The 60948-nt window shown below is 35.9% G+C and overlaps 4 protein-coding genes and 1 pseudogene across 6 annotated transcripts; 3 read left to right on the top strand and 2 right to left on the bottom strand.

The window, feature by feature from the left end:
- Positions 1-28843: 28843 nt before the first annotated feature.
- On the top strand, positions 28844-31687 carry LOC107431820 (eukaryotic peptide chain release factor subunit 1-3). 2 transcript variants are annotated; one of them, XM_060813429.1, is made up of 3 exons: positions 28844-29034; positions 29761-31238; positions 31314-31687. In XM_060813429.1, exons 1-2 carry the CDS (start codon positions 28859-28861, stop codon positions 31103-31105), a joined length of 1521 nt encoding a protein of 506 aa, XP_060669412.1. In that variant the 5' UTR covers positions 28844-28858; the 3' UTR covers positions 31106-31238; positions 31314-31687. The 2 variants fall into 2 exon arrangements, with proteins under 2 accessions (XP_060669412.1, XP_048318441.2); XM_048462484.2 differs by having other exon boundaries at positions 29773-31238.
- Positions 31688-34384: 2697 nt separating this feature from the next.
- Positions 34385-36788, top strand: LOC107431742 (uncharacterized). 2 transcript variants are annotated; one of them, XM_016042730.4, is made up of 5 exons: positions 34394-34708; positions 35448-35559; positions 35965-36036; positions 36127-36344; positions 36437-36788. In XM_016042730.4, exons 1-5 carry the CDS (start codon positions 34593-34595, stop codon positions 36543-36545), a joined length of 627 nt encoding a protein of 208 aa, XP_015898216.2. In that variant the 5' UTR covers positions 34394-34592; the 3' UTR covers positions 36546-36788. The 2 variants fall into 2 exon arrangements, with proteins under 2 accessions (XP_015898217.2, XP_015898216.2); XM_016042731.4 differs by lacking the exon at positions 35965-36036 and having other exon boundaries at positions 34385-34708.
- A 366-nt stretch (positions 36789-37154) lies between these two features.
- LOC112492523 (probable glycosyltransferase At5g03795) lies at positions 37155-39044 on the bottom strand (annotated as a pseudogene).
- Positions 39045-39185: 141 nt separating this feature from the next.
- LOC107431813 (uncharacterized) lies at positions 39186-48123 on the top strand. The gene is made up of 10 exons (XM_016042819.4): positions 39186-39519; positions 40240-40309; positions 42748-42872; positions 43219-43327; positions 43453-43516; positions 43608-43663; positions 44612-44719; positions 46070-46219; positions 47280-47450; positions 47596-48123. The coding sequence occupies exons 1-10, from the start codon at positions 39281-39283 to the stop codon at positions 47827-47829; spliced, it is 1326 nt and encodes a 441-aa protein (XP_015898305.2). The 5' UTR covers positions 39186-39280; the 3' UTR covers positions 47830-48123.
- Positions 48124-50280: 2157 nt separating this feature from the next.
- LOC107431818 (DNA repair RAD52-like protein 2, chloroplastic) lies at positions 50281-54596 on the bottom strand. Its single transcript, XM_048462740.2, has 4 exons — positions 53990-54596; positions 53849-53886; positions 53657-53748; positions 50281-50646 (listed from the first exon to the last, which is right to left on the bottom strand). The coding sequence occupies exons 1-4, from the start codon at positions 54436-54438 to the stop codon at positions 50509-50511; spliced, it is 717 nt and encodes a 238-aa protein (XP_048318697.1). The 5' UTR covers positions 54439-54596; the 3' UTR covers positions 50281-50508.
- Between the last annotated feature and the right edge of the window lie 6352 nt (positions 54597-60948).

The following is a 60948-nucleotide window of genomic DNA, read 5'->3' on the forward strand; positions in this document are numbered from 1 at the left end:
TGTTCTAAAAGGCCGGCTTAGGCCTTGTTTTGGAAACACGATCAAAGCTATGTCAACTGTTTCTTGCACAAGTTTTTTTCATCATTTTTTTATTTTTTAAGAATACCTTTTTTCTTTTTTGTTAAAAAAAAAAAGAGTTAAAAAAGAATTAAGAATAAGTAAAACATGAAAAAAAAGAAGAAAGAAAAAAAAATTGTTTAAAAAAAGATATTTAGCCGAATCCTTAAGTATATGTTGTTGAAATATGGTGATCTTGCCACAATGTGCAAGATAGTTCGATTACACTTGCACTTTTTGTTTTGCAACATCAAAGACCAAATATTTATGCATTTTATTTTATCTTGTAATGTTTAAGAACAATATCCTTTTTGTAATGCCCTAAGCTCATTATCTAGCTTAAGGCCTTTTTTGTCTAATTGCTGGAATTGTATTTCCAACAACATAAGTCCACTTCCTTGGATGCCGTTTGAAGTAGGTTTAGGATTTGGACCTGAATTTTGGATATGATAAATTAGATATGTAGAGGAAGAAGCAGCAAAAAAAAGGCCCAATTTGGAGCTGGGAAGGAAGAGTTAAGCCCAAAACAATCTGACCCTTGTGCAGTTTTGTTGCCCAGAAAACTGGGCAAAACTGCCTCGGGTTTGATTATTTTTGAATGGGTAAATGGACTTTGTTTTATCTGGTTTTTGGCTAGAACATAGTTTAATATTCAAAAAGGCTTCCCTCCAATTTTCAAGTCAAATGGAGCTGGTTTTCAAATTCAAATGTTTTAGACAAGCTGAACTGCCCATTAAAGAAGGTTTCTTGCATGCCCAGCACATTGATTAGAGTTAGTTGAGGTAGTTTGCCTTGGTTGGTTACTTTTAATGCTTTTGTATTTATTGCTCAATATGGCAGCATGCCTTATTGTCTTTTTGATATATTTAAAAGTATAAAAATTGTAATGAAAAACGTTGAGAAAGAAAATATTCAATAAACAGATTTTGAAAAACAACATTTTTGGCTCTCTCTCTCTCAACTACTACATTTTGGTTTCTTCTTCTTCCTAAAAGCTAACAACCTTCTCAAGAACCCTAAACCTCCATTAAAACCAGAAACAAAACCTTAACAAACCCAAAAAAAAAAAAAAAAAAAACAAAATCAAGAACCAAGAACCAACAACAATCATTCTTGACTAACACCTTGAATGATTGTGCTCTAGGATACAACAACATAAACTTACACCAAATTCCATCATGGTATCAGAGCATAGTATAATTTCTGAAGACCTTGTGAGCTTTCAACCTAGACCATTTTATTTGTGAGAGGATCCCCCATCTAAAGCCTTCCAACAGAAACCAAAACCTCCCAAAAAGATTAGTTGAAACTCACCAAAACACCACCACCCGATAGCTTGTTCTTGTGTCCATTTTTCAAAACTTTTCAAAAACCATTTTTTCAAATGGCCTCACAATCCTTTGCAACCCCAACACCACCTAAGTTTGAAGGCCAAAACTATTCCATTTGGAGTATAAAAATGAAAGCCTACCTTCAAGCCTTTAGTTTATGGGAAGTCATAGAAGAAGGTTATGTAGTGGAAGAGTTGAGAGCTAATGCAACCTAAGCACAAAGAAATGCACATGAGGCCGAAGTTGCCAAGGGGTTCAAGGCCCTCACTGCCTTGTACTCCTCCGTGAGTGATTCCATTTTTACAAGGATAATGTCATGCACAAGTGCTAGAGAGGTTTGGATAAAGCTTCAGAGGAGTTCCATGGAAATACTAGAACTCGGCAAATGCAAGTTTTAAACCTAAGAAGAGAGTTTGAGACCTTGAAGATGAAGGAGAATGAGCTTGTCAAGGATTTCACGGAAAGGATGCTCAAAGTGGTAAATCAAATGCGGGTCCTTGGTGAGCAATTGACCGATAAAAGGGTAGTAGAGAAAGTATTGGTGAGCTTACCCGAAAGGTTTGAAGCTAAGATTTCCTCCCTTGAAGAATCTAGAAATCTTAGTGAAATAACCTTGAGTGAGCTCATCAATGCTCTTCAAGCAACCGAACAAAGGAGAGCCATTAGAGAGGAGGAGACCATAGAGAGTGCATTTTATGGTGGCCACGGCAACAAAAAGAAGAATAAAGGAAGAAAGAGCAACAACACCAACCAAACCGGTTTTACAACCAACAACAACACAAACAACAACAAAAGTGGATGGAATCAACAACAACAACAACAAAGCCATCAAAACCGAGGAGGGCATCCACCTTGCCCTCATTGCAAGAAGCTTGGACATCCACCATCCAAGTGTTTTTGGAGGCCGGATGCATCTTGTAAAAGATGTGGAGGAAAATGCCACATTGCCAAAGTATGCAAGCAAAGGAGACAACAAGCCAATGTGGTTAATGAAGAAGCCGAGAACCTATTTGTGGCCACATGCCTTAAGGCCACAAGTAGTGGTCTTGGTTGGCTTGTGGATAGTGGTTGCTCACACCACATGAGTTTCCAAAAGGATGGCTTTATGGAGCTTGACCGAAACTACAAAACCAAAGTGAAGATTGGTGATGGCCAGTTCATGAAAGTAGAAGGCAAAGGAGATGTGTGCTTGAACACCAAGGAAGGTACCAAAATTATAAAAGATGTGCTATATGTTCCTAGTTTGTGTGAAAACTTACTTAGTGTAGCACAATTGGTAGAAAGAGGCTTTGCTTTAAATTTTGCAAAAGATGGATGTATCATATATGATGCTTGTGGTAATAAGCTATTTAAGGTACCATTGAAGGACAAAAGCTATAATTGGATCTAGTTAAGAATGAACAAGCCTTAAAAACCAAAGTGGAGTCCATTTCTCAACTTTGGCATAAAAGGCTTGGGCATTCTAGCTATGGTGCCATGAAAAACACCAATGCCATTGTGAAGGACATGCCAAAGATTGAGGAGATGAAAAGCCTATGTGATGTATGCCAACTAGGGAAATCCACACGGCTTCCATTCCCTAAAGCCGGTTCATGGAGAGCTAAGGAGAAGCTTAAGCTAGTCCATTCGGATGTGTGTGGACCGATGAGTTTGTCATCAATTGGAGGATGTAAGTACTTCCTAACCTTCATTGATGACTACTCAAGGATGTGTTGGGTATATTTTCTAACAACCAAGTCACAAGTGCTTGAGAAGTTCATGGAATTCAAGAAGATGGTGGAAACCCAAAGCAATGCAAAGATGAAGTGCTTGAGAACCGACAATAGTGGAGAATATACAAGCTTGGCTATGGAGGATTTTTGCAAAGAAAATGGAATGGTGCATCAATGCACAACACCATACACACCACAACAAAATGGTGTTTGTGAGAGGAAAAATAGGACCTTGATGGAGATGGCAAGGTGCATGATACATGAGAAGAACATGCCAAAAAAGTTTTGGATCGAAGCCATATACACGGCTAGCTACATCCAAAACCGAGCATACACCAAAGCCAATGAGTCCAAGACACCCTATGAGATATGGTATGGAGAAAAACCATCTTTGGACAACATAAAAATCTTTGGAAGTGTTTGTTTTCTCCATGTTCATCCACACATGAGAGACAAGCTTGACAAAAGGGCAAATGTGGGCATCTTGGTCGGCTTTAGTGAGGTTACCAAAGGTTTTAGGGTTTTCAACTTGGAAACCAAGAAACTTGTGGTAACAAGGGATGTGAGGATTGATGAAGATACTGTTTGGGATTGGACAAAGGAGGAGCTTCTTGTCCATAAAGATAATGCTCGGTTGGATGATGAAGAAGAAGAAACCAATGACAATGACAATGAAGAAAATGAAGATGATGAGGAGGATGCACTTGAGACCATTGGAGCCGAATTGGAGATTGGAGATGGTGTTAGAGGAGAAAGGCCATTGTCCGAAATATATGAAAGGTGCAATGTTGCCTTGAGTGATCCTACCAACGCTCAAGAAGCTATGCAAAAGAAAGAGTGGATGGAGGCCATGCAAACCAAAATGGATATGATAGAAAAGAATGAAACTTGGTCTTTGGTTTCTAAACCTAAAAACAAGAAACCAATTGGTGTAAAGTGGATCTTTAGGACCAAGTTCAACCCGGATGGAACAATATGCAAGCATAAGGCAAGGCTTGTGGCAAAAGGCTATGCACAACAAGCGGGTGTAGATTATGGAGAGACGTTTGCACCGGTTGTAAAAATGGAGACCATAAGGCTCATCCTATCCATCTCAGCCTCAATGTCATGGAAGGTGTACCACCTTGATGTAAAGTCGACTTTCTTGAATGGTGTGCTTCAAGAGGAGGTTTATGTCAAGCAACCCGAGGGCTTCATTGTTCAAGGACATGAGAACAAAGTCTACCATCTACACAAGGCACTTTACGGGTTAAAGCAAGCACCTAGGGCTTGGTATGGCAAGATTGATGGTTACTTGACCTACCAAGGCTTTAGGAGGAGTCCAAATGAGCCAACACTATACACAAAGAATGAAGAAGGCATGATTATTATCTCTCTCTATGTGGATGATTTGTTGGTCACGGGTGAAAATGAAAAGAATGTGGAAGTTTTGAAAAATGAACTTGAAAAGGAGTTTGACATGTCAAGCCTTGGTGAAATGAATTACTTCCTTGGAGTGGAAGTGATGCAATGCTCTAAGGGTATTTTCATATCTCAAGAGAAATACATCAAAGATCTTTTGAAAAAGTTCAACCTTGATGAATGTAAACCAAAGTCAACACCAATGAGCCAAGGAGACAAATACAAGAAGGAGGATGGCACACCAAAGGTAAACCCGACCCTATATAGAAGCATGATAGGAAGTTTGCTCTATGTATGTTCATCAAGACCGGATATTATGCATGCCACATGTGTTTTGTCTAGATATATGCAAGCACCATCCCAAAACCATTTTGTAGGTGCCAAAAGAATTCTTAGATACTTAAAAGGAACACAAGACTTTGGAGTTTGGTATGATAGGCAAGATGTGATGAGATTAATGGCCTACTCGGATAGTGATTGGGCTGGATGCTTGGATGATATGAAGAGCACTTCGGGGTATCTTTTCTCACTTGGTAGTGGACCATTCTCATGGAATGCAAAGAAGCAAGCAACAACCGCTCAAAGCACCGCCAAAGCCGAGTACATTGCTTGCTCTTCATGTGCAAATCAATGCATTTGGCTTAGGAAATTATTGGAGGACCTTGGTTATCCTCAAGAGGGTTCAACCATCATCAAATGTGACAACACTTCAGCCATATCAATAGCCAAGAACCCCGTTCAACATGGAAGGACAAAACACATACCGGTGAAGTATCACTCTTTGAGGGAGTTTGAAGAAAATGGAGAAGTAAGCTTGGAATATATCAAGACCGAAGATAACCTTGCAGATTTCTTCACCAAGCCTCTTCCAAAAGCAAGATTTGAGACCTTGAGGAAGCTTCTAAATATTTCAAGCAAGAACACCAAGGAGGAGTGTTGAAATGTGGTGATCTTGCCACAATGTGCAAGGTAGTTCGGTTACACTCGCACTCTTTGTTTTGCAACATCAAAGACCAAACATTATTTATGTTTATGCATTTTATTTTATCTTGTAATGTTTAAGAACAATATCCTTTTTGTAATGCCCTAAGCTCATTATCTAACTTAAGGCCTTTTTTGTCTAGTTGCTGGAATTGTATTTCCAGCAACATAAGTCCACTTCCTTGGATTCTGTTTGACGTAGGTTTGGGATTTGGACCTGAATTTTGGATATGATAAATTAGATATGCAGAGGAAGAAGGAGCAAAAAGAATGGCCTAATTTGGAGCTGGGAAGGCTAAGTTAAGCCCAAAACAATCTGATCCTTGTGCAGTTTTGTTGCCCAGAAAACTGGGCAAAACTGCCTCGGGTTTGATTACTTTTGAATGGGTAAATGGACTTTGTTTTATCTGGTTTTTGGCTAAAAAATATTTTAATATTCAAAAAGGCTTCCCTCCAATTTTCAAGTCAAATGGATCTGGTTTTCAAATTCAAATGCCTTAGACAAGCTGAACTGCCCATTAAAGAAGGTTTCTTGCATGCCCAGCACATTGATTAGAGTTAGTTGAGGTAGTTTGCCTTGGTTGGTTACTTTTAATGCTTTTGTATTTATTTCTCAATATGGCAGCATGCCTTATTGTCTTTTTGATATATTTAAAAGTATGAAAATTGTAATGAAAAACGTTGAGAAAGAAAATATTCAATAAACAGATTTTGAAAAACAACATTTTTGACTCTCTCTCTCTCAACTACTACATTTTGGTTTCTTCTTCTTCCCAAAAGCTAACAACCTTCTCAAGAACCCTAAACCTCCATTAAAACCAGAAACAAAACCTTAACAAACCCAAAAAAAAAAAAAAAAAACAAAATCAAGAACCAAGAACCAACAACAATCATTCTTGACTAACACCTTGAATGATTGTACTCTAGGGTACAACAACATAAATCTACACCAAATTCCATCATATGTGCCATGATTCACTTATTCAAAAGGGAAGACAAAAAAATTATAAATTATAAATGTTAAGATGCATATTTTTTAAAAGATAATGAATTAGAATCCCATAAAAAAAGATAGATAAGAGTTGATTATATTATGATTATATTTAAATTCTATAGATAAGAGTTGATTAAATTATGATTATATTTTAAATTCTATATAATAAGAATTATGAAGTAATCATAAATTTGTATTATATATGAGACAATTTTTTTTTTTTTTTGGAAAACTTAGAAATAATAAAATTTCTATAAATCTATTATGAATAAATTTTTATTATTTTTGTTGGAAATTTGGAATGTACAAAGTTTTCATAAATTTATATGAATAAATATTTACTTTTTTATTCAATGGTTTTATATAATTAAAACAATAATAAAAATAATGGCTTATCACGCCTAGACACACCTAGTTTTGAGGCTTTACTTTCAGTCTTATTATGCCTTACTTCTTTTAAAACCTTGGTGATTATATATATGGTTACTTTGAGAAGAAATGGTCAAAGAGTATATGATACAGTAAGTAAATTCAAAAACTACGAAACCACCCTCTTAATTTAGTCACATATATATATAGACACACACACACACACACACACACAAGATTATTAATTAGTTAGTTAATTAATTCATTGAGAGAGAAGCCAAAAACACCTAAAGAAAAAGTTAGAAGCCCATTGGACTGGAGGACCAACTCTCTTTATAAGCCCAATGACTTATCCATATTTTTCCTAGTATAATTATATTATCAAATTATTATTATTTTAAGTGTGTCAAAATTAATGGATAAGTCTGACTTGCAGAGACTATTTAAAGGTCTAGGGCAAGCAAACAATTGATGCCATACGGTATTTTGATATTAGGGTTTTCAGAGATCTGAGAGTGGTTTGAGAGCAGTGTGTCCATAGGCACTACTTTACATTGTTTTCTATTTTGCAGGATTAAAGATCTAATTTATCAATGGCTGCATTTGGAGGTTAGTAGTTTATGATTTATGAAATTTATTATGTATATTTAGATCCATAAAATCTAACAATTGGTATCAGAGCATGGTTAATATACATAATACATTATTTTGAAATTTGTTGTTATATTGATATGCGGCTTGTTTGGAAATCCAAATTTTAAGGATGGAATTTCATTGAATAATTTCTCTTCTTTTGTGCAATACGGGTTTATATTAAGTTTGTGCAAATTATGTGATTTTTTGTTTTTGTTCGAATTAAGACCTGAGTATGGTGAAAAATTCTTCTTTATTGTGTTTTATATTGTTTATTATTTATTGGATCTGAAAATCTAAAAAAAAAAAAAAATTTAAAAAAAAAAATTTATTTGGATCGAATGGTATTGGGTTTTGAATCAAATTTGTGCAAAGTATATAAACCTTGTTTTTTTAGTTCGAATCTTGACCTGGGTTCTTTGTGGAATTTCTTTTTGGATCGAATGGAATATTTTGAGTTAATTTGGGTTATTAAAGAAAAAAAAAAAAAAAGAGGAGTTCGACGGTCGAATTTCATGATGATTGGGTGTTAAAATTTCTGGGTATTTAGGCCAAATTGATCCATGAATAATATTCTCCACACTGAAAGGAATCTATAGACACCGGAATTGAAGAAAACGGTGGGCATTTTGTGGTTTTCCGGCCGGGTTGGGGAAGCGGGTCGTGCGACCCGTGAACCAGGAAACCGGGTCATCCTTGACCCGGCTGAAGGAGGAAGAAGGCTGACGTCAGCAGCCATCTTGCTGACGTCAGCAACCCGAAATTTAAAAAAAAAAAAAAATTATTTGTTTTGTTTTGTTTATTTATTTGTTGATGATTTATTTATCTATCTATTGTTTATTGTTAATAATTAAAAAAAAACACCTTTATTTTATTTTATTTGATATATCTTTATATCATTTTATCACTTATTTATTGTTGATTATTTATTCATCTATTGTTTTATTATTATTTAAAAAAAATTGTTATTTCTTTATTTATTTATTTGTTTATTGGTAATTAGTTCATTTGTTTATTTGTTTAATTATTTTATTTCAAATTTTATTAAATTAAATTAAATATTTGTGATTGGAAAATTGGATTGTGTGAGCTTACCCAAAAAGGCTTTGTGCCTAGTTGGTATAGTAGTGTGGAATTTTAGGTACTCACCTATCGTGAGACTTATTTTGTCTGCATTATATGTACCAATGTAATATGTGTTGGCATAGTGGATGGGTTATCTTTTATTTACCTATATCATGAAATTGCCAATTTGTTAATTATCTCCCACTTATTAACCAGGGTCTATACGGGTAACTAGGCTACCCTGTCGGTAGTTTTAGTTGCTTTGTATGACGCTTGGAATGGCAGTGGAAGTTAATTAAATGCCATGTATTGCAAGTTTTGAGTTGCCCTGTCGGTGATTCAGTTCAATGCATTTGATTGTGGTTATTTGGTTGACTGTCCCTGGCCCGTGTAAGGGTGTCTTTAGTGCTACAAAGACCCTAGCGATATTGATATTTTATGGTTTGTGTTAAGGGGCTAGAAAATAGTTGTTGTTTTATATATATATTAAATGCTTTGTTGTGTTTACTATTTTCACGGTTAGTAGCACCCCGAATGTTCTGCCTATGACTGCCATGATGAAATTGGATGTGATAAATTATCAGAAGTGATAAAAAAAAAAAAAAAGGGCCTTGGTTATGAATTTGACATTTATGAAGTTGGATTTGCCTTTGGAGATAGATTCACCCAAGATACCAACTAATGATAGTAATGCAGTAATTAGAAAACTTTATGAGGATTGGAAACATTCTAATAAGTGCTACATGATGATGATGAAGAATTATATGAATGAAGCTATATATACTAATATTCCTAAGGTTGATGTAGCAAAGGAACTTCTTGAAAAGATAGGAAAGAAATTTATCAAGTTTGATGAATAAGAAGTATTATTATTTGGACCTTTTAAATAATACTTAGTATGATGATGCTTATCAGATAGGAGAAATAAAAGAGTACTTCAATGGAAGGTGTGGCTACTGCAATGAAGTTGGACACAAGAAGATAGAGTGTTGGAATTTAAAGGGAAAGTAAGAGAAGAAAGATAATATTTTAATGATTGTTGCTTCTAAACGTTCAAGAGTTAATGATAATTCCTTAATGTTATGGCATAAACGTTTGTGACATATTTCTAGGCACAGGATGGAAAGGTTAGTAAAGGATGGAATACTTCCTAATCTTGATTTCTCTGATCTGTTGGCTTGTGTTGAATGTGTGAAAGGGCAATTAACTGCCAAGGTAAGAAAGGATAAGTTAGCTAGGTGTGAAGATGTTTTGGAGTTAATCCACACTGACATATGTGGACCTTTTACACCAACTGCTTTGGGTGGTTATAGATATTTTATTACCTTCATTGACGATTACTCTCGTTATGGACATGTTGAGCTTATTCGTGAGAAGTCAGATTCTTTAGTTGCCTTTAAAGAGTTTAAGGTAAAGATGGAGCTTCAAAAGAATAAGAAAATAAAAGCTGTAAGGTCTGATAGAGGTGGTGAGTTTTATGGTAGATATGATGAGACTGGAAGGAACCCAGGGCCTTTTACTATTTATTTGCGTGAGTGTGGCATTGATGCGCAATATACGATGCCTGGTATACCTCAGCAAAATGGCATAGCTGAGAGAAGGAATAGAACTTTTTTTGGATATGGTGCGGTCTATGTTGGCCAATTCTAGGTTTCCAAATTATTTGTGGGGAGAGGCTTTAAGGACGGCGGCTTATATTTTGAATCAAGTTCCAAGTAAGTCCATTCCTAAGACACCTTTTGAGTTGTGGTCAGGAAGAAAGCCTAATTTGCACCATTTTCGAATATGGGGTTGCAAAGCTGAAGTAAGGATTTATAATCCCCAAATTAAGAAGTTGGATCCTAAAACCATTAGTGGATATTTTGTTGGCTATTGTATAGGATCTAGGGGTTCAAGATTCTTTTGTCCTTCTCACACCACCAGGATCGTGGAATCAGACAGGGCTATTTATTTTGAAGATGATTTTGAGTTTGGTGATAGTAATGGTCCAAGAGAATCTCAATTTAGAGAAGAAAGTGTTTTCATTCCCGGTATAGTTGTTCCTGATAGAGATATTGTTGATCTAGTAATTGATGAACCAGTAGTCGGTCAGAATGAACTCATTGTTGAAGAGTAGGATATTCCAGCTATTGCAGATGCTGATGTACCCTTGAGGAGGTCACAAAGGACTAGGAGATCAGCTATTCCTGATGACTATGAGGTTTACTTGCAGGAGCATGTGTTTGACATAAGTGATGATTCAGATCCAGTAACTTATGAGGAGGCCATAAGCAGTTCAAACTCAAATTTTTGGTTGGATGCAATGGAAGATGAAATGAAATCCATGACATCAAATGGAGTTTGGGATTTAGTTGAGTTACCAGAGGGTAGCAAGCCTATTGGGTGCAAATGGGTCTTTAAGACTAAAAAGGACTCCAATGGTCAAGTGGAGAGGTATAAGGCTAGACTTGTAGCTAAAGGGTTTAACCAGAAGGAAGGAATTGATTATACAGAGACTTTTTCTCCCGTATCCACAAAGGATTCTTTTAGAATTATTATGGCGATTGTGGCGCATTATGACCTGGAGTTGCATCAGATGGATGTCAGAACTGCTTTTCTGAATGGTGATTTATATGAGGATGTATATATGGTTCAACCAGTTGGTTTCCAACAAACGGAGAATGGTAATTTGGTTTGTAAGCTTAAGAAATCTATTTATGGTCTTAAGCAAGCTTCAAGACAATGGTATCTTAAGTTTGATGAGGTTGTCATCCAAAATGGCTTTAAGGAGAATGTTGTTGATAGATGTATATATATGAAGGTCAGTGGGAGCAGTTTTATTTTTCTAGTGTTGTATGTTGATGACATACTTTTGGCTACTAATGACACTGACCTATTAGCTGAGACAAAGCAGATGTTGTGCAACTATTTTGATATGAAAGATCCTGGTGAGGCTTCTTTTGTTTTGGGCATCAAGATTGTTCGAGATAGGACTAATTATGTAGTGCAATTGTCTCAGAGAGCTTATATCGATAGAATTCTTAAGAGATTTGATATGCATAATTGTTCTCCTGGAAGTGTACCGGTTACGAAAGGTGAAAAGTTTTCTAAAAATCAGTGTCCCAAGAATGATAGAGAAAGGATGGCAATGAAGAATGTTCACTATTCTTCAGCAGTAGGTAGTTTGATGTATGCTCAAGTTTGTACACGGCCTGATATAGCCTTTGCTGTGGGTGTGCTTGGTAGATTTATGAGCAATCCTGGTCCTATTCATTACCAAGCAGTTAAGAAGGTCTTTAGGTATCTTCAGGGTACTAAAGATCATATGTTGACATATCGTCACACCAACTCTCTTGAAGTAGTGGGTTATAGTGATGCAGACTATAAAGGTTGTGTGGATGATAAGAAATCTACCACTGGTTATATATTTATCATGGCAGGAGGTGCTGTGTCTTGGCGGAGTGCCAAGCAGTCAGTGACAGCATCCTCGACTATGGAGGCAGAATATGTGGCGTGTTATGAGGCTACCCGTCATGCAGTTTGGCTACGGAATTTTATCCGTGATTTAGGAGTGGTTGACTCCATTGAGAGGCCTATTATGATGTATTGTGATAATACTGCAGCGGTGTCTTTCTCCAATAATTTAAAAGGTACTCCTGGTGCGAAGTACATTGATGTGAAATATTTTGTGGTAAAGGAGAAAGTTGAAGAGGGCCTCATTACTGTTGTTCACACGCCGACTTATAGCATGGTGGCAGATCCACTGACCAAGGCTTTACCGGTAGGCATATTTGAGGAGCATGTGTCCCGTATGGGATTGTTAAGCAGTTGAGACTGCTGTGGGTCAGTGGGAGTTTGTTATGTTTTCTGTAGTAATATCCATGTTGAGAATTATTTATTTCTTTGAATATTTTAATACATTGATGTATGTGGATCATTATTTATTTATGAGATGATTTATTACACATATTATTGCTCCTTATATTTACAGGCCTGTTGAGACTATTAGTCTATGTATATGTGTATGCTGATCCACAGGTGCCATGGTGAATCCCTACTACCTAGTTTGGGTATATTGTTGTATCCTGTCGATACGCAATGTGCTTGAATGAAATGGTTTTGTGTGTTGGGGGATTGCACATGGTTAGGTAAATCTCTACTACCTAGACTGAGTTTATGGCATGCAAAGTGCTCAGTTGAAATGGTAACATGTTTTGGGAGATTTACTGAGAGAATCTCTACTGCCTAGTCTAGTATATTGTTGTGCCCTGTCGGTATACTATATATTTGGATGAAATGGCATTATGGTTCGGGAGATTCTATAGTAAGTGAGTTTGGATTATATGATGATGATTATGCAGTCCAAGTGGGAGAATGTTGAATTAAATTAATATTTGTGGACTTGGCATAATCAATTACTCACTTACAGGGCCTATTTATGCCATTAATGGGACTGGCTTATTTTATTATTTTGTAGTAGGGCCCTTGGTCACACACTCTCTATAAGACTCTAGTTGGCCCATTGGACTGGAGGACCAACTCTCTTTATAAGCCCAATGACTTATCCATATTTTTCCTAGTATAATTATATTATCAAATTATTATTATTTTAAGTGTGTCAAAATTAATGGATAAGTCTGACTTGCAGAGACTATTTAAAGGTCTAGGGCAAGCAAACAATTGATGCCATACGGTATTTTGATATTAGGGTTTTCAGAGATCTGAGAGTGGTTTGAGAGCAGTGTGTCCATAGGCACTACTTTACATTGTTTTCTATTTTGCAGGATTAAAGATCTAATTTATCAATGGCTGCATTTGGAGGTTAGTAGTTTATGATTTATGAAATTTATTATGTATATTTAGATCCATAAAATCTAACAATACTTGCATTTCAAAACCAGGAAAATTTAGTCTAAGTTGATCAATTTTCCTATTGGGAGATGTCCGCTGTTCTTTTTTATCAAATGTTGTTAGAATAACAGTTAACCAAGGCTTACATACTACTGAAATGCTAATGCTTGTCCAAGCTACAGTTACTAGTCCTGTTTATCTTTATCTCTGCATATCTCTATCTCTGTATATATCTTTATCTCTTGTAGCTTTGGTACTAGTTTATCATATTTCCATGCAACTGAATGTAATCTATATAAATATATTCAACATCAATGAGCAAGGTATGACCTGGTTACTACACCAGTACTCATTTTTTCATGGTATCAGAGTTGATAATCTGAAATTGAGCACTAGTCTTGAGCTCCCTCCTTGTTACTTTGGTGTTTCGGTTATGAATTCTTGAGGTGTTCGAATGGCACCTGTTACAAAGCCTTCCATATCACTTCCAATAATAGCTAGTAAAATTGAGATTTCCAAAGCAAATAGTTATCCATTTCAAGCTTAAATGGAAGAGTGTAATTAGGCAAAGTGACAATATTTAGTTGAGGGATTTCTGAAGTAGTAATTGGAGTAATTGCCATGACGTTTGTCAGAGGCTCTAACAAACTTTGCTTATCAACTCTGGTGGAGATTGCTTGGGTGGATCCGTTCATCTATATCCAGGAAAGTTTTAATTCAGCTTACTAAATCTGATACTTGTCTACAACATTGGAATTCAATAAGCAGATTGTATGGAAGTCACTCACGGGCAAGAATAATGAAACTAAAACAACAACTTCAATCCACCAAAAAGGAAGGGCTAACAATGGTTGATTACTATACGAAGATGAAGGAAATTACCGATAACTTGTCCATGGCTGGATATGAAGTGAGTACGAAAGACTTTATAATGCATCTATTACAAGGACTTCTACTGGAGTATAATGCGATAGTGGCTAATATCAACTCACATAGTTATCGACTAGAAATAAAAGAAGTACAAGCACTTTTTCTGAGTCAAAAGCTACGAATTCAAAGCTCTGTCACTCCTTCTCAACCATCAGCTCATGTAGCAGAAAGGTTCAATAAAAAACGAGATCAAATGGTGATAGGTCGTAGTGGTGCTGTCTAAAGTCGTGGTGGCCGTGGTAGTAAAAGATCGAAACTCAGGAAGCTTGAACAGGGGTGCTGTGTTCTGCAAATTATGTCAAAATAGAGGTCACATGGTGACTGATTGATGGTATAGATTTGATCGAGATTTTCAACCTCTCATAAGCCAAAATAACAGGTCATCAGCTTATTACTCATCTACTGATATTGCTTCAAATTTAGAGTGGCTGATGGACAGTGGGACTACAAATCATGTTACTGCCGATCCATCAAATCTACACAACAAAGTGGAATATGGTGGCTATGAAAAACTTATGGTTGCAAATGGTCAAGGTTTGAATATTAATCACATAGGTTCTTCCATTGTCAAAACTTTTCCCAAAAACATTAAATTAAAACAAATATTGCATGTTCCATATATAAAAGAAACTTATTAAGCATAGCTCAACTGACTAAAGACATAATGTTATTATTGAATTTACTTCTCATTCTATGTGTGTGAAGGATTAGGATACGAAGAAGCTTCTACTGCGAGGAACTCTTAAAGATAGACTTTATTAAGTTTCTTTGTCTGGAGTTAATAAGTCATCAGATTTATCATTTTTTTCTCATTCAAGTGTCAGATCTAATTTTCTTAGTTGTCTTTATTCTGATTTTTCTAATAATAAATTGTGGCACTTATAGTTAGTCATCTGCCAGTTTCAATTATAAGAATTATCTCTACTAGTTGCAAACAACTCTCTATGACAGATAAAAATAATTTTTGTCTTACTTGTCCTCTTGGTAAATCACATAGACTTTTTGCTCTTAGCTCTAGTACTAAAAGCAGTAAACCATTAGAATTAATTTTTTCAGATGTTTGGGGTCCTGTTCCTATAATTTCAACAGAGGGATACAAATATTATGTATTATTTGAAGATGATTTCTCCAAATTTTCTTGGATTTATCCTCTAAAGTTAAAATCAGAAATACCAATTTTTTTTTTTGCAATTTAAAAAATAAGTGGAGAATCAATTTCAGACAACCATTAAAACTTTTTAGTCTGATTGGGGAAGAGAGTTTCGATCTCTTCTATCCATTCTCACTAACTTTGGATTTGCTTTTCAACACCCTTGTCCACACACACACAACCAGAATGGAAAAGTTGAACAAAAACATAGACATATCACTAAAACAGCTTTATCCCTATTCGCCCACAATTTTATGCCTTCAAAAGAATGGTGGAATGTTTGTTCTATTACAATTTTGCTTATAAATCATTTACCATCAAAAGTTTTACAAAATAAATCTCCTATTCAAAAATTATTCCATCAAAATTTTGATTTTTCTTACTTGAAATGTTTTGGATGTGAGTGTTTTCCATACTTAAGGCCATATCAGTTAAAAAACTTTTGCTATCATTCTGAAAAGTGTGTTTTCTTAGGCTATAGCTCTATACACAAGGGTTATAAATGTCGAAGCCTACTAACTGGAAAGGTTTTTATCATTCCAAATGTGGTTTTTAATTAATCTTGTTTTGCTTATGTGAAAATACAGGACTCTACCCCTGCATCTGATAAAATTAATTTAGTTTTACCTGTTAATGTTCTTAATGAGCCTCAGGTTCCTCCTTGTCAGTTCATAGGTACTCCTTTAAGTCCATCTCATGGGTCCAATAGTGAAGCTCAGACTATCTTTCCTACAACTACACTTGAGGAATCACTTTTCAACAATACTTATTATCTAAGCCTAGTGAGCCCACCAGTGACATTCAAAGGCTTGATGAACTTTCTGTTAGACCAGACAATACTTCCTCTCATTCGCCACTAGTCACAACCTTGAACCCATCTTCATCTATTTCCAGGTCTCAAAGGCCCAATGCAATCTCTGCTGGACCAGATGGTATTTCCTCCTCTTTTCCACCGGTCACAAACTTGAACTCATCTCCATCTATCTCCTGGTACCCTGTCAACACAAATACTTATGTTTTTTCTGCTGGTCTTCATTGATGTCCGAAGCATACCACTCCCAATAAACCTCCTTCTTCCTCTGATGTTTGCACTTTTGATGCCCCTGTTACTGCTGCTCCTTCTTTTCCTGGAACAACTTCCACACATTCCATGACTACAAGATCAAAGGTCGAAATTTTCAAGAAACAAATCGTCCATGCCCAATCCATAGCTGATCTTTATTCTAATGAGCCTGTGTTTTTCCAACAAGCTTTATCTCATCCTCAGTGGACCAAAGCCATGTGAGAGGAATACTCTGCTTTGAGGTACAACAGTACCTGATCTCTAGTTCTATACCACTCGGATATGAATGTGATAGGAAATAAATGGGTCTTCAAGTTAAAATGGAATCCTGATGGAACACTTCATAGATATAAAGCTCGTCTGGTGGCTAAAGTGATGCGAATCCGTCCGAACCTGCTCAACTGACAACCCGCTGGGGTGCTGACCCGATACGGATGAAGACTAGGCCGATCACTAGGGCTCAAGTTAAGAAGTTTAAGGACAATCTTGCTGTCTCTATCTAGGGAGTAATTCATATTCAAAAGGGTTTGTCCATACCCGAAGATCTAAGACCTATTTTGAGCATACAAGTGGTGGAAGCCGGTATGGACTTGGATAGCGGTTTTGGTGCAATTATGGAGGTCGGGAAGCATGAAATGGTTCCAATGTTTCATGAATTCAATACATATGTCTAAGAGGACATGGAATCAGGTTAAAGCAGGTTCAAAGCCGTCCAAAAAGGGGTTGTATGGATAGTTAGTAAATTTGGCCTGTTTTCACTATATTTTGTGCTGGCTTTACTGTATTGTGCTGAGTTGGCTTTTTCTCTTTCCTCCAAGTAAGGGCAATGTGTGAGACTCCATAATAAGCTTATTTGGCATCCTAAAAAGCGTATAGAAGCTGATTTGGAGCTCAAAGAGGTTAAAGTCAACTTAGTCAAAAAGTTAGTATTTTAGTTTCCTAATTTGATTCTACTTTTTGTTTTAGGAAATTACCATTACTTTTTGGTTTTATTTATTTATTTTTGGGAGAAATAAGTTTAGGAACTTTATTATTTTATTATTTTTAGTGTAAATTAATTAATTTCTAATTCAAAATAAAGGAATTAATTAAGCCAAATTAGATTAGGAAAGGAGTGAGAATTTCGGCCACCATAGGAAACTACTTTATATGGCTGGTTTTCCCTTTGTTTTTAGGGTTTTATTTCGCGAATTTGTAGCCTATTTAAAGGCTTATTTTTTAATAAGAATTAAGCTTGAATTTTATACAGAAACTTATTTGTGATATTGAATTCTTTTTGTTCTTTTGAACACCTAAAACACCATTAGTGAATGAGTGTTTTAGTTTGACTTATCAATAGGCCTTCCATCACCTGTTATGGTATCTTCATTATATACCAAGATTTCTAATCACAGGTTGGTTAGGGGTCAAGGTGATCATTAGAACTTGAACATAATTAGATCCGGGCTAATATAATACGGGTTTAGGAACAGGTCGTCCTAGGTTCGTATCATAAAGGGTTTCATCCGATTCCGGGCATTGACTACAATGAGACTTATAGTTTGGTTGTTAAATTTTCAACCGTTTGTATTATCTTGTCTGTTGCCATATCCCGAAATTAGATGATTCGGTAGATTGACGTCAACAATGCATTCTTGAATGGGAAACTCAATGAAGTCATTTACATGACTCAACCGGATGGTTTTATTGACTATTCAAAACCGAATCATGTGTGTCTACTGTACAAGTCAATTTATGGCTTAAAACAAGCTCCTCGTGCATGGTATGAATGACATTATACAACCTTGACTCAATGGGGATTTTGTAAGTCTACTTTGGATCCTTCTTTGTTTACCTGGTGCACTGACAAATCGGTTCTTTGGGTTCTTATCTATGTTGAAGACATCATTGTCATTGGGAATAACACCTCTCTTGTTTCTCAGTTCATTCAGACTCTACACACCCATTTCTTTCTCAAAGATTAGGGCAACTTATCCTTTTTCTTAGGAATTGAAGTGCAAAGTAGTTCAAATGGCTTACATCTTTCTCATACCAGGTATATCCAAGATTTACTAGCCAGAACTGATATGTTGGATTGCAAAATTAGCCCCACACCAGCGTCTCCCTCGGTTCAATTAAGTAAGAATGTTGGTGCTCTTTTCAAGGATCCTTCTTGTTATCGTAGCACTATTGGAGCCTTTCAGTATTTACTCATTAAACAGATAGAGCTTACCTTCATTGTTAATAAACTTAGCCAATTTATGAACAATCCCATCGAGGTGCATTGGACAGCCTGTAAACGTGTTTTAAGGTATTTAAAGGGCACCATGCATATGGGTTTATAGCTAACTCCCTCTAAGGACTTCTCTTTGTATGGTTATACCGATGCTGAATGGACTTCGAATATTGATGACCGTAGATCCACTAGTGGGTACTGCATATTTTTTGGCCATAATCTTATTTCTTGGTCATCTCGTAAACAAGATGTTGTTGCTCGATCTAGTACTAAATCAAAGTACAGGGTTTTGGCCAATGGCGCTGCAGAATTAGCTTGGATATAAGGTTTACTGTATGAACTTCACGTTTCTCTTCTCCATGTTCCAATCCTCTGGTGTGACAATGTTGGGGCTGGTCGCTTAGCCTCAAACCCGATTTTTCATGCACATACAAAACATATCGAGATTGATATTCACTTTGTACGTGGTATAGTTCTTCTTAACAAACTCAAAGTTAATGATGTTCCCAGTTCCAATCAAATAGCTGATATACTCACCAAAGTCCTTTCTTCAGCACATTTTCTCCAACTACGAGACAAACTGACCTTGTAACTACCAAGCTCAGTTTAAGGGGATGTTAGAATAACAGTTGACCAAGGCTTACGTACTACTGTAGTGCTAATGCTTATCCAAGCTATAATTATTGGTCATGTTTATCTTTATCTTTGCATATCTCTATCTCTGTATATATCTTTATCTTTTGTAGCTGTTAGTACTAGTTTATCATATTTCCATGCAACTGAATGTAATCTGTATGAATATATTCAACATCAATGAGCAAGGTATGACCTGATTACTATATCAATACTCATTCTTTCATATATATATATATATATATATATACATTAATCGATGAACTAGCTGTGGCTAGTGCTATATATGTTATTCCTCTTTTGAGGTCTCTTTTGTACTACAAATGCAGTTATTATTATTATTATTATTATTATTATTATTATTTTTCATCAAACAGGTTGTGGCATGCACTGGATCCAGCAGACTCAAGTAACAAAGACCATTTGCCATAAAAAATCAACTTCTGTCTAAAAAACATACTCGATACTCTATATATGTTGCTTTCTTTCTTTTTTAAACAAATTTGATATACCAACAGCCACAGGAGGTGTGGTGGAAATTCCTTTAGACCTCTGAGGTTTGAAAATTCATTACTCTCTCAAAACATTTTTTTTTAATCATTTTTTCTTATTTAACAGTATATATTAAAAAAATTGTAATTTATTTGTCTGAAAACAATTAAAAAAAATAGATAGACAAATAATACTCAGATAAGTCACCATATAAATGCAATCTATAGTAATAATATTTTTTAATATATTATTTTATATTACTTTGGCTAAAAAAAAAAAGGAACGATAGACAAATAAATTACTTATATAAGTTGATGCGAATCCACCCGAGACTGCTCGACCAACAACCCGCTGGGGTGCTGACCCAATACAAATGAAGGTGGGGCCGATCACTAGGGCCCAAGCCAAGAGGTTCAAGGACAATCTTGCTGTCTTCATACAAGGAATAAGTCATAGCCAAGAGGGGTTGGCCATATCTAAAGAACAAAGGCCTGTGTTACTCATACAAGCAATAGAAGCCAAAACGGGGTCGGGTGACGTTTTTGGTAACAATAAAGAGGCCGGGTTGTATGAATTGGAACCCCATCTTTATGGGTTCAATTCATATGGAGGATGAGTCATAGAAACCAGCCAAAGCAGCTTCAAAGCCGACCAACAAGGTGGTTTGCGCACAAAGGGAAGGAAAGGCCGGATTTGCTGTTTTTCTTCGCGGGTTTTACTGTATTTTACTGTATTAACCTTTTCTCATACTTCCAAGCAAGGGCAACGTGGGGAACTTCACAATAAGCTTATTTGGAATCCTACAAAGCATATTAAAGCTGATTTGGAGATCAATTTGGTCAAAAAATAGTCAAAGTCAAATTAGTCAAAAAGCTAGTATTATAGTTTCCTAATTTTATTCTACTTTTTGTTTTAGGAAACTACCTTTACTTTTTAAGTTGTATTTATTTATTTTCTGGATAAATAAGTTTAGGAAAGTTTTTATTTTATTATTTTCATTGTAAATTAATTAATTCCTAAATTCAAAATAAAGGAATTAATTAATCCAAATTAGTTTAGGAATAGGAAAGTTTCGGCCAAGGTAGGATTCTCCATTGTGTGGCCGGTTTTTCCTAGGGTTTTTAGGGTTTATGTTGTTTCTTTCAAAGCCTATTTAAAGGCTTATTTTTCATTAATAAGATAACTTTAAAACTTTGATTTGATTAAAAAAATACTTGTGAGATTAATTATCTCTTTGTTCTTTGAGAACACCTAAAACACCATTAGAGAATTGGTTGTTTTAGCTTGACTTATCAATAGGTTTTCCATCCCCTATTGTGGCGTTTACATTATACCAAGGTTTCTAACCACAAGTTGGTTAGGGGTTGAGGTCCATTCCATTAGAACTTGAACTTAATTGAGATCCGGGCTAATATAATACGGGTTTAGGAGCAGGTCGTCCTAGGTTCGTATCATTTGGTATCAGAGCTAAGTTTTGTTCAGGTTTGATCTATCTTTATTTGCTTTATTTGTTTTTGTGTTATTCTGCAATTTTAGCATTAGGTTAAGGTTGCATCCATCCCATACACGTTTTGCATCTTAAAAAAAATAAAAATAAAAATAAAAAATTTCATTCCTAGTTGAATTAGGTTTCCTAGTTTTATCCTATTTTTGTTTCCTAATTTGTTGGTTGTTTTTTATCATTGTTCTTGTTAATTTGGTTTTTGTTGATTTTTCTTTGCTGTTTTAGTCTTAGAAATTTGCATTCATATATTCAAAAAAAAAAAAAAGAAGAAGTTTGTGGCATCATTTAAAAAAAAAAAAAAAAAAACTGCACATTTTGTTTATTTGGAGGTCACGGGTTTGGTGTTTGTTTTGGAGTTGGAATTGCAATTTTGGTAATTATTCTTGCTACTGCAGTTGTTTATGTTCTGTGAGTGAAAAAAAAAAAAAAAAGAGATAAAGCCGAATATAAAAAAAAAAAAGAAGAAAAAAATATTTCGGTTTGTTGGAGTTTGATTTGTTTGCTGGAAATTTGTTGGAGCTGCTGGTTTTTTTTTATTTATTTATTCAATATTTGAGTTGCTGGAGAATTATTTTTGCTGCTGGATATTTGGATTTTGGGTGCTTAAATTATTTGGGATTAAAATTAGATAAAGGAATTGATACAAAACTCGAATTACAAAGAACAACAACCAACAACTTTTCTATATTTTTTGTTCTCTTTGATTCTTGATCATATTTGAATTTCTTTTCCTGGAATTTGATTCTTGAACTCATAATATGCTACCATCTGGTGCACTTTTCAAAAATTCCAACGTTTTCCCATTATTTTGCGTTCTATTGTCTAGAAAGCCGAAAAATTAGGATTTGTTGGATTCTTTCGGTATTGCCTACTTTTTGCTGCTGTTTTGTTGGTAAGTTTAATTAAAACATATTAGTGATCTAATTGCTGTTTTGTGGGTGTTTTAATTAGAACTTTGAGATAATTCATTGAGTGGAAAAAGGCAAGAGTGTGTGAGCTTAAAAGAGGGTAAAAGCCGAAACTAGTGTGCAAACACGAGTGTCGAGACCTTGTTTGAGTGAAACACGTGAGGGAGTGAATATTGTGAGGATTTATTTTATTTTTGCAATATTTTACTAACATGGCAGACTCTAGAATAAGAAGAGGGGATCCACCCTTGAGGATTAATGAGGAAGAGTCCGTAGCATTCCATGGCGATGACCGAGCTACTGGAAGTGGAGACCAAGTGGACTTGAGAATTATTTTGGAATCAATACAGCGGATGAGTGCTCAATTTGAGCATGTAAACCAAAGAGTGGGAAGATTAGAAGCCTCACAAGGAAGGCCGAATACAAGAAATAGGCAAGAATTCCATGGAGGACGAGGCCGAGGACGAGGAGGTCGCGAGAGGCCGAGAGAGGAATTTGATGAGGAGCCATTGGACGGTGACTTTGAGGAAGGTATGGACGAAACCTTTGCTGTCCAAGATAGAGCTGGCCGTGGGCGATATAGGAGGGAGGATACAGATGAAGATTTGGGAAATATCAAGGTTAATATCCCACCTTTTATGGGTAAAAGTGATCCTGAAGCTTATTTGGAGTGGGAAGAGAAAATGGAGATGATTTTTGACTGCCACAACTATTCGGAAGGTAAGAAGGTGAAGATGGCAGCAATGGAGTTTGGCCATTATGCACTCCAATGGTGGATAAATGAGCAAAGCACCCGAAGGAGGGTTGGTGAAGACTTAATTACAACATGGCGACAAATGAAAGGAGTCATGAGGAAGCGGTTTGTGCCATCCCATTACCAAAGGTTGCTGCATCAAAGGCTTCAATCTTTGTCTCAAGGAAGTAGGTCCGTGGAGGATTATTATAAAGAGATGGAGATGTTAATGATGAGGTTAAACATGAGGGAGGATAGAGAGGCAACAATGGCAAGATTTCTTGGAGGGTTAAACCGTGACATTGCCAACCAACTTGAATTACAACAATACTTGGAATTGGAGGAGATGTTGCATGTAGCCATTAAACTTGAGAACCAATTCAAGAGGAGGGGTGTTAGTACACGGTTTGGAGGAGTTTCTAGCAGTGGAAGGACAAGTTCAAGTGGCTGGAAAAACAATTCCACTTATGAAAACAAGTTGAGGCCGAAATTAGGAGAAGAATCAACCAACCGGCCAAGAAGGGAGGTCAAGACCGAATCTGTCCAAGCACTTAGAGGTGAGATAAAATCTGATCCTAAACCTCAAAAATCTAGAGAAATAATTTGTTTTAAGTGCCAAGGAAGAGGACACATATCCAGCCAATGCCCAAATAGAAGAATCATGGTATTAAAGGGTGATGGTGAGCTGGAATCCGCAAGTGAAGAAAGTGGAGCTGAAACCGAGCAAGAGGAGGAATGTAATGAAGATGAAACCGAACCTGTAGATACATCTAAAGCCGAGTTGAGCTTGGTTTCAAGGAGAGTACTTGCTGTCTACAAAGATGAAGAGCAGATACAAAGAGAAAACATCTTCCACACTCGCTGCGAAATACAAGGTAAAATTTGTAGCATGATTATAGATAGTGGGAGTTGTACTAATGTGATAAGTAATCTTGTAGTTGATAAATTAGGCTTGAAAACAATTAAACATCCAGAACCTTATAGATTACAATGGCTTAATGATAGTGGTGAGATGAAAGTAAACAAACAAGCCAAAGTAAAATTTAATATAGGTAGATATGAGGATGTAGTTTTATGTGATATTGTGCCTATGATTGCCGGACATATACTATTAGGTAGACCATGGCAATTTGATAAAGATGCTACTCATTTTGATCGAGAAAATAGTATTGTTTTCAGGTTTAAAGGGAAGAAGATCAAGCTGGAACCATTATCTCCTAAAGAGGTTTACAAGGATCAATTACAAATGCAACAAAGGAGAGAAGCCGAAAAGCTCAAGGAAAAAGCAAGCATGGCACCAACGGCTTCACCATCCATTCAAGAAGGTAAGGTTGAGGTTGCTGACCAAGGTAAGGTTTCTAAGGTTCATATTGAGTGGAAAGACCAAGAAAAAGCCGAGAGAGAGGTGAGAAAAGAGAACAAACCCGAGAGCATACAAAATCCAGAAATTTCTGCCAATGAGAGCCAAACCGAGGGAAGAAAAAGAAAAGAAAGAAAAGAGAGGAAGAACCAGAATTTTTATTTGAGTTTAGGGGATATTAATAAGGTTATTGAGTGTAAGAAACCTTTGCTGGTCATGCTTTACAAAGAAAATTATTTAAATGATCAAACTAACTTTGAAGAACTTGAATTGCCAAGTTCAATGATTTCTCTTTTGAAGGAATTTGGAGATGTCTTCCCAAATGAGATTCCAAGTGGACTACCACCTATTCGAGGGATAGAACATCAAATTGACTTTGTTCCAGGGGCTGCCATACCAAATAGACCAGCTTATAGGAGCAATCCCGAAGAAACAAAGGAGCTGCAAAAACAGGTAAGTGATTTGCTTGATAAAGGATATATTCGTGAGAGTTTAAGTCCTTGTGCTGTTCCTGTTTTGTTGGTACCTAAAAAGGATGGTTCTTGGAGAATGTGTGTTGATTGTAGGGCTATAAATAATATTACCATCAAATATAGACATCCCATTCCTAGATTAGATGATATGCTTGATGAATTGCATGGTGCTTGCATGTTTACAAAAATTGATCTTAGGAGTGGTTATCACCAAATTAGGATGAAAGAAGGTGATGAATGGAAAACCGCATTCAAAACTAAATATGGGCTGTATGAATGGTTAGTTATGCCTTTTGGATTATCTAATGCACCTAGTACTTTCATGAGGCTTATGAATCATGTAATGCGTCCATTTATTGGTAAATTTGTGGTTGTTTATTTTGATGACATTTTAATATATAGCCGAAATTTGGATGACCATGTGGATCAACTTAGGCAAGTTTTGCAAGTTCTTAGAAAGGAAAGATTATTTGCTAACATTAAAAAATGTGACTTTTGCAAAAAAGAACTTGTATTTCTAGGTTTTGTAGTAAGTGCTGCAGGAATCAAAGTTGACCAAGCTAAAGTGAAGGCAATCCAAGAGTGGCCGGTTCCTACATCCATTACCCAAGTGAGGAGCTTTCATGGCTTGGCAAGCTTTTACCGAAGATTTGTCAAGGATTTTAGTACCATAGCAGCACCATTGAATGAAGTTGTCAAGAAGAATGTTGGCTTCAAATGGGGGGAAGTACAAGAAAAATCTTTTAATTTGTTGAAAGAAAAATTGTGTAATGCACCTTTGTTAGTTTTGCCAAATTTTTCTAAGACTTTTGAAATTGAGTGTGATGCTTCGGGTGTAGGTATTGGAGCTGTTTTAATGCAAGAAGGAAGGCCCATAGCCTACTTTAGTGAAAAATTGAATGGAGCTGCCCTAAACTACCCGACTTATGACAAGGAGATGTATGCTTTGGTGAGGGCTTTGGAGACGTGGCAGCATTATCTCATGCCAAAGGAGTTTGTGATTCATACGGATCATGAGTCTTTGAAGCATATCAAGGGTCAAGGAAAGCTCAACCGAAGGCATGCTAAGTGGATTGAATTTATTGAAACATTTCCATATGTGATCCGCTACAAAAAAGGTAAGGAAAATGTGGTTGCCGATGCATTATCCCGAAGGTATGTGCTCTTTTCTACCTTAGATGCTAGATTGCTTGGATTTGAACAATTGAAAGAACTTTATGAGCATGATAGTGACTTTGGAGAAATTTTTAGAACCTGTTTGAAACATGGATTTAATAAATTTTACATATTTGAGGGATATTTGTTTAAGGAAAACAAACTTTGTGTGCCTAATTGTAGTATTAGGGAATTATTGGTTCGGGAAGGACATGGGGGTGGTTTAATGGGTCATTTTGGTATTTTAAAGACTTTATCCTTGCTGTAAGAACATTTTTATTGGCCTAACATGAGGAGAGATGTTGAGAGAATTTGTGAAAGATGTGTGAAGTGCCGAAAAACAAAATCAACATTGAAACCGCATGGATTGTATAAGCCTTTGCCGATTCCTACGTATCCTTGGATAGATTTGTCTATGGATTTTATTCTTGGGTTGCCTAGGTCAAGGACAGGTAAGGATTCAATATTTGTTGTAGTAGATAGGTTTTCTAAGATGGCACATTTTATTGCATGTAATAAAACTGATGATGCATCCAACATTGCTAATTTATTTTTCAAGGAAATTGTGAGATTGCATGGAATGCCAAAAACTATTGTGTCGGATAGGGATGCTAAGTTCTTAAGCTATTTTTGGAAAACATTGTGGGCTAAATTAGGTACTAAGCTTTTATTTTCAACTACTTGTCATCCACAAACTGATGGACAAACCGAAGTAGTAAATAGAACCTTGTCTGCATTGTTGAGAGCATTAATTAGTAGAAATTTAAGGACTTGGGAAGAATGTTTGCCACATGTTGAATTTGCATATAATAGGTCTTTACGTTCAGCAACTAAATTTACTCCATTTGAAATTGTTTATGGTTTTAATCCTTTGACTCCATTAGATTTAACACCTTTGCCTTTAAGTGAGCGTGCTAATCTAGATGGAAAACAAAAAGCTGATTTTGTAAAGCAGATTCATGAGAAGACTCGAGCAAACATTGAGAGAAGGACCGAGCAATATGCAACGGTGGCTAATCAAGGCCGAAAATCAATGGTGTTTGAACCTGGAGATTGGGTGTGGCTGCACTTAAGGAAAGAAAGATTCCCCGAACAAAGGAAATCAAAACTCATGCCGAGGGGTGATGGACCTTTTCAAGTTTTGGAGAGGATAAACGACAATGCCTACAAACTTGATCTACCGGGTGAGTATAATGTTAGTGCCTCTTTTAATGTTGCTGATTTATCTCCTTTTGCTGCAGGTGATGACTTCGATTTGAGGACAAATCCTTTTCAAGAGGAGGGGAATGATGCGAATCCACCCGAGACTGCTTGACCAACAACCCGCTGGGGTGCTGACCCAATACAAATGAAGGTGGGGCCGATCACTAGGGCCCAAGCCAAGAGGTTCAAGGACAATCTTGCTATCTTCATACAAGGAATAAGTCATAGCCAAGAGGGGTTGGCCATATCTAAAGAACAAAGGCCTGTGTTACTCATACAAGCAATAGAAGCCAAAACGGGATCGGGTGACGTTTTTGGTAACAATAAAGAGGCCGGGTTGTATGAATTGGAACCCCATCTTTATGGGTTCAATTCATATGGAGGATGAGTCATAGAAACCAGCCAAAGCAGCTTCAAAGCCGACCAACAAGGTGGTTTGCGCACAAAGGGAAGGAAAGGCCGGATTTGCTGTTTTTCTTCGCGGGTTTTACTGTATTTTACTGTATTAACCTTTTCTCATACTTCCAAGCAAGGGCAACATGGGGAACTTCACAATAAGCTTATTTGGCATCCTACAAAGCATATTGAAGCTGATTTGGAGATCAATTTGGTCAAAGAATAGTCAAAGTCAAATTAGTCAAAAAGCTAGTATTATAGTTTCCTAATTTTATTCTACTTTTTGTTTTAGGAAACTACCTTTACTTTTTAAGTTGTATTTATTTATTTTCTGGATAAATAAGTTTAGGAAAGTTTTTATTTTATTATTTTCATTGTAAATTAATTAATTCCTAAATTCAAAATAAAGGAATTAATTAATCCAAATTAGTTTAGGAATAGAAAAGTTTCGGCCAAGGTAGGATTCTCCATTGTGTGGCCGGTTTTTCCTAGGGTTTTTAGGGTTTATGTTGTTTCTTTCAAAGCCTATTTAAATGCTTATTTTTCATTAATAAGATAACTTTAAAACTTTGATTTGATTAAGAAAATACTTGTGAGATTAATTATCTCTTTGTTCTTTGAGAACACCTAAAACACCATTAGAGAATTTGTTGTTTTAGCTTGATTTATCAATAGGTTTTTCATCCCCTATTGTGGCGTCTACATTATACCAAGGTTTCTAACCACAAGTTGGTTAGGGGTGGAGGTCCATTCCATTAGAACTTGAACTTAATTGAGATCCGAGCTAATATAATACGGGTTTAGGAGCAGATCGTCCTAGGTTCGTATCATTGACCGTATAAATGCAATCCATGGTAATGACGGTATTATTTTAAAATAAATGATATGATAATAACTTAATATTTTTATTTACATAAGAATCTCAAATGAGCATTCAGTTAATCAATTTGGTAAAAAATCAATTTTAGAGACGCTTATTGATAAAATTATGAAAAACCTAGGATCTGTTCTTTCTTTAATCTCTATTCTCTTGCACAATTCCACAAAAGGCACACAAAAGTGTTATTTTATATTTTCTTTAAAATTTAAAACGAAAGCGCAACCTAGTGACATAATCCGTAATTCCAAAGGTCAAAACATACAGACACATGCCATGTTATATATTATTTACATAATGGTCAAAAAAAAAAAAAAAAAAGTGCAACAGTATTAAATTATATAAATAAATAGAAGAAAGAAAAGATATTATCTTCCATTCGGATTCCACCTCATGGTTTCGTCACTCGTGGAACCTCAAGGGCAATTATGGAATAATACGCATCTAAACCCTATATATAAATATCGTGTGGATTCCCACGGCCTCAACTTGCTTAGGCGGTGTATTGCGTGCGCTCGGCACCTTAGGAGGCGACGCTATCTTTTCCTCGCTCATTCATTCTGTGTCAGGTGTGCCTATTTTTTTTATTTTTTATTTTTATTTTTGTTTTATTATTATTTTTTAATAATTATTATTACTTTTTTATTTTATTTTTTTATTATTTGGTTCGCCATGAAATTATTTGTGTTTTTTTATTGTTGTCCTTAATTATTTGTTAATTGCCCTTTTTAGTATTGCTAAAGGGTCTTCTGGATCGTTGATTCGATTATTTCTGCTGCTTTCTCTTCTTTCTTAATTGCTTTTGATTCTGTTTTGTTTTGGTCAGAAATCTGCTGTTTTTTTTTTTTTTAATTTTTTGTTTTTCGATGTTCTCTGATTTTCGTTTTTGTTTTTATTTTAATATTTTATTTTATTCTTTTGTCTTTCTGTGGAAGGACTTAGATAAATTAGGGCTTCAATTATCGTTGTTCTTGTTAATTTATATCATTATCATTGGTAATCTGCCTTCCCTAATTTTCCTAGTTGTAGTTTGTCTTTGTTTTTGATTATCTGCATAGGAAATCGTGAATAACCAGGTTAAATTATTTCATTTTATTAATTTTGAATGTAAATATGACATTTAAGTTGCCTTGGTTCATATTTTTGAATTGCATCGATGTGGTGGTAATATCTGCTGATGCTGGTACTAGTTTACACGTTCACTGAATCCAACAGTGCCTCATTATAGAATTTAAGTGGACAGATTTTATTGTGTTCATGAATTTTGAAAGTCTTGTGTGTTTAATTGTTTGAAGAAATTGTTTCAGCTGTTACTGCAATATTGCAATGGCGGACGGTCATGAAACTGACAAGAACATTGAGATATGGAAGATTAAGAAATTGATTAAGGCTCTTGAAGCTGCAAGGGGTAATGGTACCAGCATGATTTCTCTCATCATGCCTCCTCGCGATCAGATATCTCGTGTTACGAAGATGCTGGGTGATGAATTTGGGACTGCTTCAAACATTAAAAGCAGAGTGAACCGGCAGTCTGTTTTAGGCGCAATCACATCTGCTCAGCAGAGGCTCAAGCTTTACAACAAGGTTCCTCCAAATGGGCTTGTACTTTACACTGGAACCATTGTTACAGAAGATGGGAAAGAAAAAAAGGTTACCATTGATTTTGAGCCTTTTAGACCCATTAATGCGTCTCTCTACCTCTGTGACAACAAGTTTCATACTGAGGCTTTGAATGAACTTTTAGAATCAGATGACAAGTTTGGGTTTATTGTCATGGATGGTAATGGGACCCTTTTTGGGACATTAAGTGGTAACACACGAGAGGTGCTTCATAAATTTAGTGTTGATCTGCCAAAGAAGCATGGAAGAGGAGGGCAATCAGCTCTGCGTTTTGCTCGTCTTCGAATGGAGAAGCGCCATAACTATGTTAGAAAGACTGCAGAGCTTGCTACACAGTTTTTTATCAATCCTGCCACTAGTCAGCCCAATGTCTCTGGATTGATTCTTGCTGGATCGGCCGACTTCAAAACAGAACTCAGTCAGTCAGATATGTTTGATCCCCGTCTTCAGGCCAAGATACTGAACGTGGTTGATGTTTCTTATGGAGGGGAAAATGGCTTTAATCAAGCTATTGAGCTGTCCTCTGAGATCCTTTCCAACGTGAAGTTTATACAAGAGAAGCGCTTGATAGGCAAATACTTTGAGGAGATCAGCCAGGATACTGGGAAGTATGTCTTTGGTGTAGATGACACACTGAAGGCTCTGGAGATGGGTGCTGTTGAGATACTCATTGTGTGGGAAAGTCTAGATATTAATAGGTATACTTTGAAAAATGGAACCACTGGTGAGGTTATCATAAAACACTTTAACAAGGAGCAGGAAAACAATCAGAACAACTTTCGGGATCCTACTGGCACTGGTGAATTTGAGGTTCAAGAGAAAATGTCACTTTTGGAGTGGTTCGCTAATGAGTACAAGCGGTTTGGGTGTACACTTGAATTTGTCACTAACAAATCACAGGAGGGATCTCAGTTCTGCCGGGGATTTGGTGGTATTGGAGGAATCCTTCGTTACCAGCTTGATATAAGGTCCTTTGATGAGTACTCTGATGATGGTGAAGTTTATGATGACTCTGAATAGCAATCAATTAACCGGTTCCCTATGGCTGGTGCAGAGAGTGGGGTGACCAGGCCCACTGCACCAGCGCGAGTTGTACTCGCAGCTGCTGCTCCTGGTGGTGTTGCGCAAAATGTTTCTGAAAGGCTTAATCAAGGTAAAATACTCATGTTTTTAACGTTGATTTCTCTTGGTTAAGTTATTTTTTTAATCATTTTTTGATTTTATGAAGGACCTTACGGTGTTCTTAGAGCCTGCAAGCTTGGCGTGGTGATCTAATCTGGATCACCAAATGGCTGGAAAGATCATCTGCATCTGTTTCTCGTTTCAATCAAGACTTATATGGACGAATGCTACCACATTTTGGGAATCCTTATTATGGTTGTGGTCTTGTGGAAGCTGGGAAGTTACTACTAAGTTTGTTTTATCCCGGGTCATGAAGTTTAGTTTCTTATCTTAGAAGTTATGTAACCTTTTGAGTCACTATGTTCGTGGAATGTTCTGTTGAATACTTTTAGCATGTTTACCCTTTTGATACATGGCTCATGGACCATGGCCTATGGTTTAATAATATGATATAATAAGAATTTATATGGTTTGCGGTTTTTTTGTTTTTTTTTAATAGATAGTTTTCTTTGATTTCTATATCTAGATCTGATATATTTGCTCCTTCGTTTTTTTTTTTTTTTTTTTTTTAAAATGAATGTTTGCTCCTTTTTGCTCAAAAGGTGTTATTGTTGACTGGCTTGAAGGTGGATGTTTTAATGATAAAATAGTGTAGTATATTACTCGAGATAAGGTCTTTTCCCTAGGAAAGCCAATTTCTTAACTCATTTTGTTACATTGTGTGTAACTGGTGTTTAAAGAATTCCATTAATGGAACTTTGTCTTTGATCTCTCTCCTAGCATATTCGCTACTTTTGTTATTCAGGAGAGTGGCTGTGAGGCCAACTCCTATTTGTAGGCTTTTGCCTTCGGGATTTGGTTTATAAAACACTTATTTGCAGCAAAAAAACGAAAGACAAGGTCTTTTCCCTCGATTTTTTTTATTTTTTTATTTTTTTATTTTTTATAGGGGGAGGTCTTCTCCCTCGATAATTAGTTCTTTTACAATTGTAATACAAATAAATGAATTTCTCATTATGTTTTTTTTTATTTGTCGTTAAAATTTAATTTCTCATTAATTTAAATGTTGTTTTTTTTTTTTTTTCAATAATATGAAACAAAATAATTAGAATTTTTTAGGGCATTTTATCAGTCTCAGTATAAGTTACATAAAACATATGCATAGACCTTTTTTTTTTAACAAAAGTATTATACCAACTTTGAACTTTTTTTATGTGAGTAATTTAATTTTGTTAAAGTATGAAATATGAGAGTGCAATAGAGTTTGACCAATCACCGAGGCTAATATTCATTTTAGTGTTGGAGTAAAAAAGTATTGAAAGACCATCAAAGAGACTTAATCCCTTTCCTCCCTATAAAAGCTTCAATAATTATCCTTTTGTTTTTCAGTCGAAAAAAATTATCCCGTTTTTAAATTCAGAAAAAAATACACTATTAACACCCTTCATATTGAATGTCTAAATAATAATAATAATAATAATAATAACAATACTAGAAAACTACATATTGGACCAAATTACAAAACTATCCACAGAGACGAAGTGAGAGTAGGGTTTTTTGGGGTTGTCTCTATAAAAGGACGGCGGTGCGTGAGGAGTGAGAAATGAGGAATGGTGAAGGGCATGCTTCCTGAGAGAAGAAGAGTGGAGTGGAGTAGGTGGACTGGTTCTTTAAAATACTTTCTTACTTTGCTTGCTGTTTCTTTGCTCTTTTGCATTGACAATTTCGTTTGACGTCTAAATATCTAGATCTATTATGTATGCGCCTCTCCTTATGATTGATTTATTTCGAAGATGTGTTTGGCTTGAAATTTATATATTTTTCTACTACTGTTATGCAGTGCCATGTAGCTCCCAATGATTGAATTTGATAAGAATTATAAGTTTCAGCCTTGTCTGAATACGGGATGTTGAAACTCGATCAGTTCTGAGGGAGCTTCGTGATTCATTTTGGTTATTAAACTCATGGGGTTTGATTACTGCTAACTGTTAAATTTATTGATGGATCTTCATTTTTGTGGTTACGAAATTGCATCATTTTCCTCCAGAAAGCAGAAACAATATCAAAAGATGAAGATCGAATTACTGGACAGAAACAGTTTCTTTGTCTTAAATGCTTTCTAATAGATCACCGTCTCTTCTTATAGAAACACACCATTAAAATCACCGACTTGAAATTTTCTTGTTGTTTACAATTTTTTCTGATGGTAAAAATTGTAAATTTTCCTAACAGAGATTATACTTAACGAAGGCAGGCATTTTAGAATGAAATAAATAAATAAATATATATATATACATATATAAATATAAATATAATATGCGTCCGAATTTATCAAAATGCTTAAGATTTTAAGAAAGAATTATGGAGATATTAAAATCAACATCATTCCATTCCAAAATGGTAGGTTAAAGATATTGATTTTTTATTTTATTTTCTTTATTGAAAGTATTTTCTTTTTCATAATCCCATTGCAAAATATAGAAGTATAAAATATGTATTTTTTTAAATTTTTTTCCAAGATTTGTTTTTTTCATTTTTTTTCAGGTATATTTTAAATAATAATGTATATTAAATTTAAAAGTGAAAGATTTTAAACAATAAAATTGTTAATACATGGTAAAATAACGATTTTGAGTCAAGTTTCAATTTATCCTTAAAATCTTGTTTGAAAAATATCAAAATCAAAATCTAAGAGGAAAATCAAAATATAAGAGGGGAGCTGAGAGAAAATTTATTTTTGAAATTTTATATTTTGAAAATTAATTTGTTATTTATTTATATTTGATGAAATAGAAAAATTAAAATTATAAGTAATTAAATTTAATATTATATAATAAATTAAAAATAAATTTATATTTAAAAAAATTAAAATTTTTTTTTATAATTTTTAAAATAACATCTTTTATAGATAAGAATAATTTTTCTGGATATGTAAGAATTTAATTCTCTTAACCCATACTTTACCATTTAATAAAAAAGAAGTTAAATCCTCCCAAACTTTTACATCCAAATTGGGCCTTAATAATTTTCTTTTATATAATTCTACCCTTGAAACATTGGTATGGTCTGAATTTGTCCTTCCTTAGAATGCAATAAATTTGACTTGAAATTTATAAGTTTTTTTTTGGGGACATGCATTAGTTTTAATTTTAAGTATTGTATAACAAATTAAAAAATGATATAGAAGATGTAAGATAGGACTTAGGAGAGAATTCGCGTTTCTTTCGTGGGAGTGGTAGGACCCAGAAGGTTCTGGTTCTGGCTACAAAAAGAGGAAGGGGTGTGGGTGTTAGTGTAGCGGTTGATTTGATTTGAAGAGGGGTTTGGTTTATCCAAAAACAAAACATATCGAATATCGAGAGGGGAAGAGAAAGAAAGATCGGAAATGGCTTTAAACCCTCAATTGTTCCCAAATGGGATGCCCGTTCCTTTTGTCAACGAGATGTTTGTTCTCGCTAGAGACGGCGTCGAGTTCGAAGTCGATAAGATCCCTGGCCCTGGGTCCGTCTTCTTCTCCTTCTTCTTCTTTCTTATTCAATGTATTCCATGCTCCGTTCTTTGACTTTTGCTTTTGGTTTACTGTTGGTCTGCTTTCTCTGTGTTTTTATTTATTTATTTAGTTATTTCAATTCCCTATATTCCAAAACCCGATTTTCGCTACCCTTCCCCCAATTTTTATCAATTTTGTAATGATGAAATCTCGAGTCATTTGAATTTGTGAAGGATTGCGTCTTATGATCTATAGACCTAGCTGGTACAATTAATCCATCGACTTGTTTATTTCACTGTTGTGATTTCTGTGTCAATTCCGAAATTTTTTTGCTTTTTGTTTTACGAATTTTCTCTAGTTAACAGTCGATTTCATTCAATTTTTTTTTTTTTAATTCCTATTTTCGTTGGACGTTGTCCAGGTCCACGCATTTCCTTTTCCTAAGATTTTAATTTTATATAATTGATTAATGCTAGGCTGTTGTACTTGTCCATAGGAATCATGGGTTGTATTTGAAGGACAAAATATAATGCTTTGATGCTTTTTCTTGTTGATTGTTTCTTAAAACAATTTACTTATTTGCTAAATTAGTAATGGTAATACTAGTATGTGAAAGGATCCTAATTGCTTTGAACGTGTTCTGTAGGTGTATTTGAGTTTCAGTTCTTCCATTGATATTAAATGCTCATGCTCTGATAGTTATATGATATGCATTGTTCGGCTTAAATTCACGTTGGTCTCTATTGTCAGGAATCATGGAGGTCATATAAAAGCAAAGGGAACAATTTACTTGTCAAATATACGCATAGTCTTCGTAGCTAATAAGCCTATTGGAAACTTTACTGCCTTTGATATGCCCCTGGTATGTAGTACATGCGTTTGCATATTTCCAATCATTTTATTGCCGATTCATTTGATTTGATACGTTTCAGCGCCTAATGGAATATATCACTCCTATGACCCTATTAAGGAGGGTTGCCTCTTGTGTTTGGAATGCACTTGGATTTTATCCTCTCTTACTCTTACGTACCTTTTACCTTTCCATAGCATAAAAGGAATGCATTTAGTCCAAGCATTACTCACTCTTTTCCTTTGCATCATCTATAATATGTTCAACCATGGTACCTTCTTTGGATTTGTGGGGAACGAACAGAGATGGTGACTGGTTGTCTTGTTTTGGTTGTGCTTGTGGATTTAAAATCTCTGAGTGTGTTTTCTCTGTTACCAGTCATTTCAGTTTTACTGACAAAGTTAATCTGATATGCAGCTTTATGTTCATGATGAAAAGTTTAACCAACCAATTTTTTTCTGCAATAACATTTCTGGTCTGGTGGAGCCTGTAAGTGTATTAGTTAGAAGATCTATATACAATGCCATGATTCTTTTTCTTATACAGATTATCTTGATTATCTTGTATGATCTATTTTAGGTGGTTCCTGAAAATCAGCATGGCGCTTTATATTCCACTCACTCATTTAAGATTTTGTTCAAGGAAGGGGGCTTTGGGACTTTTGTTCCCTTATTTTTCAACTTGATTGCTTCTGTGAGACAGTATAATCAGCAATATGAACAATCCAATACAAGGGTAGACCGCCGGGATCCTTTACAAGCAGCACAGACTCCTATAGATGAGATGATGAGACATGCGTAAGTGCCTTCCCCATCAAGTAATTCTCTTGCAGGGACTAAAATGTGGATCATTTGATCAAGTACTAAAAGTTTGATTGTTTATTTTGCAGATATGTTGATCCCACTGATCCAACAAGAATCTTCCTGCAGCAGCCTGCTATGGAGTCTCAGCTGAGGCGGCGCACTTACCAGTCTTATCCAGTTGAACACTCTATGTGATTATGTTCTTAGTTGATAAATTAAGTTGTTCAAGAAACGAGAAAAGTTCTCCTGCTGAGTTGTGTATTTAGAGTGTAAAATTGCAAATTTTTAAAGTATAAAGTTACAGGTGATGTTATAGTTGTGTATATTTCTGAAGTGAGATATCTACTCTTATTATTTTTCTGTTTTCCCTCCAAAATAAGTTGGGAATATATTGTGTGGCACATCTTTTTGTGTTAAACTTACCTTTTTTTCTCCTTCGTCTTTGTCTTCTTTTTGTTTTTGGTTGTTTTTCTTGTTGTCTTGTTTGGGATGGAGATTGTGTTAGATACTGAACTTGTGGTCAGACATACTCCTGACAGAGCCTTTCAGGTATGATAAATCATATGCGGGGCTTGCAGATCGTTAAGCAATGTTACTAAGAAGAGCATTTGAGTCTGACTGGCTTTTAGATTGGATCTGTTTACCTTTCTTAGGGTTAGCGTATTTTGTTGAGTATGTTGCATCATGTTCAACATGAACATGGCTTTTGTTAGTTGAGTTGTCCCTGACAGAGGATGGATGTCTACTGATATAGCATGTAGCAGGTATACATTTGAGATGTGGTAATGGAAGAGAGGGAAAGCCTTTTGAGAAAGAAATTATGTCGTTGCTCAACCGATGCTTCTACCATTCTTTATTTACATAAACTTAATATTTTATTATATATGCAGCATTGCTAATTAATAATTAATACTCCTCCTTCGTCTGGGTGAACAAGTAGAAGTAGAAGTAGGAGTAGAATCAGTAGGAGAGATGATGTATGTTCCTTCGGAGCCACAACTGGTAAGCAGTCATGTAGAAGGAGTCGTAACCCCTTGGTGTATTATGCCATACAAAATGTCTGCGAACTTGACACAAATTATGAAACATGTTGAAGTACATGTGTGTGGTTATAGATGACAACCTGGTCTTCAATAAGGCAACCTCTCCTTGGTTGATGATAACCGAGAACTTGCTCCAGTCCAAAACATTAGCAAATGGGAGTTGATAATAGTTGGAAATTACGACAGGAATGCACCCATAATGTATAGCATCACTTAGCCTCGCAGTATTAACCTCATAACCCCTGACATGGAGGCAATATCTGCTTCTCCTGAATCCTTGTTCATAAGAGAGAGATGGAATATTATTGTGAGAGAGTATGTCCATGAGAGTGTCGTTTCCCCATAAAGCTATCAGCTGTTGGCGAATATGAGAGTTTTGAATACGTCCAGCAAAGTAAACAAGCCTGTCCCTGCATGATTTCATATCAAACATATATATATATATATATATATATATATATATTTTAAGTACTATCCAGTAATTCTTCTTTCACGGACTGACTTGACCTGACCTGACCAATGCAATACTGAGGAAAAAAGAACGAAAAGAATACCTGGCGTGGGGAGGGTTCAAGGTGTGCTGAGGCTGAGGCGGGCGGGGCCAAACCTGAGGCAAGCCCACATCTTTATGGTTGAATAATATCTCTGGAAGTAACTGGAGGAACAGGTGACCTGGATGGCATTGTTATGCAAGTCGGGGTGCTTTGAGGAGGCCTCTCGGCAAACAGAATGACAGCACACGTAGAAGTGGTCAGCACCAGCCGAGGCGTTCCAGAAGGGCAAGTCTCGGCTGATCCCGGTGGTGTATCGGCTGACGAATTCCGAAATGGAGGCTTCGGAGTGTACGCGAGGGTCGCTTCTTAGAAGGTTGACGGAAAAGGGCATGAAAAAGAGATGTGCTTGCTGTGGGGTGGGAGTGACGAGGGAACTCCCAAGAAGAGCTACCTTAAAAATGTGCTCGCTGAAGTAGTTTCCCAGTTTCGGATGGAACGGATTTGGATGGGGAAGGAAAATGGCAGCAAAGGAATTAGAATTGGAAGGAGGTGGATAAGCATATATCTTGAAGTTGCGCATCATGTCCTCAAAGTCTGCGGTAAACAGCTGCCAATTGTGGTAAGGGTCTGCTGCTGCTGCTGCATCAGTATCTGCACCTGCATCTGCATCTGTGTAGCCCAAACTAGAAGAATAAATGCGGTTTGCTGTTGAATTGAGTTCCAAACGCTGGGCAATGTGTCCAGGTCCAGAGGGGCGGAGGAAGGAAGAAGAAATTGCCACCAGCAGCAGCAGCAGCAACAACAAAGATATCATAAAAAGTAGAAGGAGTAGCGAACACCGTTGAGAATGAGATGGACAGAGACAGAGAGGGGAAAGGTAAAGGTAGTGGTGGTGGCGTCTGAGTCTGGCAGAGGCTGTTGGCCTCCTTTTCTTGAGAAATACCGCTAGATGATTCTTCATTTTGGTTGGCAGTACTACTGCTGAGATTAAAACAAAATACAAAAATAACAGGTTTGTTTGTTTTTGTTGTATGTCTTACTGAACTGAAAGAAGGAAAGTAGAAGAAGAAGAAGAAGAAGAAAGAAGTAATGGATGATGATAATGATAATGATGGATGGCCATATAAACATGTGATATGTGTTAATATGTATATGGTAACGGTCAAAGACAAACTAGACGAGACGACCCTAGCCCTTCAAAAGTTTGACAAAAAATTCACTTATTAGACTGACCAAAATGCCCAAATTCTGTTCCATGATCGTCAGCTTTGCCATTACCGTCTATGTCGCTTGGATTAGATTTTTGTGTGTTTTTCCTTTTTCTTTTTTCTTTTCTTTTTTTTTTTTTTTTATTAGCCAGCTCCCGAGAAAAGATTCCTGTCCTATTATCACCATGGCTAGTTGGCTAAGCACTCCCCACTCGCAGCCTCATCCACTGTGTTATAAGCAGCCGAAGCAGCAGCAATTGACGACGAGCCGTTTCATCAGCTTTTCGGACTTTTGCAGTGGTCGCCGTCTTTGCCGGAGCACAATCTATTGTAGCTCCGATGATACCACTAACAGACAGCCACAACCCCTGCCCCAACACCAGACCCGACCAACTGGAATTCAACTTTACTCTGACATCGAGAGGTTTTCTTTCCCAATTTTTCCTTTTTATTTCATGTTTCATAATTCTTTTCCTGATTCAGTAAACAAAAACTTCCATCTTCATATTATTCCGTTTAAAACTGAAAGCCTTCCCTCCCTTATATCAATAACATTACAAGTGCATTTGCATTTATTCATGGTGGAGTACTAGTTCATTATACAGTTCACAAATGAATGAAACAATTTTTTATTTATTTCTTTTGAAACAAAAATGAAACAATTATTTATGGTGGAGTATTAGTTCACATATGAATAAATAAACATGCTCTATTGCCAAACAAAATCAAATAAAATAAACATACTCTAAAAAGGCATTACTGCCCTAGTAAACATTTTGGAACATGGGAATGGGATCACAAACTTTTGTGGGCTAATTCCAATATAGGGAAAGACATGTGCTTTAATAAATGGGGCTTTGCAGAAAATTTTTGCAAGGCCAAAAATTCAACATTTTAGCTTATAAATCTTTCAGGAGTTACAAATGTTAATCGCTCTCTCTGTGCTACCTGCGAATCTATCTTGTGTTTTTGTTTTCACGTGTTAAATTAGTTGTTGAATAGTTTCTGGCTTTGTTTCATAAATTTGCAATGCGTTAGCTGGGATTCTAGTTGTTTTATTTCAATTAAAATTTTCACTCATCCAACCGAAAAAAAAAGAAAAAGAAAGTAATAGCAGACTTCTTGTTCTTCTATATATTTTCAGATTACTTACAGAGACTGTAAAGCAATCACAAGACGCTTGGGGACGTTCAACAAACTGGACTGAAGTTGAGGTACGGTCTCATTTAGATTTTACTGACACAGATTTTGATTTGATTTATGTGTATCAAACATTAGGGATGATAATTTCAGATGAGGTGTGAATTTAAATTTTCCATATGCTAACAACTTGCATTACTCTCTAATTTATCAGTCTTCTATAGTGTGTATATTTCTACTGATTTTTTTTTTTTTTTAACCAATAGTTTGCTCATCAACACTCAATTTATTGTTCTTACCCTGTACTTTACCTTAATCTTTTCATTACCCACTAAAACATAAGACATCAAGTCTACGACCCACCACCGACACTCAACTCAGCGTAACTTAACTATTTTGATAGGAAATTTATAAATTTAAGGAACTATATGATGGCTTTTGTACATTGGGGGTCAAAGTGCAATGATGATAATTTATAGTGAAGAGTAGGTGTCTAGTCCACAAAATAGTATACTCATTTTTCAGGAAGAAGCTGCCTGAGCTTTCTGTAATTAACTAACTTGATTTATAAATTTCTTTATTTTTCTGCCTAATAAAGCATCTTGCAGTAGTTGGTACCTCACTTGCTAGCTCAATATTTAGCTATCTTATTCTGCAAGGATAAAAGTTGTTAAGTGGCTAGTGGCCGTAACCTTTGACCTGATCTATAGTACAATGATAATCACCCTCAACTATATTACCTCAAGTGTATCTCTGACAGGAACAAAACATAGAACAAGAAGGATTGAAAGGTTGGTGAAAAGAAAACATTAAATGCATCCCTTCTCTTGTTTGGTACCGTGTTTACTGTAGGATGGAAAACAGAAAGGAAAGACAAAATTGCAATTGCTAATTACTATTTTAGTCATTTTATAAATTATTATTCAACAAAAAAATTGTATCGACGAAGGTTTTAATTTTATGGTAATTACTTAGTCAAATATTTATGTACATCCTTCAGTCCATTCTTTTTGGATGGTTTTGATGGATTAGGAGAAACACTGAATCTACTCACCTATCATTTCTCTTTTCCAGTCCCCCGCCCCTATTCTTCCGCTCTTCTTCTCAATTAAACATAAGTGTAATTAAAATATGTTGAATATATGAATTATTGCTAGGAAAGCTACACAAACACTCAATCTGTTTCCGAGTTTTGCATACCTTGGTATTTCGAAAATTACAAAAACCACCACTTAGATTCATTCACATTTCCACAAATATACAATCAAGTGAACTGCATTTGACGTTCTTCACATTTCCAGATATTCAATTTACATGTGAAAATTGGGGAAAAAAAAAAAAGGGTGACATTGCAGGAAAATTAGAATTTAAAGCAATTGAGATACAAAGGCATGTCTTTAAAGCTCATAAAATGTAGGAGTGTAAACTTTCCATCATTGTTGTTATTATATGAGACCAACCAGAGGTGCACTACAATTTGGTATTATTAGCTTGAAAACTAGTTTCTCCACTTCTACCATTAATGATGGGTTGCGCATGTCAATATTTATGAAATGCATTGCTAATACAAGTTTTTTCAACCTACACAATTTGACGTTGAGTTTTGCTGTGCAGTGAGGATCCGATCCAAATTTACTATTTTTATTTTTATTTTTTTTAAACGAAACAAATTGTTAAAAGACTTGAGTATATAAGCTTTTCCATTTCCTGATTTCTACCTGTTCAATCGCAATAAATCGCTAGCTATGAATTTTAGAAATGTGACCTGAAAATGATAAAAATAATATATTTAATGTTGAAGCAATAAGATGTGTATAAAGCCCTTCAGTCATTTGATTAAATAGGATGGAGAATCCAAATTAAAATACAAACTATGATGAAACTTTTCATTCTCCTATTAAGAAAAGTGTACATGTTAAATGAAATTCCGATTCTTTGGGGAATAAACAGTCCCTGGTACCATACACCATGATGCCTGCTAGCTCAATATTTACTAACTTAAGTTGTTTCTTCTAGACAATATGGGATGCTATGGCATTCAAAGGTGAACTTTTACATGTTATCTACTTTTTCTACTAAAAAAGGGTATATTTCATTTGAACCCCCTGAGATTTGCAGTTTACAATATAATCCCTTGACCTTATAGGAAATAATACTAATCCAGAGGGTATGAATGAGACAATAACGGAGGATGATGATGGCTTTTGAAACCTAGGGTGAGGTTCATAATATTTTTGAAACCATAGGGATCAAGTTGTATTTAAATCAAATTTTAGGAGTGGTTAATGTTAACCCAAAAAAGCTGAAAAATTATGCAAATCTAGCCATACATTATCGACTGCTGTAATATTCTGCAATATGTAATTGTTTCATGATTAGTTTTTGTCATTGTGAAGGAATTCCTTCCTCTCTCTCTTTCTCTCTCTCTCTCTCTCTCTCTCTCTCTCTCTCTCTCTCTTCTTTATGGGAGAATGATTTGACAATATCAAACTTTTATTGTATAATGTTTCAGGGAGCATGGGTTCTCAAACCTAGAAACTTGCAACCCAAGTCTGTTGTCCATTTTATTGGTGGCATATTTGTTGGTGCTGCTCCTCAGCTTACCTATCGTTTGTTTCTTGAGCGCCTCTCAGAAAAGTGAGTTGCCATCCTTAAATATTTTGACACTATCCTTGGTGCTTCAATAGTACAAATACCTACACTGAAATATACATATGTGTAAATCCATGTGGATGTATAAAGCATCTTAGGAGTTTATTGCATGATACAAAAATTCAACAGTGTGGTGAATTTTATCACTTGAAAGTGGTTCTTTTATTGTCCAGTGCATATTGGTTGTGTTGTTTGGGTGTGAAATTGGATTGAATTTTGTTGTTTTGTTCTTCAAGTAATTTAATCCAGTAATCTATCTACCCATAGTGTGTGCTAGTAATTTTATATATCTTTTAGGAGGAAATTAATGGTAAATTGGTTGCATTAACAGGGGTATTTTAGTGATTGCAACACCATATGCTAGTGGATTTGATCACTTCTTCATTGCAGATGAAGTCCAGTTCAAGTTTGACAGGTGTTATCGGTTTCTTAGAGAGACAGTGAGTATAAATATAATGTCCTCAGGATCCATGTTCTTATTGTTATTGATCTTTTATTTTACTTTTTTTTTTTAAAAAAGAAATGAAAAGAAAAGAAGGGAACTCAAAGTATTTAATTTATATAGGTTCCAGATCTTCCTACTTTTGGCATTGGCCATTCTTTGGGATCCGTCATCCACCTTTTGATTGGTACAGCAAACATTTTTATGAACATCCTGAAAAATTGCAAATATTTTGGTTTATAGCAATTCGTTATAGTGTTGACTAAACTTTTGATCAGGATCGAGATATGCTGTTCAAAGAAATGGGAATGTGTTGATGGCATTTAACAACAAGGTAATTGAAAAAGTGGATCTGTAGATAATCAAGCCTCAAACATGGTAGAGGAAATAATTTAATTTCATTGGTATGAGTTGTTGTAGTTTTTCAGTTTTTAAGAAAAATTTAGTTGTATTATTTCAGCACGATTGGCGTTATTTTCTCTTCCCTTTTTATTCAGTTTCTAACCTCCTCTGCATATGCAAATAGGACAGAAATCATTAGGATTATCTTAGGTGTCTTTGGTAACATGGTTGGTTTTTTGTTTTTGTTTTTATCTTTCTCTATCTAATTGTGTATAATTTGCTTATGTCAAGTGTTAGTTAATGGTATTTGGAATTTGTTAGGCATCTATAGCTATGAAGTTAAGGAAGAAAAAAAAGATAAAAATAAAATTGAATACAATTTCAAGTACTGTTCTCTGACAAACTATTACTACCATTAGCTAACACCTGATGTAAGTAAATTACAATCGATTAGGTTTATAAAAAATAAAAATAAAAACAAAACAAAAACTAAAAACCAACCATGTTACCAAATGACTCTTTAGCCTTTTCATTTACACTTCATAATTCATTTCTCTTTCTTTTAACTACTTTTTGTTTCTTTTTCTGTTAGGATGCAAACCATTTGAACTGCACATGATCCCCTTTTTTTTTTTTTTTTTTTCTAATCCGACTGTGAATAAAAATTGATGATGCAGTACTAGGAAAGGGAAAGGGAAGAGAGGAGAGACAGGAGAAAGAAGGGGGAAAAGAGGACAATAACTAGAGAGAAGAATGCTTGTTCTTTAGATTCAGTTTGTAAGGTGTCTACAGAACTAGGATTACTAAAATCTAATTATAGATTACAGTCCAAACCGATAAGGAAACTAAATAAAACCTAAAGAGTTATAAAAATGAACATTTAGACGCACAACCTAATGTTAATGTAATTCCTACCTACATTATGTTTGCAATTTTACAGGAGGCGAGCTCAGCTATCCCTTTGTTCTCACCTGTTCTTGTCCCAATGGCCCAAAGCATTGGCCCAATTTTATCACAGATTGCATCATCACCAACAATACGCCTAGGGGTGAGAATCCAATATTACAATCTTGTGGCATGAAACTGAGATCATATGCTCATGGTTTTTTGTTGTTCTGCTATTTTCTTTTTGTTGTTCTTTCTTATATCTATGGTGAGCTGTTCAATATTATGTGTTTGTGTCTATGTGTGCATGTAAAGAAGTAAAGTGCTATTTCTTGGATAAGTTTCTGACCACCTCCTTTTCTCTATGCATGAAATGTCAATATAGACTAAGTGGGTTGGCAATCTCACTGATCTTATTTTTACCAGTGACTATTTATTATAGAACTTGGTTGTGGATGAGAGTTAAGTTATAAACATGTTAGTGACATATCAATCCAGAGAGTAGTCACCTCCATTCCTACCTCTGCTCTGATTATTTTTGTTGTCTTTTGACAGCAATGAGTGATCACCTCCATTTCAACCTCTGTTCTGATCATTTTTATTCTCTTGTGACAGCAATTATGTAACGTTATTACTCTTTGATTCTTCAACTTCCTCATACTCCCAAATGCTAGAGATTATTTCTCTTGACCTAATAAAAACAGGCAATTATTCTTATTAAATATGTACATGTGTATATTCATAGCATTGTTCTCCTGATGAAGCTATTCTTAAAAGGCATTTGAGTTATCGTGATGGAGCTACACATGTCTGTCTTGAGTTAGTTTGCGAACTCTTCTCTCATGGATTTGTACTGTTGGCAAGAAAATTTGGCGACTTTCCAAATCTATCATTTATTGTTTTTAACAGTTTTATCAAAGAAGTCAAAACAAGAATTGTTGTTGAGTATCATTGTTATTAGTAGCTAGGTGCAGGTTGTACACTGGTAAGTTAACCAGACATGCACAAGAAAGGGATGCAAAAGTATATCACTGCCTACAACCAGTTATTTTTTTTGCTGGTTTGCCTGCTTCTTCAATCAGACAGCATGACATAATTTGTTAAAGTGGTTACTTATCCACTCACAGAGAACTTAAGAATACTTGTAGGATGAGTTGGCAAAACATCAACTTACTTTCAGAAAAGTTAAATGGGAATTTCAGTGAGCTGATGTAATTTGTACTTTAAATAGTTTGCATTTGTGACTTTCTTCCAGACTGCTCCTTCTCCTCCTCTTCTTCTTCTGTTTTTTTTTTTTTTCTTATTATTATTTTTTTCCTATGCTTTTGCCTTTCCATTTAATAGCATTATTCTTAATTTCCATGTGGCTGGACAGCTTAGTTGTTATTTTGCTATTTTCTTGTAGACACAAGGGTTCTTCTGTTTATACACAATTTATACAATATGCTAATTTTGAGTTTCCTGACTTCAGATATTTAAAACTGATGATTCACTTTTTATCAAATATCTGCAGGCAGAGATGACTCTCAAGCAACTAGAAAACCTTAGCCCTCCCATTATGAAGCAAGTTCTTCCTTTGGTTGAGCAGCTTCCTCCCTTGTACATGGACTTGGTCAAGGGCAGAGAAGATTTTACTCCAAAACCTGAAGAAACTCGAAGACTTGTATGCAAAGCTCATGCCTACCCATAGTTAGTTTAAGCTATGCATTGATGGATACTTTTTGCTTAACATATGATTTGCATAAATTTTTACCATAAGCTACCATCAACCAGTCACCTAAGCTGCTTAACTATCCAAATCTCTCTGCTTCTTCAAAGCCTGGATGCTTTGTGCTTGATATGTGATTTGCATAAATTTTCATCATAAACCAACATCATCTAGTCATCAAAGCTGCTTAATTATCCAAATTTCTTTGCTTATTCAGAGCATGAATTTTTACGCATTGATTTTAGTGGATTCTATTGTACCATGGTGTTCTGTCATGAAAGATGACTAGTTTTGGTACCACTGAATTACTGGATCACATGAATTATGGATGTATTTCATTAGTAGGTGTATTTTGGCAACCTCTTTGTAGTTATACTAATTTGGAGCAATTTGGCATTGGTGGCTTGCACAGTGTTAAAGTGTGAACAGGACTTGTTGCTTGCATGGTGTTAAAGGGTGAATAGGACTTGTTATTAACAGGTTTTCTAACTCACAGTAGCTCTTTTAGTCTGAATTCCCTTATTTAATTATACCAATTATTTTTATATTGTGTTCGTATAAGTTATGCTCTAGAAAAGGTTAGGGTCCCTTAGATTAAGTATGCACACATGGAGTCTCTAATCCATTTATACTTGATTAGGTCTCTGTATAAATGCTTAAAGCCTAATGAGTTAAGCTTTACTTTAAGTAATCTTGCAGACCATATTTAAGTTTCATACTTGTATGTTTTAGGCTTGTTGCATATAAGACAAATCTTGACCAATAGACTTATGCATTAAAAGTTGATTAGCGAATATTGCATACTTGTGATGGAAGGTGTTAAAGGTGCACATGCCTGATGAAGGTGTTTTTATGTTCATGGTCATTCCTAAAGTAATACAAGTCATGTTCTGAATGTTGGGGCAGTCCTTTAGTGGCTTGAAAAGTTCTAACATAAGCTAAAATTCCTTTCTCGAGTGCAATTTTAAATGCTAAAGTGACATTTACTTATTTCATTTATCAATAATCTTATCAGATAAAATCTTACTATGGGATTTCCCGGAATCTTCTGGTGAAGTTCAAGGATGATGCAATTGATGAAACTTCAACACTAGCACAGGTGCTTAGTTCAGAGTCAGCCATCAGTTCAATGCTGGACATGTCAATTCGCTTGTTGCCAGGAGATCATGGCCTTCCTTTGCAACAGGTGATTTTTGTTTCAGATACTTGGTTGAAATGGACCTCCATTGCTTTATATTTTTATATCCTTAGAGCAGTTTAGTCATTTTCATGGAGAGCCTGAAAATGAAAGCAAAATGGAATGCAATTCACATAACACATCCATTTTGCAGGCACTCCCAGATGTTCCACCAGCAATGGCTGATGCAGTAAATCGTGGAAGTGAGCTCTTGACAAATCTATCTGTAGGTACACCGTGGGAAACAGTTGCCAAAGAAGTAGGCAGCACATTAGGTGTAGACTCAAGGGTGCTTCGTGCAGAAATATCTAAAGATATAGACCTACTTGTAGAAGTGATTACATCATGGATGGCTTCCAACAGAGATCAAAAATTTTTGAGGCCGTAATGAAGACAATAATACCATGCAAAATTATCACAAATAATTTGGTCTCATGGTAACAAGGCTAGTGAAACTGAAAGAATTAAGAAGGGATGTGTTCACGCTTATTTTTACTGTTCACGTTATGTTATTAGAGATGTTTAATAACAGGTTTTGTGAAATATGTCAGTTCTGCCAATATGGGGAAATTGTAAATTGTGTATGCCAAACATGCATCTCAACCAATTTGGGTTGGGTTATTGGAAATGGATGTTTTCTAGGCTGTAAAAAATAAAAATAAAAAAGCCAATTAAACTATTACTGGTGATTCTGTAACATCAAGTTACGAGCCTTTTTTGCCATTCACGCAAGTTACAAGAATTCCAATTCACCAAAAATAAATAAATAAAGAGAGTAACAAGAATTTCGACTTGGATATATATGATATGAACTATCACTTCAATTTAAAATTCAAGAAATGTTGGTGTGAACTTCCTCATCTCCTAAGTATTATCTCTGTTTTGTAATGTTGCTAGAGCTCTGTCACCTGGGAGTTCTGAGATTTAGGATCTGATAGTTTTGTTATTTTGAATGAATAGAATGTCACGCCAGCAACATGATTTCTTCTGCGGCAGAGCTTTTCAAAGCTGCCCTAGAAGGTGGAGTGGTATTATTTGGGGTTTCATTTTTTCATTTTATTATTAATTGTTATTATTATTATTATTATTTTGCAATAAGTGGAGATTTCATTTGAAAAAGCAAATCAGGAGTGAGAATACGAGTACCACCATAGACGTATGTTCAGACTTCAGAGTACACTAATAACCGCCCAATTGATTATGAACTACTAAATGGGGCCTAATTGTATTAACGTTTTCTCTATTTTTGCTGTAAACATTAATATTTTATTGTTTCGCATATAAACTAGCCAATTTTTTTTTTTTTTTTTTTTTTTTTTTTTTTGCTATGCCCCCGGACACCCCTTTCCCCGTAGACTCGAATCCCGCTCATTAGGCTTGGGTGGTGGTGCCGGTACCAACTAAGCTACCACAATTTTTTAGCATATAGGTGAGTATTAAGTCATATTCTTTGATGTTTTAACAAGGGAGATAGCTCCTTCGAAAATGAAAGTTTCTGCCTTACGGTAAAAGAAAAAGTATTGAAGGAAACTGATTATTGGAAATTAGTGTTTTGGAATTCAATTTTCTTGATAATGAGTTTTTTTAAAATTTTTTAGAGTATTTGGTTAATTATAGAAGAAAATAAAAATTACAAGTAATTAAATAAAATTTTACATTAAAAGTAAATGATAAAATTGTATTTAAAAAATACATAAAATTAATTTCTCAGAGAATTTTAGAATGACAGTAGGATCCACTTTCCCTGTCATTTTTCCACATTACGAGATTTATTTTCCACTAGAATCCATAAATTATTTTTCTTAAAAATTATCCAAATAAGAAAAAATATCACTCTCCTAGAAATTTTTTAAAGAATTTTAGGTTCCCATTAAATTTACGATTACCCAAACATCCTATTTGGGTTAAACAGAAAAAAATAAATAAATAAAATAAAAAATGTCCTATTAAAATTTCCTTAAATTTTCCAAACTCCTGCCCCAAATTTTTTGAAATTTTCATGAAAAGGGTGAAAAAAAAATATTTCACATATATTTCAAAACCTCTACAAAAACTGAAATATACCATATCTTTTCAGATGTTAAATGATTTTATCATGGAATAATAAATTGACATTGAATACGAGAGTGACATTCGAAAGAGTAACGTAATACGGCTTTACCCAAAGCTTAAAATCAGTGTGGCAAACGCAATACTTCCATTAAAAGTTTTTTTATTTTTTTATTTTTTTATTTTTTTATTTTTTATATTTCACATTTATTTATAAGGCTCTACAAAAACTGAAAGATACCATATCTCTTCAGATGATAAATGATTTTATCATGGAATAATAAATTGGCACTGAATAGGAGTGACATTCGAAAGAGTAATGTCATACATATGGCTTTAGCCAAAGCTTAAAATCAGTGTGGCAAACGCAATACATACCATTAAAAGTTTTTTATTTTTTTAAAATTAAAAAAAAAAACAACATCGTAGACTGTTCTGAACAGCTCAGCAATAAAAGTCTTACAGTGTATTTCAAGTTAGACAGGCAGGGGCTGGCTCATGATTTAATCAACAGAAGTCTTCTGTTATGCATTTCCTTATTTATTGGTCAATATTACAATAATATTCTAATCTAAAAAGGAGGACGCTCTAAAAGGAAGCCGCGTAACTCCAATTCAATCTTAAAGATGTAGGTTTGAAGGGCATTCCAATGAGCTAACCTCACTCATCCATTACGTATGTTGCAAAATTGCAAGAGACAGCAGCAAGTAAACCGCTATGATTCTAAATCATTAGCATGCATAACAGAGAACCAGTTACCAATTGATTTTCTTCATCCAAAGTATTGGAATACGAAAATAGTGGTCCAGTATGTATAAGTAATTATGAAATTCTGGAAATAACAATTAGTAACTTGTTTCCCATAATCTAGAGTGGACGATCTGAAAATACTGAATGACCAATTCTTACCTGTTAGATATTTACAAAAATTGAAAGGGCAAGTATATGTAATTTTTCAACAAATTAAACAAAACGTTGATAGATAGAGGGAAGGGCACCTATTCACCATCTTTTGCACTTATTCTTCATGATACAAGTACAGTCCAAGGCCAAACCGAGCACATGCTTTGCAGAAAGCTATTTCCTCTGCGGCAGCAACTGGATCTACAATGAGCCCATCAGTGGATGAGATTGTTCCGGATGACTCACGGTGTGCCTGTATTGGAGTTTTAGATCAATATTATAGATTTCAAATTTATGAGTTTTAATTCATGAAGCTCAAGCGCAACTTAAAATATACAACCAAAAGGAGAAAGGAGAACAAAAATTGTAACTCTTTTGGTTTCTTTTGTATTCCTCATGTCCCTATTACTCTGATGAATCACTCTAAGTTAGATGAGCACTTAAAGAATAGTATCTAGAGCTAAGAATCTCAGATGAGTTTATCAATGCTTTTAGAAATGAACTTCATATATAATGCTACAAATGGAATCAAACAGTCTCAAATATTATGCTTTCATCTACCGTTGGTTTTATTTTTATTCCTGCAACCTGACTGGCCGAACCTCCTTGAATATTAGAATGAACATAAAATCACAAATCACTTGCATCCTATTTTTATTTTCCTTACTTGTGATTCTTTTCTGAATCAATGATAACCAAATGAAATCATGCAATTAGGGAGGCAATATTGGTATAAGTCATCAAACTCGCTAAAATTGATGCTATCCATTAATGATAATTCCCAGAACAAAGCAAATGTTATATCAGTTTCTGAATTTATTTTTTTTTAATAAAAGCAACCATAGGATTTATTGCCAAAAAGAAAAACAAAAGCAACTGTAGGATTTCTTATTGATGGCTTTCCTTTTTTTTTTTTCCTTATATATATATATATATATATGAAAAAGTTTCCACTACAAGAGCAAATCTAAAAACTAAACTTCATTACTCATCTGAATTAATAAGAGACAAAAGCACAATAGTCTGCACTAAGTAGAGCTAGAGAAACAATTAAAGATAAAGGTTTTTCCCTAAAACTTTCTAGTAAGTTACAACTACACATAAAATGCTTCCAACTATGCATATCAAGCCAACCTAGTAGCCACTAGATAGTTTAAACACTTTTAAACTATGTTATATTCTTTTCAGAACATTTTGCCCTGCTCTGCTGGAAATCCACTAAATTAAGCAAGGCCTGAAGAAAACTCAAGATTTGGTTAAGAAAACTCCTAAGCATCCCTCATAGCTACATACTGCAGAACAAAGTTGGGAAAATAAATGAAATCCAAAAATTTCATTTAGAATCCTCAGAAACTCCCTTGTTAATGCTTAATAAATTCCAACTTCTATTTAAACCCAGTTTCTTATCTCCCTTTTGAACAGTCAAAAAAGAGATCAACAAACCTAATTCCGGTAACCTCATACTGAAAAAGCTATCACCAGTTGAACATATGTTAATGAAGTTCCTCCATGGTTGTTAACTGTGCCACTAACCCCAATTGCCTTCAAACCAACAGTCTTGATATGACTTATGCCTATTTTACACGTTCTTCAAGCCAATAACAATAACGATAAAGATAAACACCAATTAAATGGAATAAAATCTAAAATGATAGCAATACAGAGAAACAAGAAGAGGAAAGTGGGAGCAGGGCTAACAGTGGCTGTGATCTTAATACAGCTTCTAATGGTTTAACCAAGAGATTTTGTGCCCTAGGCAGAGGTCTCATGTGACCAAACCTTGAATTAATGGTTTGAATTATATCATTCTCCAACTGGCGGAAATTTTTTTATTTTTGTCAGTGAATTGTGTAACATGCAAATAAACTCTCTCCTTATCTTTGACTGGCTAAATAACTCATTCAGCTCCAAATTCCAACCGATCACTCAGGTCAATAAGAAAGCACATAAGGCCAATCCCCAACAAACCACCATACATGCATGTTCCTAACATATGATAAGGGAAAAGATTCATAGAGGTGACACCTAAGACGGAAGTTATCACCAGTATTTGCACCTTAAATGACTGCTGATCAGTTAAGAGTCCAAGAACAGAAATATCATTTTTACTTTATACCCAAGAGTCGAGGAATCGTGATTCCCTGGACCTGAGATCAGATTACTCTTCTATCCGTGGAATACATGGATCTGTACAATCCTGATTATAAACCTGATTTTGTGGTCCCTTTCTGAATCAAGGCCAAAACCTTCAGAGTCACTGGCCACTGATAACAAGATCAGTTGCTAACACTATTTAAAAGATAACCCATTGACTTGTCTTATATCTCCATACCTCAAGGTTCAAGAAGAACAACAAAGGTACAAGAGAAATGTTCGTATCACCCTCTTCTCTGAAATAAATCCACAAATAACCCAAACCCAACCAAGTAATGGTTATTGTATCCTTCTAACAAAGATATAACTTGATTTCCACCATTATGAGGATCTCAAAATTGATCCACATCCTCCTAGCTAACCCATAACAACCCTTAAATTTCTTATATTCTTCCATTTTTCAAATGGATATTCCTAAAAGTGTGAATTCATGCTATATGCCTGCAGTCATGGACATTGGAATTTAAACCAAACTACAAGTTTACAACAAATTATGATGTAAAATACAAGACAATTCAAGTCAAAGCTCCTTCTGCAGCTGATCAAGCTTCTCCTCCTTCTTAGCAACTGCAGCTAAATATGTTTTGTATTAACTTAGCTTTATTCCCTTGTTTTGATGAACAGAATACAGCTTCCATATCACTGACGAAACATAACCATAATAAATTCCTACCAAAGTTGAGCCTCAAAACTAAGACTAGGGAAAATATTAAGATGCCCTTTACCAAATTCATTCTGAGCAAGTATTCTCCATTCAACTAAAAGTGTTATGCTCCAAAAGATAAAGTCAAATCTTTAAGTGTCATATGGAATGCAAAACATAGGACCAATTGCAGTCACAATCATATAAGGCCGCTTAATAATTACAAGACCTCAGTTCAACTAGCAGATCTCAAAATTTTCCCTTGCAAATCTAATTGTGCTTCTATTTATTTATTTATTTCAATGCTATATGGAAAATTGCCATTTGAGAAAGTAGATTAGTTGAGGAAAGTTGAAGAATGCAGAATTATCAAGCAATACAAATGTCAATGAAGAAAGAAATGGTCAAAGGAAGGGATATTATTAGAGAAAAGATAGAAAAGTTAAAAATAGACGAAGAGGCAAACCTCTCCATCAGATCCTCGAATTGTTACGCGGTAAACAACGGTTACACTTCCATTGTCAGAGAAAATAACATCCCGTATTTCCCCACACCATCCTGCCAAAATCAAACCGATCGTATTTAAAAAGTCCCGAACCAAACATCAAAGTAGATCAAGAAGAACAAAAAAGATGGAAGCAGACGAATTTGGACACACCAGGAGCATAGAAGCTCATCATTCGGTTTGCATGGTACCTACACATGGAATGAAGCATCGCATCAGATATTCAGATCAGATCAACTATAATTTATCAGAACATATATACATATATGTGTATATATATATATATATAAATACCAGGGGATGATGGTAGTGCTGTCGTTGGGAGTTCCGATGATATTTTCAGGGATCCTCTTGTTGAGGTCTCGGAGAATTTCAGCTAGAGGGCGAGTGATGCAAGAGGAGTTTGCTAAGGAAAAGGACTTGTCCATCGGCACCACATAATTGGAGTTGGGGACTCCTCCCCCTTTTTTCCCATCGCCGCTGCTTTTGCTGCTGTTGCTATTGCTACTGCTACTGCTATTACTGCTTTTGCTGTTGCTGTTACGGTCCACCGCACATATCACTCCCCCACTACGCCCTTCCCTTCTCCTCCACTTCCCTTTTTTATTACATAGCATTAAATTGCTGTACGAACAGCAAGACGACGACGACGATGACCATGCCGATGATGAAGAGGAGGCGGCTGGCCAATACACCACCGACTTTGTAAGGAGGGAATTGCTACAAATGCTCTGCAATGCCATTTTTTTTTAGGTCTAGCACAGGACAGCCACCACCACGATGACCACGAAGACGATGACGATAACGATCCCTTCCTCCACACTCCACCAAACCACCCACCCTAACTCCTAACCAATTGTGCAAGAAGTAAACGCGGATCCGATTCAGACCAGACTGGTAGATGACCCCTTCACCTGTCTTATTAATATTACTTATTATTATTATTATTATAAAAAATATTATTTATTAATTATATGCTTATCATGTATGAATTCATAAAATTACACATAAAAAAAAAATAATAATAAATAATATTCAAAATACATTAAACCCCTTTAAACTATTTTATAATTACAAATAAACCCAACCCCCCCTATTATATTTAGGAATTTTATTCCATTGGATAATGTCCTCCAGCTTGTCCCCAAAATCACATGAGTTGCATCTGCATATAGCATGATTTATATTTTTACTTCGTTTTGATGTTGGAGCTGGAGATATACTAATTCGAATAATTGTTAAAAGGAACAGTAACATTTACTAGGAGTTTGAGCAAGTGATTGAGAGAGAGAAGGTGAAAATGAAATAAAACGATGCAACTATTTTTGAAAGAAATGGTTGCATCTTTCTACATTAGTTCGTATCAGAATTGAGGTCCCTTTTTAATTGATGTAGATGATTTTTCTTCATTTTAATTTAAAGCTTTACCTATTTTCTCTAGAATCAAGTGATGATTTGTGACTCTAAATTCACAAATGAAGCTTGATGGAATTGCTTGATGATCAATGATGTGTTGGTGAAGAAAGAAATGCTTTTGAATGTGGTAATTAATTGGCATATGATGTTTGGCAATGGAGAAGAGCATCCAAACAGATCCCATCGTGCTTGGGCACCAAATTCCGTGAGTTGGGTGCGCCTCCAGTCTTTCAAGATTAAGAGGCTTGTGTTTCTTCAAGATTAATAAGACGAAGCTTGTATTTCTTCAAGATTGATGAAAAGTTCTTCATTGCTTACCCTGTGGACGTAGGTCACATCGTTATTTCTTGCTCTTTCTTTATATTTATTTGCTTGTCTCTCTCTTTAAATAGTTGGTTATTGTAGTTAAGTTTATCTATTACTTAATATTTTTTATTGCTTATTTTGCTTGGGGAATTTATTATTTCAACTACACAAAAATCTAAAAAATTCCTCAACATCATGTTTGTTATTTGTTTTCTTGGAAGCTTGAGGTTGGGTTTTCTAGTCTTAATTGTAGGTTTTATTTTATCTTCAGTGTGTGTAGTTACTCTGGTAGAATTTTATTTCTGTGGAACTACTAGTTGCTTTTGTTTGTAGTTTATAATTAAAAAAAAAAAAAAGAGTTATTAAATCACATCCTTTTAAATTAAAATGCATTTTGCATATGATTTTAAATTTTAAATGTCAAAACTACTTTTACCTAAAAAGAAAAACAAAGCCAAAGAAAGAGAGATAATGCATTTTTCTATAAACTAACATATACCGATCACTAAATCGGTTTGAGAAAGCCAAAAAAGTTTTAAAAAAGTTCATAGAGATCAGCTACAATAAGGACCGACCGTATGCAGTATATCAAGACCAAAAACATGTTGAAATTGGGAGCCCTTGGATTTGCTTATCTGTCACAAACTGGCTAGATTAAAGCTTCCTCACGTGTGGATTTGTCTCCTCCTCTTTTTCTTTCTTCTTCTTTCTTCTCACATAACCATGACTTTTCTTCTTCTTTCCACATACCCATAAGTTCAAATCTGCCTAGATCTCCTCTCTCTCTCTCTCTCTCCCTACCTCTCGCACTCTATTCTCTTATCCATCCAAAGAAAGCAAAATATATATAGATACTCAGATTAGTTTATAAAAAATAAAAAATAAAATAAAAATACAAAGAAGAAGAAGAAATCAAGATTTTTTGGACTAGAACTTCTATTTGGATACAGATTATATTTTATGGCTTGTGTTTGGATATAAATTTGGTTTTAAGGTTTCAAGTTGAAGATGAAGAGGAAAGGAGATGGAAAGATTCTTATGGATTAATTAGTCGCACAAGAAGAAAATTAAAGAGTTCCCCTTCTTTTTTTTTTTTTACCATCGAACGATTGCAAGCTCTGTAAATTTTACTCACTGCAAAGAGACTTCAATATGCTTTTTTTCTATTAAAAAAAAAAATCTAAGTATAACCTTAACGAAACCTACCTTCTTATTATAAAAATAAATAAATAAATATGGCCCGTTCGAGTGGGAAGTGTGGGCAAGAGAAGAGGAGAAGGGAAGAGAAACCAGTGAATGGGAAGGGAAGCTTTGGGCAAAAATCCACACATGAGGAAGCTTTAATCTGGCTAGTTCATGACAGATGAGCAAATGTAAGGGCTCTGGTCCTGATATATTACATACGGCCTATCCTTATTGATTTCAAAGCGAGTATATATATATATATATATATATATTCTGGATTTATAACGATTTGCATTTTGAGGTTGATTATGCTATTTTCTTTATGGTTATTAGGTAATTTCTGAAATACAACAAATAGAAGAGACCATCATGGGCAAACCACTCCGAAGCCCATTCTCCATCACCATCCTTCTCAGCCGTTTGCTCATTCAGCCATTCTTTATAACGTTACATTCTCACAAGGCTTTTTCGAAGTGACCAAATCATACCAACTTGAATAACAATCTTATGTTCAATCAAATCCTTCAATCCCTTCTAATCTAACAACACAAAGAGCTACTCAAAAGTAGTGATCCCTGCTTTCAGTGAAAAAAAAAAAGAAAAAAGAAACAAGGGAAAAGAGAAAAACTAGTGACCCTTGCAACTTTGGATTCCTCAACTCTTCTAAGCATTACGTTACATCTGACATGATGTATGAACGATGTAGAATTCCACAAGGAAGCTATCTTGCCGCAAAATATCATGGAACCGATTTGCAAGAACAAGTGGCAGAGCACCACAACCCATGTGTCATGGTCCTACATTTTATGCAGCGGAAATAGACCGTGCAACGCCAAAACTCTCTAGTCAAGGCTAGCCTTCTCACTATCCGAGTTCATATATCGACCTATCTGATACCAATTGTACGTCCCTGAGGTTCACCAACGAGAACTACTCTCGTGAGTCTCACACATAAGCGACTAAGATTGCTTCCCAGCATCAAGGCTCTTAGCCTAGATGCTCGCCTCATCTATAGGTTCTCATGGTCATCAAGGCTCACGCTGCCCAACAACTAGCTCGATGGCCTCATGGCCACTCGGTAGCCTGCAGCTCGACCGTGTGCCAAGATCTAGCCTACAACCCAGCTCTCCATTCGGGCCTTGGTCCATGCACATCCTGAATAGCATACGACCCTAGGGCATATACGCCAGCATCGTGCCAACGTGCCACCCAAGGTAGCAACACAAGATCGGAAGCCCACATATGAATGCCATCCAATGGCACGGTGTCACCTCGTCCGTGCCTACTTAGCTTCCAACCCTCTTGAGTGAGGCAGAACCCAAGTCTCCGCTCAATGGCACATTTGCCACAACCTTATACCAAAGGCCTAAGTGTGTATTTGGCATAGCCAATAGGAAACGGCATAGCGAATGCTACATTCAGCCTCTGGTGCAGGAGTGACGCGTAATACCAGCTCATAGCGCCTATCGGTACTGTCCTTGGGACTCCCTGTCCCTCGGAGTCATAAGACCACCTCCGTGGCACTTTATGCCCGGCCCATGGCTTGCCGTTGTCTATGGGAGGAACACTTAGCCCAAGCTCGAAGTTGGAGCCGGGGGCCGTGGAGAGCTAGACACGGACCACCTCCCCTAAAGAGCTTATTTAGCTATTTTCTTTCTGACAGCAACAGATATCACTTTGTGCGAAGAATTATAATGGGGTTTTCTTTAGCAAACCTTCATATCTTGGTCCACCATTCGACATGCACCATCCTAGTGAGATTCTTAAGAGATTCCCATGATCCGGGATCGAAGATTCTGACCTTCAAATATTTACAAAAATGCCACTTGGCCATTCCAAAGGTGCAAACCATCACATCCTCCCCCACTTCATTATGTTGATGCCCTCATCGACGTGCCCGCTGGCTATTCTCCAAACTCTCGCATTCCATGCAACTCTTCGCCCACATAATCTCTTCAGGCTCAAACTCAAGATCCTGCATACTTCGTACCTCTACCTCTGTAGAATCACCTCTGTGATGACCTTCGCGCGCCCACTCTTGGACTTGGCTAGGGACCTCTCGCATGCATTACCCAAACTCAAGCTTTCCTCAAAACCTACACCTCCATGTGCCTATATTAGTGCTTTTCCCCAGCACTTTCAGCTCCGCAAGCATATAGTGTCCCTCTTGGATTAATTCTCCTCTCAGGTGTTGCCCATGTGTCAACTGCCCCAACGGTACCCAAACTCAAGAGTTCCTCATGTGGTAGTTTTTCTCTCTCTTGAACTCCACTTCATGCTTCATCGGCACCCTGTTGCTGTGACAAGCTAAGTTTTCCTTCTCAGCTCTTGTTCCCATGCTCAAATTTCCATCCTCGCGATGGTGATGTGCTAGCAAATCTCAAGCTATCTCGCCTTCTCTAATCACAAATTGATGCACAACATCCCTAAAGTGTGCATTCATTCTCGTGGCTTCCAACGCCAATCCCCTATGCAAGTGGCATCCTCTACGCAACAAGTTACCACATCTCAAATGGAAGTCCTCTCTTCTAAGACCCCCTTATTTCGGCTGTTGACACCTAGTGTCACCCTGATCTAAGTCCCTTCCTTAGTTCTTTGCCTCAATCTTGCTCACTTTTGCATCTTGGCTCCTCCTTTAAGCTAGTTTTGTCCTCTGGCAAATTTGCAATGCTCCACACAACCAAGGTTCCTTCTTAAACCAAATCTTGCCCTCCGTTAATATACCACGCTTGAATTTGACCTCTTGGTCATATAAGGACATCTTGTTGGTCTCCACTGAGACTTCTTTTCCAAGTCATTTGCCCTTACACGCTCCCATGCGTCTTCTGGCACTTCACTTTGTGAGGTTTTGGGTTTCCCTGGATTCATAATTGTCTGGCCCTTATCCATCCACAGATGGCTTTCAAACTCCACAAAGCTACTTGATCATGAGCCTACTTTGGCTGCATCCAACTTTAGCCAAAAGATTTGAGGATAAGGTATTGTCCCTCATGAACTTCTTTAACCAGACTTCCGCTTCAATGCACACTGCTCAACTCAGCTTAAGCTTCCAAAACCGCCATTTCTTCGTGCCCAAGGTGTAGGGTGTCAACGCAATGAACACTCCCCCACTTATGCCTTCGATGCCTGACTCCAGTGCTTATCTGAATTCCACCCAAGCAAACGTTTACTCTTTCACCGAACCGGCTCACTTGTGGCTTCCTTATGGACTCGCACTAGAGTCTCGTGCCCTTATAGCACTGACCACCATGCCCTCAAGGCTTTTACTTCCATTGAAATCCTTTGCCTCTACAGTCGACATTCTGAGCCCATATGTACCAATATCTCTGAGGCTACCCAAACTCTGTGGTCTGTTTGTGCTTCCTTTGAAGCTTGTGCCTCCATGGCATTTCAACATTTGGCCCTCATGACCTTGTCGGCTATGTTGCCCACCTTGGTGCCTCTGTGGCAACCCATAACGTTGGCCCCGCCGGCCTGATCTTTCGAGTTCTCGCCCACTATCATGCCTTTATGGCATGCACAATTCTTGGCCCCATTGGCCTAGTCAGCAGTTTCTCCCACAGTTGTGCCTTCACAACACGCACAGTTTGGCCCTGTTGGCCCCATATTCAATGATGCTCAACGGGAGTTTCACTTAGAACATACCCTCGCATCCACTTGTCTTGACTTCTCATTCGCTTCGATAAGGTTGTCCTTCCCCATGGACAAACGTGGCCTCTACCACCCAGCCGCACTGGCTTGTTCTTTCTTCCCCACTCTTTGTGACTGTCAAGACTCTTGATCAAAATGAATCTATTTTTGGTATTTTCTGCATATTCTTAAGATTAATACCCTAAAAGAAACATATGGCTAACAAGCCCTCGACTACCCAAGAGAATTGCACTACCTCCCAAAAGAGGTGCATTAACCGACCATGGCCTTTAAGAAAGAATGTGCCTCTTACGACTTATACTCCCTCAATGAAGCCCTACACTACCCACGACTTGTACTCCTATAAGAGTATTGTGGCTAGTAATCTCTTGTGGCTCCTCATTGAACAATGCATGAATTCCTTTCTGAGCACTAATCATTTATTCCAAATGCTTGTTCCATTCAAGAACTTCGCATTTGCCTTGCTGCTTGAGCATCCCAGCTGAGGTGTATTTGTAATGCACACTGACACTCGTTTGGTGAACATCCCCACATCATATTCAAGTTGGGCGTACCACCAAAACTACCCACGCACCATGCAAGAATGCCCCCTTCACAATAGCATCGGGGTTCTATGGATCCAAGTATCACCAACCAACACCATCCGTTCCTCGGTTCGCCTGTTGCAGGACAAACCGGGCTCTGATACCAACTGT

The sequence above is a fragment of the Ziziphus jujuba genome, chromosome 12 (genome assembly GCF_031755915.1).
Source record: "Ziziphus jujuba cultivar Dongzao chromosome 12, ASM3175591v1".
Taxonomy (NCBI): domain Eukaryota; kingdom Viridiplantae; phylum Streptophyta; class Magnoliopsida; order Rosales; family Rhamnaceae; genus Ziziphus; species Ziziphus jujuba.

Coding starts and splice junctions, on each gene's coding strand:
- LOC107431820 (XM_060813429.1), top strand. CDS start 28,859: ATGGTTTCGTCACTCGTGGAACCTCAAGGGCAATTATGGAATAATACG. Junction 29,035..29,760: donor GCTCATTCATTCTGTGTCAG/GTGTGCCTATTT, acceptor AATTGTTTGAAG/AAATTGTTTCAGCTGTTACT.
- LOC107431742 (XM_016042730.4), top strand. CDS start 34,593: ATGGCTTTAAACCCTCAATTGTTCCCAAATGGGATGCCCGTTCCTTTT. Junction 34,709..35,447: donor GATAAGATCCCTGGCCCTGG/GTCCGTCTTCTT, acceptor CTCTATTGTCAG/GAATCATGGAGGTCATATAA. Junction 36,345..36,436: donor GATGAGATGATGAGACATGC/GTAAGTGCCTTC, acceptor TTTATTTTGCAG/ATATGTTGATCCCACTGATC.
- LOC107431813 (XM_016042819.4), top strand. CDS start 39,281: ATGGCTAGTTGGCTAAGCACTCCCCACTCGCAGCCTCATCCACTGTGT. Junction 42,873..43,218: donor CTTGAGCGCCTCTCAGAAAA/GTGAGTTGCCAT, acceptor TTGCATTAACAG/GGGTATTTTAGTGATTGCAA. Junction 43,328..43,452: donor ATCGGTTTCTTAGAGAGACA/GTGAGTATAAAT, acceptor TAATTTATATAG/GTTCCAGATCTTCCTACTTT.
- LOC107431818 (XM_048462740.2), bottom strand. CDS start 54,438: ATGGCATTGCAGAGCATTTGTAGCAATTCCCTCCTTACAAAGTCGGTG. Junction 53,749..53,848: donor GATGAGCTTCTATGCTCCTG/GTGTGTCCAAAT, acceptor TGATTTTGGCAG/GATGGTGTGGGGAAATACGG. Junction 50,647..53,656: donor TTCGAGGATCTGATGGAGAG/GTTTGCCTCTTC, acceptor ACTCCAATACAG/GCACACCGTGAGTCATCCGG.